Source organism: Alosa sapidissima, chromosome 17 (genome assembly GCF_018492685.1).
Source record: "Alosa sapidissima isolate fAloSap1 chromosome 17, fAloSap1.pri, whole genome shotgun sequence".
In the NCBI taxonomy this organism is placed as follows: domain Eukaryota; kingdom Metazoa; phylum Chordata; class Actinopteri; order Clupeiformes; family Clupeidae; genus Alosa; species Alosa sapidissima.
The window spans coordinates 7,341,551-7,413,639 of NC_055973.1; the positions used below are offsets into that span (position 1 = coordinate 7,341,551).

Sequence of the window (72,089 nt, forward strand, 5' to 3'; positions counted from 1 at the left end):
AAAGACTTTCAAAAGAAAGCACAACAAAGGGAGTTGACCTAGAGAGTTGATTTTTTTATTTCTTTTTTCCCTCGCAAAAATCTATCCATATTTAGATTATGGAATAATTGTATGTGTACACAAAGGTGACCCTGTTGTCTACAATGACATTAGTCATATCTGTTGATACAGCTCATCTGTGATGCATATTCAGAATTCATTCCTATCTAAGCACACTGAGGAAAGATATATTTAATATATAAACTACCGTGCCAAAAAGACAAAGTGTTTCAAGGTAAACCTGGGACAGGTATAACAAATGTTTGGCAGCAAATGCTTTCTCACAAACTAAATATTTCTGGTCATGAACATAATTTTTAATAGACTCCTGACCCTTTGTCAGATATTTTTCATGAGATGGCAGAAACATTTATATCCTTAAAGATATAAAATCAAAACAATGCCTTCAAAACACCAAGCATCAGTCTTTTTGAACAGATTCACTTACAAACGATTTAAATCTCAGAAAATGTGGCCTTAAGCCTTATCATCCCAAGACATTTCTGTCATTTTCTGTAAATATTTAGATGCATTCTTGACAGCTGAGGGCCCATCTTAAAGTTTCCATTTTGATTTCACACTTTCCAAAAATAATGCTAGGCCAAGCTTTCTTTCCTGTCATAAGGACCATTAATATTTGATTCATTCACAATTTACATTTCTAAGTCTTGTGGTCCACTGAATATTGATGAGAAAATTCACAGGGTGGCAGTGCATTGTCCAGGATTCTCAGTTCAGGTTATTTAAAGATATTCCATTCAAGCAAAGCAAAAATGTCCCTTTTTCACTCTTTTTGGCATTTCAGAGCAACTGTTCAGAGAAACTAGGCTTTAAAAGGCTGATATGGCAGTTTATTTCAGTTGACACTGAAGTTGCCTCGACAATGATTTCCTCCCAACTGCTGCAGAGTGAGGATACACATAGCTTAAGACATTTATGTTGCATAGGCCTATAAACACATAGCACAAGACAAAACATAATTAATAATTGGCCAATCAAATATGTTTGTTGTGGGATTTCATAACCAACAAGGACAGCACTTCATCAATATTGCTATCGCCTCTCATTTGAACCTCTCCTTGTCTCAGTCCTCTCCCACAATGCAACAGGCAACAAAGGAAGAAGGGGACAACAGAAAAGTAGCAAAAAGGAATAGGGCGAAAAGACTGTATCAAATATAATAGGTCAGATGATTTTAGTCTTTAGTCTAAAAAAGATGTTAGCTGGATTTCGAAGCAAGCATTGCCATCAGAGGTTAAATGTGTAATACGAATTGCGTTAACTTGCACGTACACAAGCCCTCAAAGGCGCATGTTTTGATGTGCTAATTTACGTTAGCGTGCTTGCTGGTAGCCAAATAATGGTGAGCTATGCCGAGTTAGCCTGCTAAGGTGATATCTGGAGGTTAGCATGCTAGCTAGTTGACGTCAACGATTTCTGATGAATGGCGAAGTTTAAAAAGTCAACAAGTAATAGAGAAGGAAATTCTATTGCCGGAGCATGATGCACATGGAAATACAACAACTAAAAAGACAGATTCTTTGGAAAATATGGTAAGTTGACGCGAAAGTTATTTGTTAGCATGTTAACATTGCTATCTAGGTAGCAATCTAGGTCCTGATGTTGACTTGCCAGCTAGCTTTGACGTTTACCACCTCGCTAGCTAGTAACATTCTTTGGATTTAGACAAGCTAACCCTTACTTAGCTAACTAGCTATAAGGGTTATATAAGTTTTTTAAGATAGAAGATATAAGATATAAGTTTTCCTTATGTGAAAAGGTGACAATTATTATGGTTTAACGATTTAATACCCTGTTGTAAAAGTTCCTTTATTATAATATTGTATTCATGGGAATGGGGTCACTGTGGGTAGCAGACGCCTGTTTTTATTGCAAGTCAACGTTAACCCTATTTCCTGATAGCTGGCCTAAGATAGCTTTCCTTCTTATACATTGGTTGTGGAAAAGCCCTGATGAGTAGGCTCTCAAGCTGTTTGAGGCGGCTAACAAGTCTTTATAACCGCACAGTCTTATAAAAAGTGCCAAATTGATGGATAATCATGTCAAACCACAGAGCTAATGTTAGTAAGCATGCAATGATTTAGTGGCTAATTTATGGGCAGACAGTTAGCAAACGGTAAGATTAGCTAAATAGCATTGTATGTACCTACTACCATCATTTCCTAAATTCGTAGTCTTTTTTATTCACTGTAGTTGCCTATCCTATCATATTGTCATTTCTCACAGTGACCTTACTGATAGCCAGCTATTTGGGAGGCCTAAATATCTTGTAGGTATATTGAATCTTATACTTCACATCTCCAACTCTTTCTTGAGAGACAGACAGACCGAGAGAAAGACAGACTGTTGTTTCATGAACACACCATACAAAGCAAGTTCAAAGGCTATTATGTGGAAGATAACATCAGTTTTTCACTTCCAGGGAAACTTATATTAAGCACTTAATGGTGGTGTGACAAAACACAGTGTAGTTCTAATTCTCGTCTACATGTTTTAGTAACAATGACTGAACAGGTTTTAAGATCACAGTAATTTCAGATTTGTTTTGTTTGTTATTTTACTTTCAGGTGAGGACAACTGTATCGTCGGCAACTGTCAGCCACTATTTTTAGTGTCTGGCTAGCATAAAGGCGAGGCAGACCTCTTCCATGTTGTCACCACAGAGAAACATCCAAAATGAAGAAGATGATCAGCCTCAAGACCATCCGAAAGTCCCTCAACATGACCAAGGGCAAGGAGGAGGGAGATTTTGTGATGCTCCAGCAGCCAGTGCTGACCGCTGACTTCCCAAAAGAAGACTCCTTCTTTGCGGGCTGTTACGCTACAGACATTACCTCCTGCGATCTTGGCTGCACCGAAGAGGAGAAGGGATCGAAAAGCCGCTCCAAGGGTGAAGGTTTAATGGGCACCCTGAAGAGAAGGCTGTCGGCCAAGCAGAAAGCAAAAAGCAAGAGCGGCAGCACCCCTTGTGTGGGCTCGGGAGAAGACGATGACACCTTCTCCTCCTCGTCTGTTCCCGTGAGCTTTAATGAAGTCAAAACGCAGCGGCCGCTGAGGTCGGCATCGTTGCGCAGTCACCACTACAGTCCTTCACCTTGGCCCCTGCGGCTGGTCAACTCGGAGGTGAAGGTTAAAGCCATGGTCCACTCGCCCAGCCCCAGCCCGTCGCTCAATGGAATGAAGAAAGAGTTTCACGACATCGACATGGAAGGACTTTTCGCTGACCACGGAGGGTCGTTGAAAAACCTGGCCCCTCAGAACGGAGCCTTTCATTTGAACATTGACGAAAATGTGCCTGTTGTCATAGGGCTGACGCCTCAGGACTATATCCAGTACACCATGCCTTTAGATGAGGGAATGTACCCCGAAGGGTCGCACTCTTGCTGCTTGGACAGTTCTTCACCCATGGAGGTGGTTGAACAAATGGAGGGTGGCAGCGCTGTTCATGTAGAACCTGGAAGTGAAGATCAGGATTTGGACTTGCCGCCCGAGCTCTTCCTGGAGCAGTCGCTGAATGGACTGCTTGCCGGCTCCTCAGGGATGCTGTTTCAGAACTCCAGTGTCCACATTCCCTCACTTTCCCCCTCACTCTCCCCCCTCACCGGCAGCGAGATCCCAAGGACATTTTTGGGATTCAGCGGTGCGGATGCGCATGTAGCGGAAAGGGTCAGGCATCACCTGAACTTCGATCCCAATTCAGCTCCCGGTGTCAGCAGGGTCTACGATTCGGTCCAGAGCAGTGGACATATGGTGGTAACGAGCCTTACGGAGGAGTTAAAGAAGCTGGCCAAACAGGGTTGGTACTGGGGTCCGATAACGCGGTGGGAGGCTGAAGAGAAGCTCACCAATCTGCCGGACGGTTCGTTTCTAGTCCGCGACAGTTCTGACGACAGATACTTGCTCAGCTTGAGTTTCCGTTCACAAGGCAAGACCTTGCACACAAGGATTGAGCATTCGAATGGCAGGTTTAGTTTTTATGAGCAGCCAGACCTAGAGGGCCACACATCTATAGTCGACCTTATCGAACACTCAATAAAAGACTCAGAGAATGGTGCGTTTTGTTACTCCAGATCTCGTGTGCCAGGGTCAGCTACCTACCCCGTTAGACTGACTAATCCCGTCTCCCGTTTCATGCAGGTACGCTCGCTGCAGTACCTCTGCCGGTTTGTCATCAGACAGTACACTCGCATAGATCTAATCCAGAAACTGCCTTTACCAAACAAGATGAAAGATTACTTGCAGGAAAAGCACTACTGAGATGCAATGCGTGGGACACAGTAGCTAGCAAATTGCACTTTTCAGGTTCAGAATTGAAATGGAACAAGGTTTACAGACATCTGTAGGTTTTAAATGATTGTTTTAGTTGAGTTTTATTTGTTTAGAAACAGTTTTTTGGCTTTTGGCATCTGATCTTTAAATTTAACCATGATGAATATCGTATGGCTCTGATTCAGTGTTATGATGTCGATTTAACTTGCAGAGTTGATTCCTCATGTAGAATCTGGCACATAGCATGCTTAGCCTAGCAAACCTTGTCTGTTGTCACGGTGACATAATAACTATTATGTACTCATGTTAAAACATTGTTTTTGCCATAGTATGATTTAATGCTGTAGATGTTTTGATTACATTTTTATTTTGTCATAATCTATCACATTCTCTACAAATCCTATGAAGATATTATTTTTTAGTACCAGTTTCTATTGATGTCAGCCAGCAGATTGGCCCATTTTGATATGAACAGGATACTGCAAACAGTTACTTACATATGTGTTTATTTTGATTTAAATGAAGGTACTGTTCCGAGGACTTTTTGTAACCAATGCTGCTGGATATGTCATAGGTCTTTACGTAATTGCTTTGCTTTGTGTGGGAATCATGAGAATGGATGTCACTGAAATCGCTGAGGAAGACCTGGTAGTTATCTAGTTAATGCCATGTCACACTAAAGCCAAATGATCAGCCTTGAGAGAAAAATCACATTATACTGGTGCCGCACCTGTTGAAACTGCAGTGTGAACGGGGTGTGAGGGAAAAGTAGGTAGGGCCATGAAAATAAACACTATATAAGGGCAAATATATGTCTTACACTTTCAAAAAAGGGAAGGGAGAGATGAAGTTTGTAGACACTTCCAGACCTGGTTAGGCTTTGTCTTTTGGTGTTGAGTGTTGTTCTGTATCTTATGGTCTAAGGGGAGCGATATGTTTATGTCAGCCATGCTGAAATTGGATGAAACATCTGTGTTTTCATTAAGAGGAACAATGGGAGAACTTGAAGCAGAATGTTAAGAATTAGATTAGAAAGAACTGACGACTCTCTGACGACTTTCTATGAGAGTTCCATGCCTTATGATTATCATGTTTTTAAAGATACAAGTTTCAGAACAGACATGATTCTTATGGTTGTGATGTCAGTTGAAAGTGACCGTAACAGTTGTCATTTTTGTGAATTTGTCCAGGGACAGGTACGTGACTGATGCTGTTATTTGCAGGATGGGACATTTTAATGTTTTGTTTTACAGTGTTGCTGTGTGTTTTGTACTTGTGCTCTCTTTCTAACTGTCATCATCTGTCAGTATCAATTTTTGACTGTTAACAATCCGAGCACTTCTTAGCATATCAGTCTTCTCTTTCTTACATAACCCGATGCAGAGATCCTTTACATTTTTCTATATTTACTCTGAAAGGGAAGATCCTGTTGTATTTGAAACGAGGGCTCACAGTAACCAGAGGGGATCAGCCATTTCCAGTCTTTCCAGTGAACTCTGTGTTCAGTTGGACCTAGTCGAATGTACATGTGTGTGGGAATTAGGTTAAAATGTCACCTGGATAAGCAGCTCAGCAGGTGCTTTGGTCAGTTTTGTCATGTTCCCTGTCAATAGTTGCCCAAATAATCTTGAAGGAACTGCTCTAAATGGAAACAGAGTATGTCCTTTACAGTTGATGAACATGTTAGACTATTTTTTGGGAGCTTGACAAGTTGCTTTGATGGGATTGTGAATGCTGTGTATTCTCACTATTTAGTGCACAAAGTAGTCTGTGAAATTTTTGAAATTATCATCATTGGTGACAATGGGCCAAATTGAGTGAAGGGGCACTAGTATGGTAGAGGTAGCGTATAGTGTAGTATTGGAATTAAGCTGTTCCACAGAGGACAATGTGTATGTGGATAAATTCTGCCATTCCTAAATGAATACATCATTTCTTATTACTAGTGACACAGGCTCACGTTTTTATCTGAGGCTCTTGGCTTTAACTGTGCCGGCCTTTTTTTATCCCGATATGATTGTTTAGGTCTTAAGGAGTGATAAGTTCAAAATTATAGTAGTAACTCACGGAATGGGATCAAATCGATCATGGCATCCGTATACCGTAGGTACGCATCATGTGTTGCCTATAGGCTGACTGTTAAAGACGTCCATCCGCATTGATTAAGTGTAGTTTGTTGCCTATGGTGATGTACAATAGACTAGGAGTGTAGGTCTCATGTCCATTCAGTAAGCTAAGTCTTCAGTAGATATGATTGACCTGAATTCAGCAGATATGGAAATTCTGGTGAATAATTGCCTTATTGAGACCATGCATCCTTTCCCTCTATTTCTTCTTTTTTTGACACGTTTGCTTTCTATGATCAAAAAAAGAAGAATGTGCTCTAGGCAAGGCACAAGCGTTGGTGTTTTTTGACAAGGAAAAAAGAACATTATGCATAGAAGGAAAATGTTGACGTTGATATGAGCAAAACTAAATGTGAAATGAAGTGTTGGGTGCTGAGCTGTAATGTTCCTTTCATTGTTGTTTTGTTTTTATACCTTTTTTAATTGTGTTTTGTTGCAGCCATGTTTTCTAATTGTCTCAAGACCCCCCCCCCCCCCCTCAAATACTTTAGTATGCTGAGATCCCAGAAGTTCACAGACAGACTTTAATGAGTGTTTTCTTTTAATTGTTTTAGGTAGTTGCTTGTTTAGATAGCTGAAGCATATTGAAATTAGAGCCATCAAGCACTTAACGAGCACTGCCTGTATTATGTTTTATGCTTCCCCCTTATATACATTTTGTTTGTTTTGACTCTGTGCTGCGAATGAAGGTAAATGTTTACACAAAAAAGTTTAAATTTTTAAAAGATTTTTTTTGTTAATTCTCTTCTCATTAACATTGGTACATGGTATTACCTGTATGTCTTTTTATGTGTTCTACACGCTTCAAGCTGCTTTATCATAAAGATTGCCTTTCTGTACACTAGAGAAACCAGAATGTTGCCATATACATGAACTAAAAGTGATCAACTAGGAGACTAAAATAGGTAACAGCTATACTTTATTGCCCACTGATTTAATGACCGGTATGTAGTGAAAAGAATTCCAGCTCTGTCCAGTTTACATTGTACATTTTCCAGAGTAATTGTTTTGGTTTGTATCCATTTGTTATTTGAATGAATCAATAGTGATTTATTGCACATTTTTGGATACAGTTCAAGTTTTTGTATCTGCTGATATAAATTATAAATAAAAAAAAAAAAACTATATAAAAACCTATTGTTCTATCTCTGTTTTTATTAATAAGTGGAGGCATTTGATTTTGGAAGTTTAAAGAATGTTGCAATATTACTCAATCCTGTATTCTGGATATTGCTACTGGAGGTTTGTGAATTTTTAGACACATATTTTTCAGACATCAGTTATCTTGCAGGTGAAAAATGCTTAGTGCTTTGAGGGTACGGCTGTCAGATTTGGGTTCTAGATTTGTCTGTATGCAGCCTGCATGCGAATGAGGTTGTAAGTTGTGTTAGCGCCAGTCTCTGACAGGAGGGCTTAGCCCTCAGAGGTGAAGATACACAAATGTTTATTCTTCTGCTGGCCTGAGTATGGTTTATTCATGATGCAGGATGGTGGTCGCGTGTCATGCAGGGAGGCATCCTACTAGTCGCACCCCCCACCCCATCCTCATCCCCATTCCCCCCCCACCCACCTTTTGTACAATATTCTTTTTTTCTGGTTTTCAGCTGAGTCTCTCTCAGTGGAGTGGAACTTGAAATAGATTTGTTATCCCTCCTATTACAATCAATTTATTGACAATTCGGTGTAACATAACCACTGAACCACATGGGCCTGGTGAGCCACTGCTTTTCCCCCTCAGATTTTCAATTCCTCCCTATTGCAAACTGTAAGACATGGAGGACTGGGAGGTAGTTTCACCAGAGGTACATCCTTTGCACATATTACGGCAGCACAAGGTTTGGCATGCTTCAGGAGTGCTTTCTACAGACACGCATACACATAGAACACCTTCAGTTATACCTATGAAACATCCACTCTCCGTTCCTTGTCATATGTCAATTTCTCCAGTGAAAATTGAAACTTGGTTGAGTGTGTCATTTAGAAGTACTTGCTCAAGAGCACCATCTATCAGACGTCTGATTTTCTAAGATTTATGTTCAAACCCTACCATCTGGTACACCGCATGAAGTTACATTTGTCACCCACAAACTGGAGGGAAAGACAACTGGAATTAGTATGCATGTATATTTATGCAGCCTTAAGTTGACATGCAAGGAATATGTTGCCTGCTGCAGTATAAAGGCTGATATAACTGCTTGTAACAGATCTCTTTTGTACACAATCAAAATGAAATCTGTTGACCTTATGCCAGACAAAACAAATGGATGTGGTTATAGGTTGTTTCAAAACATTAGATTTTCAAACAGTATACTAAATACCTAAATAACAATAACTTGCCAACGTTGGTGTCAGCAGTTTTATATACACTTTTCAGTTAGAGGTTCCACAGGTTGAAAGCATGGCATCTTCAAAAAAGTAATATGTTTGGCTCGCGGCAGTTGGATTTTGAAACAACACAAGATGCCATTCACAAGTGGTGACTCAAGATTTATATAGATTTGAAAAAACTAAACAAAAACAAAGCATACAATAAATGCTAAAAGTCAATTTGCATACAAATAGGGCTACAACAGGATAATCTGATTATCTCCTCTTTAATGAATGTTGACACCAAATCAGTCCCTGGTGCATGTTACAATAAGCTTGAGCTGTAAAATAGAATAGCTCCACAATCTGAATTCAAACACAAATATTTCAACAGAACTGTTTGACAAAAGAAATGTAGTACAAGGAGTTGAATGCTCAAAACAAAAGGACAGTAATCTAATATCAAGTTCTTTACTTTCAGCACTGACAGAGTTAAGACATACTGGACATAAACAACATGGCTCCCACTGCACCTATCTGATTGATTGAAGTGTGCTATTTACAAATAACTTCTCTGTCGTCATTCAACAGACATCCGGCAGCTGAAATTCATGTATGAGAATATAGTTATGGTGACAGTACCGTTTTGTAGCATTAACACATGGTTGTTGTGTTCTGGCATATGTGTTTCGTCATATGCCTTAGCTGAGTTCTGATGGATGGGCATTATGGATGTGCATTTTCATGAAAGAGCTTGTTGTTGTGCCTATCCAAGTTGTCTCCCTCAGTCAGGACTAAAAACAGCTATTATACATTGTGCACTGTCACTAGCTATAAAGGGTAAAAACATTTGCTCATGATGTTATTATAACTTAAATGAATGCAATGAAATAAAACCACTTTTTCATTAATTGATTAATTCCAATATTTTGTTCAAATGTTTACATTTGTTTTATCTCCTGAGATGATGAGTTTATGAGTAAAATAGAGGAAAAGCATACAACTTAAAATATAACTACAAACTACTGTCATTTTTATGGAGAGTTGCACTTGATCCTGCGAGCCAGTGAGAGACTATGGAGACATAAAAAACATGGCCACATCTAGCCACATAAGCTATTGACATGTGATGCAGCCAGGTCACAGTGCTGTCTACTACGCCGTCAATTTCATTGCCCCTATGATGAACACGTTTTCCATGCGCAGGCAAAAGAACAGGTGGCCATGCACAAAAATTCATATTGTTATTTGTGTGTCATCATGTGTCATTCAGCATACTTTTGAACACATTAGGTTTAACTTGTTCAATTGGATGGGCTTTTTATCATTAATTGGATAACCAACAACATAGTTTGCACAGTGATGTGCACAGTGATGTGCACAGTAATGTGTTTTTTTTAAACTGTCCTAAAATTGTGAGAATTGTTCTAAAACTTACTGTTTACCATGTTGTTAGTCGCTTTGGTTAAAAAAGCGTCAGCCAAATGCAATGTAATGTAATAATGTAATGATGTCCTTCGTGCAGATTAATACACATTTAGCCATCTAATTACACAGGCCTCCAGTTCCATCTCAATTTCCTCTGACTCCACAGGGACCAGTTTAATGAACAACACCTCCACACGACGATCTCAGTCTCAAGCATAGATACGGTTAAACTTTGTTGAATAACAGTTGATGAACAATTTAAACGTGTGTGCCTGAAATACACGCCTAGGCCTCGGCCAATCTGCGCTCGCTCTGCGCTCTGATTGTATTGCCTCCACGCTCCTCACACTTTGAACCACTCGTGTCCCAGAGGGCTGTTGACGACACACACACCATCCAACATTCAGGATGCTGCATGGCAATTAACCAACAAAGCCTCCATACCAACGAGTGCGCATGACTCCTGCAGGCTTGCTCTCATCGAGATCCGTGCCCCTGCGCGTGTTCCTCCAAGGCAACCGAGATGCCCCCCCTCTCTCACTATCTCCTCCTCAGGCACTTATATGATCTGGGGATCTCTCAATCCTCACATGCCTTGCCTCAGCATGGCCCTGATTAATGATGCTTCTGGAGATGGCAGCCATGGCAATGCGCTCCAGCGCCAACATGCTGAGTTCCCTGTCTGTTTCCCCACTTAAAAGACACAGCTCCATGTTTAATTTCACAGCGCAACACCAGAGCTTTTATTCGTGCTAAATGATGAGACTAATTACTTCATTGCCATTACTTATTGTGACAGCCAGGAGAACCACGTTCGAGCGGGGGAAATCGCATTATCATTTTTATTTGTGTAAAAACGTAGCCTGTTTTTTTTCCTTTCCCTTTAAATCACCGCTACAGGGTTTGTGATTTTGCATGCACGCATCACTGAAAGATATGGTAATTTAGCTGCCTCACTTCACCCAGAAATGTGAATCAGGAAAAACTATGAAAAGGCCTCAGTAAATATGAAAGTGTGCGCAAGATGGAAACATCAGACATGTCAACCTGTCATCTGTCTCCATGGCCGTAGCTACCATAGAGGACACCGAGGTCATGTTCTCGGTATTTTTTTCGTTTCGTTTCATTTATTAAGTAGGCTACAAATAGGCCTAGCCGACGAGACAATTATCTTACGCATCAACGGACCGTCACGTGATAGCCTACCTCTGACATGTCAAAACGAAAGTAGAGTCGAGTCGGCTATCGCGGAGTGTGTCCTAAACTAATTAACGAACGCAACGTAGCTCACATAGTTTAAAAATATACTTCAAAATAAACTTGACGTCTTGTTAATTTCTGCCAGTAGGCTAATCTTAATTCACCTGACCTGAACAAAGGCTGTCACAAAGTTAACGTTTGGAAAGCCAGCAGAAGAGCAGACAGAGAAGGAGGAAAGGTGAGAAATGTAGGCCTAATGGTTGAATACTAGCCTAGAAATCTAGACGCACCCTAGCGGCAGCAAATTAATGTGGGTCTGGCTCGTCAGGCTATTTGAATACAATAACTAGATGCAATAGGGCTACCAATGAGATGCTAAATAATGTAAATGTATGTTGAAATTCAGTGGAGATGCAGTTAGCTAACCTGCATTGAAAACGAGGCTATATCAATGTTATATAGGATGATAAATGTTGTGAAGGATATTATCTCATGGCACAAATATTACCTATTGTCAAATTGTTCAGTAATTTAGAGACTTGTTGTTTTAAGAAATCCAACACAGGAGACAGGGGATAGAAATCAGGCAGTTGAGAAGAAAGAGGAGCTAGGGAAATGATAGGTGAAGGGCCCTCCCAAGTGAGAGTCAAGATGTGACACTCACTGTGCCTATGACCCTGCAAATTATGCAACATTTGCTACACTGATGAGGAGAAGCAGCTCATTCTTAATAACAGATGGAGCAGGGTCCAGTATAAATATCCAAAGCCAATTTGGGAAAAGGCTCAGATATACAGGTGCATCTAAAAATAATAATATTGTGGAAAAGTGTGTTGGTTCAAGTTATAAACAAAACATGTTATAATCTGAACAAATATATATGGTTGTTGGCAAAATGGGGTGGGGGGGGGCTAGGAAGAACCTCCATAGCATTTTGGGGTGCCCAACATTTCTAGCGACGCCCCTGACCTCGGTATTTGAAAAATCCTGGCTACGGCCTTGTCTGTCTCATTATTGTTCTTGGATGACGTACCTCACATAATAGCCTACTGCTTCAGATTAGCTCCAGACAAAACTTTTGACCAAACTCTTACCACCTTGTTTACAAAGTACTTCAGTTATATGTATAGATAACTTTAACTGATTATTATGACCGCCGCGCAGTGAAGCAGCAGTCATATACTGTACTGTAGGTGTAGAGTTTTTTTCTTCCTGATTTTTTTCGGAAAGAAAAATGCATGCCAAGTTTCATGGAATTCCGTTCAGGGGGGGCCATACAATAAATTAATCTCTGTGGAAATGTAGTGACTGACACAAAGTTTTCTGTGAATATCTCGAGAACCGTAGGGCCAATTCTTTTTGTATGTTGGCCTCCAGGGGACATGGCAACCCATCCCATATTCACTCATTTGATGCATAGCACCACCTAGTTAAAAATGAAAAAGCAAAAACGAGGCATTGTAATTGCAGGTATCTTTGGCTGACAGGTTAAAAACTGCACGGAATTGGGAGTGTAGGATCATTATGACACCCTCTGAATGCATGCCAAGTTTTGTGGAATTCCGTTCCATGGGGGGCCATACAATAAGTAAGGGATAATTTATAGAACGCCGGTCATTATTGGGAAAATAAGTCCCGACAGGGCGAACCGGACCCCGACGCGCCAGCGGAGGGGTCTTGTTTCGCCGTGAAGGGACTTATTTTCCCATAATGACCGGTGTTCTATACATTATCCCGCTTATTATACGGCTACTTGCCAAAACGAAATAATAAACTCCCCACGATATGACTTTAGCTTACATAACCTAGCCTATTTGTTACCGTTCATCGTGGCATTTGCTGAGAAACAAATAGTTCGCAACAACACACGCTGCTGAACTTGAATCAAACATTTTTTAGAACACAGCTGATCAACTGTCTTCTTTCACGTTTGAATGAAGTTCCAGTCCTTGCGTAGTGATATGAAAGACGTATCAGAAGCACAAAACCTGTTGCCATTGACAGCGGTAATTATATGTTTGCAGCGGTAATTACATTAATTTATTTTACCGCTAGAACTTTGGGAAATCCCATTCAAGTCAATGGAGCGTTCTACTAGCATTGTGAAGAACCGTATAATAAATTAATATATGTGTACATTTAGTGACTGTACACCACGCATGCACACACACACGCAGTCATTAACACACGCAAACACACACATAAAGATACACACACACACACACAGAGGTATTCACACACACGCACACATGCACATACACGCATAAACACACACACATAAAGACACACGCACACACACAATAGACATGCAGGCATACGTACACACATGCACACACACGCACACAAGCCCGCACATAAGCACACGCATGCCACGCACACGCACACACACATAAACACAAACACGTACACGCATGCATGCACACATAAACACACACACACACACACACACAAACACGCACACACACATAAAAACACACACATAAACACACACACACACCCCATTACCCCCACACACCCACTCACAAGCGAACACACACACACACACACACACGCACAGACACATAAAACACACACACACACATGCAGGTAAGCAGACACACACACACACATACACAAAAGCAAACGCACGCATGCACACACTAATTTACATACACAAAAGTTGCAAGAGTAGGGGATGGAGTAGGAGATGGAGACAAATTGACATGTGTGATTTATTTTTGCGGAGAGACTGTGCAGGACGGTGGCGGTCATATTTTGTACCGCTCTGCAGTACATCTAGTTCTATTTTATACTTGATTTCTTTTTTTTTTTTTTTTTTTTTTTTAATTCACTCTGAACCATAATGCCACTTTCTGAAGAATGCCTGTGTTCAACTTAGGGAGTATTCCTTCTATCTTGGAGCACAGGCTGATTGGCTATGTGTTGGTTAATAGAACGGATAATCTGGTATATTTGGACTGTGTGTGGACAGTGAGACTTACTCTCTATTATCTCTATTTGAAATATGTGAGTTTTGAGTGTCTTTGACCAATGTAAGCAAGTAATAGATATAGACCAGCAGAATAATGTAACTTTGCATGTGTTGGTGAAAGCAAATGTTAGGTCTACTATCTCTTTTCTGCCACTGCTGTAGATCTGCCCTTATTGAAATGTCTTGATGGAATTAAAGGACAATTGATTTCCCCCATCAAAACTGTTTTTACTCATTCAGGGAAAACCCAAGAATTTTTCACTGGGCACATCCTCGCCCCCATACCTCTGCAGCTGAGAGCCACATGATAAAATGGTGGCTATCACTGTTAGAAGTTAATGAGACACCCTGGAGTTCACCAGTGTAGAGTGGGTTCTTTGCCTCAAGTGAGGTTCCAGGTTTCTCACAGGGTTCCTTCACTAGAATGATTAATTAAGTCCACTTTCTGTTGGGGGGGGGGGGGGGGGGGGGGGGTCATCCTAAGACTTATAGGGACAGTCTTTGTCTCACTGCCTGTCAATCAATTTTCATCCCCAAACACTGATGTCTTCTTACTCTGTCATAGTTGTTTCCTGGAGATGTACACACACACACACACACACACATACAGAGAGAGGAAAGAGAGAAAGACAGTGTCTATATATAATTGCCAACAATAAGCCATTACTGAAATGAAAGACCCAAATATTACAGAAAATGTATACAGTTTAATCCTACAATCTCATATGATACACCTTTTCCATATCAATTGAGCTCTTATGTGCAATTATGGTCTGTCTGCTTTCCGTACCCTCCTTTCTCTGTCCTGTGCTCATGATGCCTGCCCATGCCTCTGATAGAACTCTGGGATTGTTGTTGAGCTCCATCCAAAAGGCTTGTCACTCTAAGTAGTGTGACTCATGGTCCTCCCGAAAGACATATCTGGCAAACAAGCGTTCCCTTTTGTAACTACTGACTGTCCTATCCAGAGCCAAAACTCATAGTGAGTGGGCATTAGCAGATCTCTAAAGATGTGACAATATCTACACTGGTAACACTCCGTTATAAAATAAAATTGTGTGTTTCAAGCAAGAAACATATGAGATATCTGTTTTTTTACACAGTCGTTGGATCAATTCTGCCCCGTGTAAAAGGATCCTGATACAGCAGAAAAGGTCATAAACATGTAACTGCCGCTTTATATTTTAGCTCAACACCATTGATTAAATATGTTTAAAGGGCTCATAAAACATACTTCTTTAGGGCAGATAGAGTATATCTGCTGTAAAACCACACCAATTTAATGTAAGTACTTTTTATAGTAGCATGTTAATTGTGAGCATTTACACAGTACTGGTTTGTGGAGAGTTCTCTGATGGATAAGATCAGAAGCCTGATCCATCTCGCGACCTTGATGTAAATGCAAGCGAGCACACGTGGTCTGGGTTGAAAGTGAAGCTAGGGGCGCAGCCATCAGTGAGCGTCAAGAATGAAATGAAAGCTCCAGCAAACGATTGTGAGTAACGCTCGGAGCTGTTGCACAGCTTGGTAAACACTAAAGATGCCACTGCAAGCAGGCGCATGCTCTCTCCGAGTCAGATGGAGTGGTGGTGTGTGTGCTTTTTTAGATACTCTCCAGTAGATTAAATGTTCATCTAGGATGTCAGCATGTGTTGAAAATGCAGTGCCACATTACAACACGTTTAAGTGGTTCCAGAACACCAAGAAGCGAGTTTTTAGAGTTCAGCAGGATAATTAGTGTGTGTAAACTGCAGTAAAATGGCCTATGATTAGCTATTTTTCCTGTTTTATTTTGCCTCATAACCCATAATAGCTCACACAGCCAGAAGTCCTTTGTTAAGTGTGTGTGCTAACACTGAAGACGTTGGAGCTCTCTAGTGCCTTTGCCTTGGATGGATCCCCTCTGCAGTGTGTGACTGCATTTCCCCAGTGATTTCCCCCCAACTCAGGCCTGGATCTGGCTCCAGTCCGGCCCAGATCTGGCTGTATGTATTTTAAGTGTCTCTGAGGCCTGGCTGGATCTTTACTACAAACTCCTAGCCCCATTAGGCTTTGTGCAGACCCTTGGAGCCTGGCAGTCTTTAATGCCTCTCCCGGGCGAACAGAAGCCGCCCTGCTTGTCCTAGATCTGTCGATTTCCCTCTCTTTTTAAAGTAAATGGATGATGCAAGCAACAGCTGGTTCTTTTAAACACACATCACACATGCCTGGTGAGTTGTGTAATATATGCATGTAAATGACTTGAGCATTTATTATTTATTATTTTCTGGATTTTATGGTGTCCCTTGTCCTGTGCTGTACTTCTGCACAATTGTCGTGCTTTGGTAAATAATGCAATACTGTCTAGATGAGTAAAGTGTAGCTACAAGCTATGCAATAGTAATGAACTAAGGGAACAGACTTGAACAGAACTGAAATAATTCTGTTTGAGGATGACTGTTAACTATCTACAGCTGTCGTATAACGCTTCTGCAGGGAGGCGCCTAGATAAAAGAATGCCTTTCTTTATTTATTCATTTCACAAACTGTCAACTGCCACAAAACACCATGGATGCTTTTCCTTTATTTCAAAAGGAACAGCATGGAGTGGGGTTGTCCAAAATCAATTTTGTGAGCCAACATTGTGAGACTACCATTTATCCAAATCCTTGATCTCTGTGGCAAACAATTAACTTAGCATATCTGCTTTAATAATCAGGGAGTTCTTAGCAAACAGTAAGCCCATTCCAGGCTGTTTAAAATTCAGTGAGCAGCTCCACAGATGGATGCAGTAGTTTTTATTATCGTCCAAAAGGCGACACTTGTTCCTCAAGGTCATTTGGAGAGTCACTGTGCAATCTGAGCCATCTCACCTGAGGAGCTGAAGTGATTTAGGCACCATAACACACGGGAATTAGTTCCTTGGCTCTGGAACCTAGTTGTAGTCTCAGACGTATTGAGGAAGATTGTGCAACATGTGAGATTGTTCAACTCCAAAATTATGAGATGTACCCTCATACAGTAAACACACAACATACAATAAAGGCAAACATTTACCAAAATGATTTTAGGTCAGCCCACATACACTTAACAGATCATCTGTTAAGATTAAAGTTCAGTATGTAAAATTATTATTCAACAATTACTGTACATTGCATTAACCAAATCCAACCACTAACCTTAAGCTTAACCATAAATTGAAGTCAAAAGGGTGTCAACAGATTAACCTGGAAGCAAGCCTGAATTTACCCTGCCCACAAAACTGAGTTCAGGAAATTTCGTCTGGAGTTGCTCAAAGTCTCTATGGCCAAACCAGAGGTTCTCAGAGGTGTTTGGGTGGGCTTTACATGAATATAGACAGATGAGCAACAATGCCTAGTTATTCACGTCACCCGAGTGTGTTTAAATTGATTTTGTTTACAACAAAAAGGCTGTTGCTATAAAGCGATATGTTTAGATGTCTGTTGTAGCTACACAATATTGAAAGCACAATAGCTTTACAAAATGAACAGCAATTAAGGAATTTTTGGAGAAGAATGATGTCTTTGGTTGTTCTCCCTATACATGATTCACATATACCATTGCTCTGATTGGTTAGGTCTATCCAATTGCATGCAGAGGCATTTTTTCCTATATTGGTTGAAACATGCCCCATAATCAAATCCAAATGGCGCAATACTCAATTTCTGAATAATTCAAGGTTACGCCAGGCTATCGACAGATACAGTAGTTTGTTGATAATCTGAGCATCTGTAGATAGTCTGTGGGCGGACTGTCCAAGTAAAGTGTGACCCACACGCCTTTGTTGTCAAAATTTTTGTTGTGTTAATTCAGTATTCCACTTTATCATAATTAAAAAGAACATGACTTATAAAAAAGCATTGAAGGAATGGATTTTATTAGAATAATGCTACTATGAGACATTGTTGTTTGAAGCCAGGGCATGTGGTAATTTTTGCAAGTTAAATCCCTGAAGAATCTGGATATTTTATGAGCAAGAGAGATCTTAACAGTTAAGGAGAGATCACAAACGGATGCGTAGGTAAACGCCTGCACAAATACCACTGAACATCTGTTTTATTGCATTGTGATTAGTATTCTGTGCGTGTAGCCTTATATTGTTTTAAAATTCTATTTCCTCCCCCAAATCCACACTCTAAAACAAGTTCTTGGACCCAAGCAGCTTAATAGATCCCTGAGAAAAAAAAAATATATGAATATAAATGCTTAAACTTTCATACATGCTTTGTCTTTCTCCCTGAACAAACCTGATGTTACCATGCAAAATGTGCAATATGTGCAGCATTCAGCTTCATGAATCACAACTATGGGGAACTGTCATCTCATGTGCCAGAGCTTGCAACCCCCCTGAAAGCAGCGAGAGTGAGAGAGAGAAGGAGAGAGAGAGAGAGAGAGAGAGAGAGAGAGAGAGAGAGAGTGTGTGTGTGGTGTGGAGAAGACGTGGGTGGTATTTAAAAATATGAATAAATATCCTTTACCCTATCCAGCTGATAAATGCTGTGCCTCCTCGAGTGCCTTGAAAAATGCACTGTATAAACAATTATCAGAATAGTCACAATGTACAGACCAACACAAATATTTCGTTCATTTCTGAGAAGTACTGTAACAGCAGCAGACAAGCAGTTTATCAAGCTTAATATTCGTGCAGGTCTTGCTTAAGTCACGGGCTCCTGAGAGGGCCCACTGTCACTGCATATATTATCATAAAAGCCATTATTCAAACTCAGAAATGTGCTCCAAAAGTAGAAGCTATTTCCTGGTAGCTTTGGTGGTTGTGAGATTTTTGAATGACTCTTGTTCACTGTCCTTCACATAATGTTCTTATTAGGCAAAAAAGTGCTTTTTGAACAAATTATCGAAATTGATTTCAGTTATTGTGGAAAGAAATGCAGCAAAAAGGTAATCATTTTCTCTTCAGTGCACACTACTTTCTTCATCTTTGCTGTACATTGTGTGGTAGAGAGAATCACCTTTTCATTCTGTAGGCTTCCTTCTCGGTAAGTGCATCAGGATAGCATCCTGTCGCGGTGAGCAAGCGACTTGGCAGGTCACTCAGAGCAGTGGAGAATATTTGATGCAGACCATGATAACTATCGCCTGCCGTCAGTCATCGAGATCGGCTACATGTGACTCTGATGCATGGCAGCACCAACGGGTGCTGAGACACAAGCCCTAATAGCAGCTTTATTGTGTGCATTACTCAAAGGCAGACAATTTGCCAAATCAAGGATTCAAAGTGCATTGTCTGGCAGGTGCTTTGCCAAGTTAATTGAGCAATTAACATGCTGCCATGAGTTTGGATCACAGTGACTTTGAAAGTGGGGATTCTTGTACACTGCGGTGAGAGAATACCACAAAAATATGACTCTCTCATTGTCTTTATATAGATGCAAGGATGATCTAATTGCTGCAGATGAGAAACCTTGTACCGCACATTAAAAATCCTGTCATCGTGTTGGACATAAATGGTTCGATAATGTCAAATTGTCCGTTTACTGTTTTGTTTTAGATTCTAGGCCATGTGACAGTGTTGTCTGTCATTGTTCTCCCCATTTATTGTTATTTTCGAAACACTGGAAGCTTGTGAAAGTGTGTTTTGTCATATCAGGTGTTCTGCCTGTGAATGCTACCAGCTCAGCACAAAAAAAGGCATTGCAGATTGGGGAACTTTGCATCCATTTTGCAGCTGTGAACTGCTTGAGACAGAGAATATTATCAACTCACTGCTACCATGTACCATTTAAAACAACAGCAGAGACATATGTTAATATTATTAATACCTTTAGTGCCATTTTTCATAACTCACCCTTTGCTTTGTGATTATTCAGTTTTACACAAACAACATTAGGGGAACTGAAGGTGGCAGAAAGAAGTCCCACGTTGCATGTGCTGGGACCCAACTCTACCAATCTGATAGGACAATAAGGTTTCATCAGGCCTGGTCCTCAAAGGACTATGACTCACTCGATTACCAAGTCAACTTTTCTGCTGGGGTGTTATTTTCTGCCTGACCAGCAAGACACACACACACACACACACACACACACACACACACATACACATACAAACACACATATACACATGCACACACAAACACGATAAAGTTAGAAATAAACTCTCAAAATAATAAATAAAAAAAATACAATAGAGTGAAACATCTTCGAATGTGACCAACTTTACTGAAAGAAATTCTTGGAGTGTTTTCTCACACTGGTATTGTGGCACCTTGTTCACTTTGGCTCATGTCAGAATCTTGACTTTCCCTTCCCTTTGTTAATCCGCAGTAAACAACACGGCTGTCTGGGGAGTTTGCATTGTGCGGGGACATATTTTTTACCCCGAAAAAAAAAATGATTAAAGATGACGCCTCACACATTCTACTCTGTGCACAATGATAAAAGCAGGTCTGATGTCTAGTTGACAGGTTAACCGGCACAGTCAGTTAATTGATGCCACCTCGGATTGCTGCTGCTGTGGCAGAGGTATTTGCAAGTTTCTTATCGTTTGTATGCGTATATTCCCCTCCCCAGAGTGTGAAGCTTAAGACATACTGAGGTAATGTTTTCAGTAATGTTGCAACACATTTTTAATTTCCACACAAACGTGACCTGAACAAAAGAGGTTCATGGAAAACCTGTTTCATTATTTACTTTACTGGCTGGCTGTTTGTTGTAAGTGAAAAGAAGCAGTACTTGTGAACGAAATGTTACTGTTATCACACTTGGGAAAATATTGCCCATTATATTTAATTATAATGCATGTCAGATTGATATTACAATACAATACGATATAGCATTGGACATTTAATAGGAATAATATAATATATTTTCAGGTACATCAAAACACATGGTTGTTATCAATAGGCTAATGGGGAAGACAAAACACATCTGGTGTGATTACCAATCACTTAAAGTTTACAAAACAGGTTTGTTTCTATGTGCCCTAGATCAAAGGTTACAGCATTCTGAAGACAAGTGGAGTGTCAGGCAGTATAGATTTGTGCTCTTGAAAAGCTCATTTATCTGAAGTAATTGTGAAAGATATTGCAAACTTTTTGCTTATTCAATTCTTGAAATGTTGCACACATTTCCTTTGATATAGTTTTGCAATAAAAATGAAGAAAAAATATATCTGGGGTTTTAAAATACGCTATTCTTTAACTGCGTTACCGTAACTCTGTTACCATAAAATGCTGTTTTTTTCCCCTCCCTCAATGGCATTAATCCAAAAAATGAAAATAATTTACAAAAGAAAGCGGACATATTCTCCGATATGGTAACGGAGATACAGCAAAGTCACAGAATTCTTTCTATATCTTCGGCTGAGATGTTCTGAACAGCCCCAAATTTGATGTGTTTGGTCATGCTAAAAGCCTCTGGGGGCATGCCAAGTTTTGTGAAATTCTGTCCATTGAGGGCCATGAAATAAATGACTGTGTACATGTACATCTAGTGACTGTACACCCATCAGCTTATACATGGTGGTGTTGGGTGACACACACACACACACACACACACACACACACACACCATTACCTCCTCCCTAGGGACAGCCAGCATTACCCCCTCCCACCCATGTTCTGTTGCCAGGGTGAAGTGTCAGATTTATAAGATGAACAGTAACAATAGAGAAAGCACTGATTCATTAGATCAGCAGGGACTTACCAACCAGTGTGCTTATCCATGTGTGTCCACAGAACAGCTGTCACATTTTTTAAGTCAGCTGATTCTGATGTCTTGTAAATGCTGAGTACAGTATAGCCAGAGAATGTCTAATGGTATAACTGATTTACTGTAGGCCTATGTATAACTAAATGCTACAAAAAGCAGAAAATGATTGACGGTAACGATAATAAATGTCTAAACACTTTCACCGCTTCATAAACGGTTAAAACATTGTAGCCATAATTTCAGCATTTGCAACCACAAGTTGTTGCCATGTTGCTAAGCCTGCGACCACATTGATAAATTGGCATCAGTCCCTTGAATAAAGGACCACAGGTAATGGAAAATGGCTAGAAATTAATAACAGCATGAAAAGGGTTCATTTTCAAACCCTTTGCTTGATGAAAAATGATAACATAGACTTATAAACTAAGTGTTTTTGTTTAATGTGACATGACTTTTTCATGTAAATTTAGCATGCCTTTGATGGGTTTGTGAACAATATGGGGATACATGAAAATGTGTTTATCCTGAGACAATGCAAATACATACAAATATTCAAGCAATCACAGACAACTGTGACAATCATCTGCAATCATTCATCTTCCATGTATTTGCCCTCATAAACTGTTTGTCCCACTCATAAATAGATGTCACGAAGAATAGAAGAAACGTTACTTCCTGAATATGAGTGTGATTTTGGCTGTCAGTACACAGGTCCTTCTATTGGCATCTTTTATTTTTGGAGCCGGCGAACATGCAAATGACTAATATCTAAAATTGAAATGATTTTCTCACTCATGTCTCACATTACACAGTCACACTGCTCCCCATCACCAAGCTTTATTCAGACCATAGTGCTAATGTTCACCAGGAAAGGACTGTGCAAAATAATAACTGTCATTATGACAGTAAAGTAACTGGAGAGTGTTAGCCTCTCTCTCTTTCTCTCTTTCTCTCTCGCATGCTGTGTGTGTGTGTGTGTGGGGGGGGGGGGGGGGGGGGGCAAATTACATACCTGTGCTGATGACACCGGGATCATATTTTAATGAGGCCCCTCATCCTTGCTAATCGGCACTTGTAGCACACAAAGCCAACAGATGATATCCACCCCAAAGCTACAGCACAGACTTCCTCTGCATCTGACCTGCATGTTGACACCACACACACACATACACACACACACACACACACACACACACACACACACACATGAAAACACACACACATGAAAACACACACATAGACAAAAGGTGCTTATAATAAGAGCACTTTCTCCTAATTAAACATGTGAATATTTTAAAAAACAACAAACCCCAACAGCAGCTGTGGATTGTCTGCAGGTTTCCCCCTTGGGGCAGAGCCAAGCTGTTCCTCTCACTTTCTTAGAGGCATAAGCCCCTGACTCTAAGGAGTTTCCAGTCTCTTTCAAGAGGTCTTGCAGTTGTTTGTAAAAATGTGGTTTTCTGTAAATATGGTGCACTCCGCACAGCTAGAGAGTATGAGGAGAGGACTCCAAGAAGACCTTCAGTGCTTGGCTTCAATTAGCGAGGGCATCTTTTCCCTGTCTCAGATCACCTCTCTTTTCCTCTCTCTCTCATACTCCCTCTCTTTCTCTCTCTCTTCCTCCCTTTCAGCTCTCTCTGTGAGTGCCTCAAGCAGTATCACCTGTCGTATTTACTTTCTCTGAGAAGGTGGACATAAAGTATTGTGGCAACATGGAGAATGGCAACACAAGGTCCTGATATCCAACATCCATAAATTCAGACTGCAGTGAAAAAACTGTGCGGGCTTGGTTGGGTTTTTTGAAGAACACAGACTTAAATAAGGGCACATTCCCCTCATAACACCCGCCACAGTGGGCATCTCAGAGCTGCACCCCCCCCACTCCACCCCCCGTATGACATATTTTTAGTCTTCCGTGTGACTGGCAGTGTAAAGAACTTCAAAGTTAGCAATGCAAGAAATGAAAAATACAAAAAATAAAATAAAATTGTTTTCTCCTACATGCCCCAGTATATCTCTCTCTCTCCCATGCAGTAATTTCTTATTTACGTATTTACTTATCTACATTTTCATGTGAGATACGCTGAACTGTATTATTGGAGTCTTCAGCAAACAGTGTTGTGCTCACCTTACTGTCTCTTGCTATTACCAGCACACTGAAGAAGACTTCCCTTGAGGTTTATTTGCTATTTCTACCGGAAAATAAATAGACAGATGTCATTTACATGAGAGTAGGCTATCTAGATTTATCCTGCCCATGAGGTAAACCGATGTGCTCTGTGGAATCGAGAAAGGCCAATCGCAGCAGCGTTACATTTGCTATTGCTTTTTTACATTTGGTGAAGCACATAGACTGCATTTGGCATCGCAGCTGGGGATGGAGTTCATTCATGTGCCTTATTTCGGTTTCAGCACAGTTGTAGATCTGGTTGAGAGATGTCTATTTTGGAGGGAAGGGGGGCTTTGTGTGTAAGCAGATCAACACAGGGCCTCACAGCCACACACACACGCAGACAGGCACAGACACAGACTTAGAAACACACACACACACACACACACACACACACACACACACAGTAACTGGTTTGATTAGTCATTTGTGATTCCAAAGTAACAGCCATCAATCCCAGATGATTAGCATATGATATCCTCCCACAAGGGGTGCGGCATGTGGCCGAGTGGGGAGCGACTCATTTCCATTTCCTAGCGGGGGATCCGAGCCGAGCGCAGGAGCACCTCTTCAAGCTTGAGCACCATCGAAGTCAAGCCACGCCGAGCAGGCAGTGTGCCTGGTGAGCCAACACCCCTCAACAGCCTAGACCCCAACCCCCCCCCCCCCCCCCCCCCACCCCCTTCAGTACGCCTCCTCCTCCTTTGCTTCTCGCTCCTTCCCTCTGTGGATGCCGCTCTCTCTGCCCTGCGCGCTGCCCGCTCTCTCTGCCCTGCGCGCTGCCCGCGTCTGTGGCCCTCATGGCACTCTCCGTTGCCCGTGGCTCCTGGTTTCGCCCGCCTCCCTCTTCTCACCTCTCACAAGGGCCGCAACAACACCGTGCCACGCCGCCGAATATCCACTGGCGCCAATTAACCGTATTTGATGATCAGCTTCCATAATTACTGATTCCACAGAAGTCATTTGCCTGTGGCACATCATGCTGCAAGACCCTGCAGACAAACGTTATTCTTTTCTCTTGTACTCTCTGTCTGTCTGTCTCTCTCTCTCTCTCTCTTTCTTTCTCTCTCTCTCCCTCCCTCTGTCTTTTGAGTTATTTTGATTAATGCACAGAGCCTGAGTGAGTCACTAAGGACTGGCCTTTGTTATTAATCTGTGATAATGTCTCAATCTCTTTGAATATTTGATTTTTACTTTAATTGGGATTGATTAGAGAGAAACAGTTGTGTTATTACTATGGATAAAAAATATAATGATCCATTTGTTATAATAATGCCAAACCGGGAGCCAGGCTATCTATCAAGGAGGCACATTCACATACTTCCGTGTAATATGTGCATAGGATGTTTTTATGCAAATCTTTAGATTTATTTATGTGTGTGAACTGTGTAGGAAGAACCATAAATTTCTGGCCTCTCCCATGACGGCAAGTGGGATTCTCAATGGAGGCTGATGCAATTAGCTTATCTATTTCCATAAACCAGTTAACGGAGTTTGGGCATTCTCTAAATCTCCCCCATATTCCCTAGAACTACCAACAGAGTTACGCGAAAGCCGCTTCCCAAGGGTGGCACGTTTTATAAGAGCCAGTTCATTCATTTGCTGGCTCATTTGTTTGTTTTTCTTCTTAAAAAATCCTATCCAGTGGCAAAATAAGCTACACGCAGTGCAGTTCTCACTCCTGCTGGTCCCACAGTTCTTGAGATTGAAACTCACTCTCTCCTCTCCTCTGTCTCTCTCTCTCTCTCTCTCTCTCTCTCTCTCACACACACACATCTCATATATTCTCCTTTTGTTTCCGCTATACACAGCAGCGTTTGGGTATGTGATAGCATGGCTTATTCCATTTGTTTGGTCCTGAAGCTCACACCACCCAGCTATAGCAGCCTTCTGAATTGAAAAGTGTTGGCTTTCTTACGATGATATGATGCCATTCAGTTTTATGCCTCTTATTAAAAATATTGATATATTTATTTAATTCAGACACATTTATTAGCCACCTGTAGTATTAACCATTTTCATTTAGTTTAATTAAACATCTAGAATGATTAAATGAGACTACATTCTTTCCCTAAGGATAAATCATCCACGGGCAGAGGGGAAGGATGTTCTTATGTGTAATGGATATGACACTGATATAGAAAGTGATTATTTATCATCGACATGAGTAAAAAGTCATTATTCATCCTTGATGTAAAATCTGGAAGCCATATTTCTCTCATTTATTTTCATATTTTGGATATCATTTTTGATTTTGGAATCACTTTAGAAAATGAATGGTGAAAGTGGACTCTCTTTTTTCATGTCAAATAAGCTCTAATCTTGTCCATAGCCCTCTGCAGAACTGTGTTTGTCTAGAGATCCTGGGCATCACGGCACCTTAATTGCACTCCGAATCCAGGGAGTATCACCGGCAGCCAGGTTGCCTGCATGCATAATTAGTGCTGCCCAAAGTGAAGCGTCATTAAATCCCACATCACAATTGCAGTCTTGAGTTACCACAGTCCGCCCACACGGATTCAACAACAGCAGTCCTTCACACTGCGACCCTTTTGGCATCTGGCAAATCCTGCTGAGCTGGAGATGAAGAGAAGTGGTCCTGACAACATGCAATGGCATAGTTTGACCTGATGGGGGAGACAGTGAGTCATTAACTATTGCCCCCCAAAGCACTAATAATGTCTTCCTCCCCCACTCCAATTCTCAGCTTGCATGGCATATTCAGTTCTAAGTCTATCCCACACTCAAATAACTGTGGCAAACGGCAGATATTTGACCTCCTGGGTTCGATCAATCTCAGTTAAAATCTTATATCACAAGCTGCCTCAACACCTTGACAGATTGTTTTCTTTTTGAGGGAGAAGTAATGCGATTCAAGCCCCTGCTTGAGAGAAGGGATGATTACTCCAGTTTAAATGTGCTCGGGGAGAGGGAGTGGCCTGAATAGGCGTTTACTGTGATATTATTGGCCCTGGGATGTCACATGGTGACCCAAACAGGAAGAGAAAGCACATATAAAAAAAAAAGTTCCATATTACAGTTCAGCTGTAATTCTGTTAATCCTGGTAATAAAGCTGACCTGACACAGCGGTCTTTACCTGCACCCCGGGACATCCAGGAGTGGAAGCAATAATGTGCAGAGGAGAAAATGGCACTTTTGCTGTGAACATAAAAGAGACACTTTAAAAAGCTTGACTACAGACTTGTCTTATTGGGCTATTTCCTTGTTTTCTTTTCCCCCCTTTCACTTTCTCTAGTGCACTCATACTGCTGTTGTCTTTGCTTTTATTTGTCGGTTCACTTCTTAAATGATTCTTACCTTCCTTTTATATTTCTTTCCTTCTTTCTTTCTTTCTTTCTTCCATCCATCCCTTGCTGAGCTAAATTCATCCACAAGCCCTATGTGGTGAAAACAAGTGAGCTTTCATTATTGCCCATTCTGTCTACCCACAAAATAACTTCACACGAGAGACAGAATGATTGATACTCTTCATCAGTCCTGCCTCCCCCCCTTCCTCTAATTTAATTCCTAGCAGCTGCTGAGCTCCGTCACCCATACCAAAGCACCCACCAATAGAACAACACTATTGATCGACAGTTGTAAAAGAAATTCTCCCGACGCATCAACGGCGATTGCTCACACTCGCCTCTGATTGGCTATGGGAAAAGATTGCGTGCACATTATGCAATTTCCTGCACACAGGGCTCGAAAATATAAAACTGCCGCTAAAGAAAAGATAGGCAGAGCAACTCTCGCAGCAGTTGATCTAAGCAATTACACAGGCATAAGATGCTTGTATGGTGACTAAGTGGACACCTACGGGCGAACAAATTCTAATTGCGTTAAGCGCCAGCCACATTGTCCTCAGATAAATGTCTGCAATACTCTCTCTCATTAGACTGCCTATCACCCCCCGCGGGGTCCTGCCTTCGAACACCAGTGTCCTCTTCCGGAGGTTATGGAGTCAGCAGCCCGCTGCGCTGCTGAACAGTCATCATTTTTTCTATCCACAGTGGTATAATCGGCGAACATGAAGATCCGGTGGACTCTGAACTAAGCAGTTTTGTGTTCGGGAAGGAAGCCCACCAGCGAAGTCTTGTTTCTCTGTTTTCGGCTGCCTCAACCTTGATCACTCTTTTCCCCCTGCAGTCTGTATGGTTTTTCAGCCCTTCATATTTACCACATCAAAGACACAGCAAATTGCTCCATAATTCAGTTTAGAAATTCTGCAAGGCTTGCAAAATGGAGAAAGAGAAAAAAAAAACCGAGCTTAATTTCCCAAGAAAGTGAGGCATTTATCTTGAAATATTATTAAAGGCCTCGTTTGTATTTTGTTCATGAAACAAAGTTTTTGCTGAGGCTGTTAAAAGCGCCTATAGTAAATTGTGCTCCCTCTGTGAGGATCACCTGATTTCATCTGAAGGTGTCAGCTCCCACGATGCAATGGCCAGGCAGCTGAGCTCAGCATTAACCATGGGAACCCCACCACTAACCACTAACTCTGTATGCACACACACACACACACACACACACACACACACATTCTTATTTTTGTTTTCATTTTTTCCCAAAGCCGTTGTTGTCTTATCATGTACACAGAGGTCTTGTTAATGAAGAAAACACCTTGTATGATTACATTACAAGGGATAAGTGTGGAGCACTTCCTGATAATATCACATCCATTAGACCCAGTGGGGTCCTTGATGATTGGCATCTTGATGTTATCAGTAGTGAGAGCGAGAGAGTGGAGGTTCTGTATAGCGCGAGACAGCTTAGATCAGCACTCAACAGTTTATATAGTCTACTCCCTCTGCCTAACATTTTTTTTATTTTCATGGCTGGAGTGATTATCATGTTCTACACATATGAATGAACTCACCCACCTAGTGTTTTATAGTCATTATGGAAAACACAGGCGGTTGCGATTCTACTACACCGACATGCGGCAATTGTAAAAATGTTGCACTGTCTGCATTTTGCTGATATTTACATGTCCCCAGGTACCATACAAATTATGCATATGCAAATGAGAGCACAGAAATGCTGAAAGACATCTGCGAATGAGCAAACCATGGAATGCACGGTAACAAGTTAACAAATGTATTAAGATGTGTGTTATTTGAATAAATAAAAACAAAATAAGTAAGTCTCGGCTAAATGAATGTGGGGTCAGTGCACCACAGCTTAGCTTTTTACTGTACAGTATAACAGACGGAGCTTTGAGCATATTCACTGCTTGTGCTGGATTTGAATATTAAAACAGATGAAATGGACGCTGAATTTCAATGAGTTAAAAAAAAACAAGAAGGATGCTGGATTCTATTGTAGGAGTTTTTGGCACAGGCAATAATGGGGGGAAAAAAACGCTATTTGATTTATGAGTTGGCAATATTACAAGCAATGACTCAGCATGCTAATCGAACTCTTTGTCAGAGGAATTGTTACTCTCTGGCCATGACGGACGTCATCTAAAGGGTGAAAAGGCAGCCACTGCCATCAATGACTTTTAAGTGCTCCTGCGTTCCATTAACTATAACACTTCTTTAGCAGCCCAAGGGCCTCTGCATGTTACCTCTTTGGTATCACTTTAGCAGGGCACAGGATATGACACACCGAAATATGAAATGATACTTGCCCCAAAGCCCCTGTTGAAAAGCCATAATGCATGGTTGTTTTTAAATAGCTGTGCAGATTTGTGGGGTGATGTATTTCGAGAGGGTATGCTCAGAGGCAGCGCGTCTGGGACCTGACGTGGCTCTACATCAAATTTCAATATATCTGACTGATAAACAAGTCTGGAGAAAATATAAATATTTCAAAGGCTACTTGGTCACGAGGTGCCGTATGTACAAAATGAGCAATTACTTTTCCCCTCCTGGGATTGTGACATGCTTATGAGAGACAGACAGAGAGCAGGGCAGACAACCTACTCCACTCCCCAACACCCCCCCCCCCCCCTTCTTTGGATGCCGTAAAATTCAAATTCACGCTCATTATATTAAGACATAATACATGCAAATCCATAAGTTTATTTTATGTGGCTTTACAAGTGTCCTCACAACAGATAATATGTGAAAGTGCCTTTGTCTTTATTTTTTCTTGAATACTATAAAAAAAACATTTGAGCTAGTGTTTGAAATGGAGGCCTCTGACAGACACAATAAAACAGGCTTAGTGACCTCCAGGAAGTCCTGCTACTGCAGCTTTATTTTGTGTGTGTGTGTGCGTACGTGTGTGTGTGTTGTATCAGATTGTCCACAGACGCCATGATTCCACCCTCAGCCACCAAACAGATGACATCCATGTTCCTGGTAAAGATTTTCCTGGAGATGAGGGGCTGTTTTGTGCATCCATCACCTGAGACACGCGGACAGGCCGTCTCAATCACGCTATCAGCTGTTGCTCAGTCTGCACCTCAGCTAACGTGAAGGGCAGGTAGGACAGAGGAAAGGTCACTTGTTCATCAGCGCGCCACGCGTGCACAGTTTCAATGAGATGATTGAAAGAGATGATATTTTCATATGAACTGGGATCAGCTGAGGAAAGAAGCCTCTGACTTCATTCAACACATACTGTCTCTGCCAAGTAAAAAAACAGAGCTGAAGACATCTCTTTAACCTTTACTGCATGGAAATGTGGACATTTATAGGAATACATTTGACAGAAGGGGGGGGGGGGCATGGGGGGGTCAAATTAAATGTAGTGGCAGAATGTTGGTCATCAGCTGTCTATAGTATTCAGATGCAGGGCTGCATTTGAGTTGATGCTAAGCGCTTTTTCAACCTGAAGCCCTGTCATTGTAATATTCTGTGTTGGAACAAAAGCATTTGAAAGGGAAACCTGATGCTAATAGACATAAGATAGCTGTAGCATAACCCTCGGGTGCCTAAAGGATGTCAATGCAGCGCAGCCTGCAAACGACCTGCACGTTTAATCAGAGCCAAATCTTGTTTTCAATAATTAGCAGTCCGATACAAAAAAGGAGGGGAATCTCATTTTCCTAAGAGATTCAGCATCCATAGATCAATGTAATGAATTCCTAATGCTTACTCTGTTTACCACTAGCAGGGAGATGTTAATACAGAATTAAAAAACACGTCACCTCATCAACACTCAATTTTTTTAGCTTTCTCCCCTCCTCTCCTCTGGTTAGAAACATGTCTTGTTCATTTCCAGCCTCATTAGAACTTCAAGCTGAAACATTAACATTTTACAATATGGCACATTTTATTATCGTAGTTTTTTCCCCCCTCCATTTCATCCAGATTATGTCATTAAGCTAAATTAGCCTTGAGACAAGATTTGCAAATACGACTTCTCCCACTAAATACCTTTTCCCTCGCTTTAAATGGTAGCCTACAGATGACATAATGATAGAGTTGAAATGGTACAACACGCAAACATGCACACGCACATGCACACACACAGACACACACACACACACACATATTTGTGAGCTCCTCAGCATGATGCAAATCAGGCCTTACTTCTCTATGGATTTCATCAGTAGTGCTATCTAATGCATCTCTTATTAGCCAGTCACATGATATTAGCTATGACTATGATACAGTATTATCAATAGTATTTATTCAATGAATGGCATTACATTATAAAGTCAGACTGTCCAGCTGCAGCAAATAAGATAACTCTGATTTCAAGTACATTTCTGACCAAATGTAACTGATATCAACAAAAGCTTCTCTTCTATAAAATATTCTAATTTTAAAATACTTTAATAACAGATGTTTACTGAGAGGGGAATATATCTCAGTAATGCTGCTTAGATGGTCTGGCTCATAGTATATACCTTTGAGTATATTGAAGATGCAGTACTGTATGTGCAGTATGATCTTCATTCCTGCTCAAGAATACTCTCAACCAATAGTGTCCCTCTGAGAGGCCAATGAAAATATGTTTACCATACCTCTGCTTTCTAGAAGTCTAAATTTCTTTTTGGATTGGTTAGCTGCATGTATAGGTGGAAAAATCTCTCTGTGATATTTCATTATTGTTGCTGAGTTCAGTATTTACCAGTGTTTACCTCATTCATCTTAGGTGTAAGAAATCACAAATACATTAGAGTGGCAGACAATCCCACTTAACGCTCTGTTGCCGCTGTATGTTGCCAAAAAAGTTTCTCTTATGTCTCATTTGAGTGCAGTTATTATGACCGCCGCGCAGCGAAGCGGCGGTCATATAGGTTTAGTCAGATTTTTTTTCTTTTTTTTTTTTTTCTTTTTCGCATGCCCAAATTTCCGTCAATGATTCCCGGGACACTGAAAGACCGGGGTACACGAAACTTGGTGGACATGTAACCCCACATGGATAGCATGGAACCATCGTTTTTCGTTTTGATCTGTAACCCCCCCGCTGAATTGGACCCCCCGAAAGGAGGGTAGGGCAGACACAGTTTTCTGTGAATATCTCGAAAACCGTAGGGTTTAGGAGGACCATTTTTTTTTTGTATGTTGATCTCAAGGGGCCATGTCAACCCATTCCATAACCACTCATTTCATGTATAGCGCCACCTAGTTAAACACAAAAAAGTAAAAATGAGGTGGTGTAATTGAAGGTATCTGTGACCTAACATAGTCAAAACTGCACGAAATTGGAAGTGTAGGATCATTATGACACCCTCTGTATGCACGCCAAGTTTTGTGGAATTCCTTTCATGGGGGGCCACACAATAAATTAATTTATGTTACTATACACCAACTGGCCTGTAGGTGGCCGGAGACAGTTTTCTGTGAATATCTCGAGAACCGTAGGGCCTAGGAGGTCCACCTTTTTTTTGTATGTTGGTCTTAAGGGGGCATGTCAACCCATCCCATTACCACTTATTTCATGTATAGCGCCACCTAGTTAAAAATTAAAAAGCAAAAAATTAGGTGTTTTCATCTCAATATCTCTGGCTGACAAGGTCAAAACTGCACGAAATTAAAAGTGTAGGATCATTATGACACCCTCTGAATGCATGCCAAGTTTTGTGTACTTTCGTTCATGGGGGGCTTTACAATAAAATAATTTATGTGTACATTTAGTGACGTACACCAACAAGGATTCCCGGGACACTGAAAGACCGGGGTACACAAAACTTGGTGGGCATGTACCCCCACATGGATAGCATGGAACCGTCATTTTTCGTTTTCATCTGCAGCCCCCCCGCTGGACTGGACCCCCCGAAAGGAGGGTAGGGCAGACACAGTTCTCTGTGAATCTTTTATGGTATGTTGGTCTCAAGGGCCCACATCAACCTGGCTCATAATCACTCATTTGTGATTTGCCCCCCCGGTAAAAAATGAAAATGCAATATTATTCTGCTTTAATCGCCCCTATCTTCAGTTAAGATGTTCAGAACTGCACCAAATTGTATGTGTATGATTGACCTGGCATTCTCTGGGGGTATGCCAAGTTTCGTAGAATTTCATCCATGGGGGGGGGGGCTAAAAAAATTAGGTTATGTGTACATTTAGTGACTGTACACTCATTGGCCTGTAAATGGCGGTGCACACATATAAACATGCACACACACAGGCACCCACATACTATCGGTATTAGAACGGCCGATACATAATTACAAATTCAATAGGATCAAAAGAAAGCCAAAATATTCATCATCATCATCATGGCTGCATTTTCAGTATTGGCGATAAGTAGTCGTTTGTCCACTAGATGGCGCATCGTTGCAGTGAGACGTAATTTTGTTGGAAGTTAAAAGTGGGTTGGAATAATAATGGACACTTCCTACAAGGACTGTAATTTACCACAGCGAACATCTAATAAGGACAGGACGATGTTCACATGAAGTGTAAGTGAGGATGAAGTGAGGATGTTTATCGGACATGCTTGGTTTTTACTGCAGGTACGTTAATCTTGTAATATCAATAAGGACCTAGGTAATGTTACCGTTAGCGTTGGTTGAGTGATGGAGGCCCATTTGATTGATTGCATTTGTAGAAAACTATAAATGCGGTTATACCAAGCAAATTGATAGCAGCACTGTTTGTATCTTTCGACTGTCATTTATTGCACGTGCTACAAAATCATTCTGTGCAATGGAAGATTTACCAACGTTACACCGGTCTGATACAGTTTTGCCTATACATGCGTGAGACTGAGACGCCTGTTTATTTTGTTTTAAGTTCGTGCAGGGTGTGGGAGGGGAATCGATGTGCTTTGATTCCAGCTTGGTAGTTGTAGTCTGTGAAATTAAAAAGCACGTGTGTGTGAAGTATCCAAACAATGACACCTTCATTTCATTATGGCTGCTTTAGCAACACACCTTAAGCTACTGTGTAGTGGGTCCCGTTTAGAAGTGGCTACTTCATTCGCGCTTTCATTGACTCATGGAGCTGCGCGAATGTTATTACAACTTTTCGCCACGATATGGCAGTTTAAGTCCGCTTGATACTGTAAGTCGTAAGCCATTGGTTTCCAAAGGAGATTTTATTTGTGTCGCCAGCATAGCCTATTGACAATTTATGTTGTAAATAGGCCTACCTTATAATCCTACCTGTAGCTTAGGGAAGCTAACACAGTTTTGTCATAACTCCCTAATGCATTTTTGCATTTAGAATAGCCAGAGCGTGTATATCTCAATCTGAAAATTAAACAATATCGGGTGCCTATGGACTAGGCTGGGTGAACCCAGCCTGATCTGCCCGCTATTTATTTTTTGATTTCTTAAAAGATTGAGCTTGGTCTGATGAAAGCCAGACTAGCCATGGACCTCAGTTACACAATGCAAGGGAACATGAATCAGCCTATATTTGCACGAACAATAACGGACAAAAGCTCTTCAACTTTGGCCCGTTAAAATGTGTATGAACAGTCTAACGACGCATTTCATCAAGGCCCATTTGGACATGTCAGTTATTTGCACCACTGGTTAGATGTAAAACAGCATTTCGTTTCAGACTACTGTTACTTAATTTGTGCATTAACAATAACGTTTCAGACTACTGTTACTTAATTTGTGCATTCACAATAAAGTATTACATGAACTAAAGATGACTAAAATCTTATGTAGAAGAAGAAACATTCACAAAAAATCCATCCATCCAAAAATGACCTTTGTTTTTGATAGCTGTTGAAAACGGCATGGAACTGACAGAGATGTTTTTGTTTATAAATACATAAAAAAAAAAAAAAAAAAAAAAATAACATTATGCTGATACCTTTTGCTTTTCCCAAATACAATGTAGCCTACAGGTGTAAGTGACCTTTCATCAATCCAGTTGCAATGGATGAACTGTGATGACCTGCCCTACTTGTGATTGTTTAGAGATTTTAAAGGTTTTATAACAATGCTACATCTTCTTTGGCTATTCTACAACCTATTCACCTTTTCAGCACCAGTAGGCTACTTTCTGTGCAGCCGCACACACACACTCAGGCATGCCAAACAAGCATACACAAAAGTTTCAAGAGTGGGGGATGGAGTAAAAGATGGAGACAAATTGAAGTGTGATTTATTTTCGCGGAATGGATGTACAGGACTGAGCGGCGGTCATATTTTGTACCGCTATGCGGTACATCTAGTTTCCTTAATTTATGGTCTTTATTATGTTGCTACAGGAATACTGGGTAGTGGTGTTGTATGACAAATCAGGATAAAATGACTTTTATTTATTCTTGGTGCATCATCGGGTGTTTTGAGCACCACAAACTAAACCGTTGTGTACCCGAAAAAAGATGCTGGGGAGTCTGGATAAAAATACTTCAACTCTTTGAGTTGATAGGCCCAGACAGACTGTGCCTGCCCACCCTGTAGAGAGAACCTCCCTTGAAGTAATGTCTGTCTCTCTCTGTTATGACTTGCATATATCCTGCAATTAGCTTTACCTTTCCCTGTGTGTTTCCTGCATTTGCTTCTTAAAGCATATCATCCACTTCATTCAGATGTGTAGAGGCGAGGTCGTCTTAAATATATTATGTATTAAAGTTAACATCTAAAAAGCCTTTCTGTTGCCCTTCGACTCAATGTTTCTTCCATTAGAGCTCGTGAGCAAGGCTAGAACAAGGACACACAAGATGGTGGTGTTATGTGAAAACTAATAAGACTGGGTCTAGCACCCTAAAAGCAGGCTGATAAAGCAATAATTAAGGCAAAGGAAAGGTGAGCGTGATATAGGGGATCTCGCTGTAATTGGACACATGAAAGACGTCGCCCGGTCGCCACGGCGATGCTGTTCCAAAGTATTAGCCGCTAATGTGAAAACCAATATTTCCGCCCACGTCGAGGTGCGCTGGGACAGGCAGAGGGGAGCAGGAGGTCCCCCCTGCTGAGAGCTTTCAGGAACATGCCTGCCATTGTTCTCGCGACCCGGTTTCATTCCAAGGCGGAGGAGTGCGAGTGCAGGGTTCAAAAGAGCACCATGTTCTGGGGAAATTGAACTTAGCGAGGAGTGAGGTGACAGCCATCAGAACACCTAAACACCGGGAGATGGAGATGGGAGTCAGAGATTTATTCATTATTCTTCTTTCTCTCTTTCTTCTTTTCTTTTCTTTCTTTCTTTCTTTCTTTCTTTCTTTCTTTCACCATATTTCCCACAGCTATAATTCTCCACCTGGCTAGAGTGAGCCTCATGAATATCCAGGCTCTAAGCCATCAACATTAGGGCCAATTCACTCACTCTCTTCCCCCGGATGTTCTTTGGACATTAATTGAGAGGAGCAATCATCAGTGAACATAACCATGAAGAATGCATTTAGGGAGAATAGGATTGTGGGTTTATGAAGTGAGTTAATTATCAAAAGCTTTGAATTCCTCTGACGGCATTATTCCTTTTGTAGGAAATAATGTAATATCTTGAGACTATATGAGTCGTAATACCTCTTTTTTCCGATAATAAAGAACAAATAGTTCAGTCTTTTTATTTTGTTCATTGTTTCCTTCAGTCAAAGAGTAGCTGTTAAGTATTTGAAGATGCTGTGGAGATTGTGCTCATTTGAGATTTGTCTTAATGTGTACAAAGCTGGTGATTACCACAGAGCACCGTGTCACGCTCTGTCTTGAGCCTCATAAGAGAACAGATGTGGGGTCCTCTTTAATTCTGCGATTCTCAGGGAGTATCAAATATTCATAAAGGCGAGAGAAATCCTCTCACCAGGCCGCGTTTATCCGCACTGATTTAGGGAAGATAAAAGCTGCCTCTCCGACGTCCTCACGGAAGCCTGTAGAATGGCTGCTCAATTACATTGTTCTCTGCCACGCACAAGGGCAGGAGTTTTGTGTTTGACTGATGGGCCAGTGGAGTGAGAGTCTAGGGTTTGAGGTATACTGGTGGTTGTGCGCGCAAAGTTGTGCAAGCATGTGTGTGTGTGTGTGTGTGTGTGTGTGTGTGTGTGTGCGTTTGTGTGCGTGTATGTGCTTGTGTGTCCATGTGTGAATGTGTGTGAGCATATGCATGTATGTGTGTGTGTGTGTGTGTGTGTCTGTCTGTCTCTGTGTGTGTGTGTGTATTTCAGAAGCGTCACAATGTGGAGGCGCTTCACTGGCAATCGGAGAATTCCATGCGTGACACTGTGACACACCACTGGCCTCATTATGGGTTGCACACCAGTCTTATTATGGGATGCATGCCAGGTTTAGTGGGGTGACTGGCGGGAGGGTGTCAGACCTTCCTGTCTAACGGTGTGCCATGTGTCGGCACATACGCCACAAAAGAGGATGGCACAAAATGGCACCACGTGCTTCGGAATCATGCTGTCAGCATCATCAATCTGAACAATATGAGTGAGGAAGAAATGGGTCTGTGGGGGATCTGTAACGAGAATATGGGAAAACGAGAATTCAATTTTCAATAATTAGAAAGTAATGACAGAAATGTCAGAATGAGAGAAAGTATAAGATAAATACAAATTATGTTTAGAAATACTGCATAAAGTTAAAATTGTGTTTCAGAATGCTTACTGCAATATTCAGCAGCACTGACCAAATTGACTATTGTGATTAAATTGATCTGCAGTGCTCTTACAGACATGTTGTAATTATTTTACTAATTATTTAACTGCTTTAATGCAACAATAATCATCAGCATCCATTACTTATGGCAAGCCGATTGAGCATTTATTCTGATATCTTGATATCAGGCATAATTGTCATGTACATGTAAGCCATTTTTGTCAACTAGTTAACTAGTGAGCCATGTTTCTGTGAACTAGTTAACTAGTGAGGGCCAAAATATGCACACTAGTTAAAGTGGGAGCCAAAAGGCTCACTAGTTAACTAGTGAACACATTTTAGCTTCACTAGTTAACTAGTGAGAGCCAGAAATGTCTACTAGTTAACTAGTAAAGGCCAAAATGCATACCAGTCAGCTAGTTGAAGGCTTTTGGGTCTCACTAGTTAACTAGTGACAGCCAAAAATGTGCACATGTTTACTAGTGAAGGCAAAACGCCTCACTAGTTAACTAGTTGCAGTAGGTCAATGTCACTAGTTAACTAGTGAACCATAAATGGCTTACTAGCTAGCTAGGTGATGGCAGTAGGCTCACTAGTTAACTAGTTGATGCATCATTTGTCCAAACTAGTTAACTAGTGAGGTCATAAATGTATACTAGTAAACTAGTTCAAGACAAAATTCACACTAGTCAACTAGTGGCGCAGAATTCAAATTAGGAGGCAGCCCAGATAGCAATTTCCTTTGGGCCAGATCTGCATAAAAGCCTTTAGATCCGCCTGTAGCGGACATACGGTATCTGACTGTGGGCCAGGTCTACTCCCGATACAGGTTTCAGCTCTGCTAGCAATGCTGTTTTATCACCGGTTTACAGATTTGTCCCAGGTCCAATTTCCGCAACTCAACTGGAAGTCAGGAGATGCGTTTAAAATACAAAACACTGATTTGGCCCAAACCTGTGATACGGATATGAGCCGAAGGACCATTTTTTCACAGCAGACCCAGGTGGTAATGATATTAATTAAGGTGCTGATTCTAAATTGACTGTCCTTTCCCTACTTAATTGTCAACTGGCTGCTAAAGAAAAAAAAGGTATTTTGGAATGGCACAAATTTAGAAACCATGGGGGTGCACTATGTTCTCATGGCCACTTCATTTCTACAGTAAGGCTGGAAAAGAAGATATAGTTGGCTCAATATTGATCATATGTTCATTTCATTATTTTTATTATTACCTAGCAGTGGTAAAAGTAGTCAATTGTTGTTTGTGTCAGATCTAACAGTGCTATGAAACAACCCCATATTCTTGCCACGCATGCAGAAGTCCAAGCAGTAGCCTAATGTTAATCAAGGATCTTTGGTTTGCTCACTATCAATCTTTTGACATGATTTGCCAGCCTGGGGTTGGACTAGGACAGCCCAACTTTTCAAGGTTTTATCTCTGTTGGTTTATTCAGAGACAACAACAAGCAACCAAGCGACTTTACTATTATTTTCCAGCAACAACAACTAGCTTAACTTAAGCAAAACAGCTATCACAATAACTATTTTGAAAAAAAAAACAGTGATAACGCTAACAGGATCACTGATGATAAAAAACGAGTGTAATTGTGACTTAGCCTATTTGCAAAAAGGAATAAATGTGGAATTAACACGACTTAAACTTTGTCTGGGATTGCACTTCTACAGCCAGGTTGTTGAATAAAAAAAAATAATAAGACACTTATGTGTAAAGTTTTTTTTACCCCCCTTGTGTTTGTAGCCTAGCTTATGTTTATCAGTTGAGCTGTTGGGAAAACGTTACGAACTTTAGCCTAGGTGAACCTATAACGAACCTGTTAGCAAATGTGTAGCAAACAGATTTTTCAGGATAATTAGCCCTAATTACCAATCACATTTCACATGTCAAATAAAGCCGGCTGATGTCTGATAAACGGGTCTGTACCACACACAATAAGCGGACCCGTATTGCATATGATAAACAGATCTGGAACACGTCAGTAACATAGACTACCATACGGAACTGGGCCAGTCTTAGCCCTTATTGGTACCAGATCCGTCAAACGGATCCAGACCAATTTTGGACCGATGTGCGTTTGGACGCCAGATCAGGTCCATTATGCAGATCCGTGCCGGACGTTGTGGTAGGTGTGGCCCAGTTCCGTCCCAGTGTATGTTTGCTATCTGGGAGAGAATTCTGGAAATTGAGGCTTTCTATTGGCTCCCTATGTCCAAATAGAACAAGACAACCAATCACAGTGCAGAATTTCACGAAATCCCACCCACAACATTTGCATGTGGCACACAAGTTAACATGCTGGCCAAAGATACTCTAGCTAGTAAACTAGTGGCTTCAGTGTGACACTTACATGTAAACTAGTGAAGGCAGAACTGCTCACTAGTTAACTAGTGAAGACACAAATGCCCACTAGTTAACTAGTGAGGTCTAAAAAGTGTCACTAGTTTACTAGTGTGTACCAAAACACCCACTAGTGAACTAGTGATGGCAATTTCCATTCAATTAGTTAACTAGTGAGGTGCAAAAAGTGTCACTAGTTTACTAGTGTGCCCCAAAATGCCCACTAGTTAACTAGTGAAGTCCATTTCAGCCCCACTAGTAAACTAGTGAGATGCCAAAATGGTCACTTGTTAACATGTAAAGGCCAAAATACCCACTAGAGTGAGGGTGTTGTGGGCCTTACTAGTTAACTACTGGCATGCATAGTTTTGTTCACTAGTTAACTAGTTACACCTAAAAACACAAACAAGCTGACCGTTTTTGTCTTAGTTTGTAGTTAACTAGTGGAACAATTTAAGCTTGCATGTGTGGCAGTGAAGCAGCTCACTAGTTGCGCACAAGACACACACTAGTGGCTGTTTTTGGAGCTATCTAGTTCACTAGTAATGCAAAAGGTACTCTTACTAGTTAACTAGTGACACATTGGCCTTCACTAGTTAACTAGTTGACATGTTTGGCCTTACTAGTTTACTAGTAATGGAACAGGACATGCTTACTAGTTAACTAGTGAGCATATCTGCATTATTAATGCCTTTCACTAGCTTATAGAGGGCATTTTGAGTCTTACATGTTAGCTAGTGAGGACAAAACACTGTCCATAATGAACTAGCAGGAGAAAAATGCCCCTCACACTAGTAAACTAGTGGAATTTGAATAAATACACAAATGGCTGGCATTTTGTGCAACTAGTTAACTAGTGGGACGTAACATTGGCCACTAGTTAACTAGTGCGCAATGTCGCACTTGCATGCAAATGAAGAAGGTGGAACAAGGATTTTGATTGGTCCATTTAGGACTCAGAAACCTAGAAAACATGGCTGACTTCGTTCAGGCTGTTCTAAGAGCAAACTTTTATAAACTAAGATCGTTTGAGCATAAAAATATGTTTTGATAACATGTCTAGTGACAAAGTTGAGGTGTATTGCTGTAATCTTCATTCAGTTAATGTCTACAATCTTTAGTTTTTCAGTTATTAGTCTGAAAATCGCGATAAAACTGGAGGCATTTGTATATGGTTGCCTAGCAACAAAACGTTTCAGTAACATGAACATTGATGACAGCATTGCTGATGTGGCAAGACTAGCTCAAGTGGTTAAAGGGACACCAGGCAACGTTTTCGCGTTAATTACTCATCTTCGTAAGTCGATATATGGTTAAATGACTCATTACAGGGCGAATGAAGACTCTCGCCCACCCCTACTGCCTGTAGGAAGAATATCCCGCTTGCAAGTTCAGTGTATCGTACCCGCCGACCAAAGCAGGATCAGTTTACATCCTGCGTACAGCACAGAGGCAGGGTAACGAAACGCTAGTGATTGTTGCAAACGTGTGTATAATGGCAGAGCCAGCGAAGAAGCAGCGAAAACCCTTGACGGAAGATGCAAAGAAAAGGAAAAGAGCTTCAGACAGAGAGAGGGGGAGTTTCGTAGAGGAAAATCATCAAGCTTGCCTGGTGTTCCTTTAAGCAGCAAGAGGTCATGTGGGAGACCAGGGTTCAATTCCTTAGAAGAGCATGATGTTTTTGCATTGCATGTAAATGCAATGGACTGTTATCGCTGTTCTTCTTATTATTCTTCTTCCGACCAAATTCAACGTTTAATGTGACTGAAACCGCTGAACCGTCTGACCTCATTCAAAGACTCCTACAAAACTCTTGTAATACTTTTTGAGATATTTACGATAAAAGAGCAATAAAATCCCATAGACTTAACATTGACCGCCAAGGCAGGCAACTTTTAGCATTATGACGTGACCTGCACCTGAAGGCAATCAACAGCTGGTCCGCTGCAATCTTTCTACCACTGGAGCTGTGAATCTTCTGAACGTTTTGGCCTGCCATGATACTTTACTTGCTCGTAAAACTCTCCTCCAGAGGCACATTTCTCTAACTACAGACAAGGTAAATGGTCCGATTTTTGGTATTTGACTCATTTATGTCGTCAAACATTATGTTATGTAGCATTCTATACTATAGCTATGTATGAAATGATAGGTCAGTAGCCAAACTTGGTAGTTCTAACGTTAGGGGAATAGTTAACGTTAGCACTTATCCTATCCGTTGATATTTATTATGTAAGTAAAGTTATGAAACCCACCTAATCAACGTTAATAAGTCGTCACTTTAAATTGACTGGTTAGCTGTAGGTTTCGATAACGTTAGCTAACGACATTCAAACCTAACGTCGCTCCCAGCTAAGCACTGACGTTAACGTTACATTTGCTCACTAACCAGTAGCAGCTAGCGTTTTAACTAATGTTATACTATCTGGCTCTTGATAACCTGTGGAAAGGGACCTGATGAAAACCTTACTGTTTGGAAACGGACCATATGACCAAAGTATTGTTAAAACACACTACAGAAGTTGAGGTATGACGTATTTACTTGGCCTAGCCTACTCATTTCTGCATTATTCTGGCCTATAAATTAAAGCTTCCCAGTTGTTGCACATCCTAAAGTAGGCCTACATCGTAATCTGTAGAAAAAATGTGGATAACAGACCTAACAAGCTGTAAGATATAGTGTAGTTGGTTATCAAGATGCTTAATATCAGAATGGTCCATCCTTAAGACTCAGTTTATGATTATCAACAGCAACAACACACCCTTTGCCTACAAAGTGTTCTAAGCTGTTTACTTTAAACTGTTTGGCTATCAACTATCCTTAAACAGAAATTAATAAAACACAAAATGTTGCTTTGTTTGCAGTGAAATACTATAGGCTAGTATATTTAACTACCATTACAGATTTATGGTGCAACAACCTCACTTAAATATCTAAGTTGTATTGAACAATTGTACACATTCCATGTTTTTGGTAAACTCTAACTTGTTTGCTTTTGTCTTTTAGGAACCAGACCAGACCAGTGTGGTGATGACCGTGTATTACATTATGTGTGTGCCTGTCTGTGTGCACATCCTGCCAACCATACATCGCTGACATTAACACTAACATTAATTCCTAAAAACATGTGACCATATCTCACATATCTGCACATACCTTTGAACTATAGACGTAGATCTGAGATCTACACTGAGACATTCTGAATATTATATTGTTGCAGGAGGACTATGCCGACAACTATATGAAGCATGCATACATTTGAATCATGTGCTGTGACATCTGTGAAACTTAGCTGTGCTGTTAGACCTCTGTTTTTAGACCTGAGCTGTGTGAAAATTAAGATTCTAACCTAAGTTCTGTCTAAAACTGATCATCTGAAGGGCTGAATCTTGTTCTTCAGTCTATATTACCATCAAAAGTGACCTATTTATTACAATTAACTGAGACCTCTAGCTCTTGCTGCCATTTCAGAATTACCACTGATAAATAGATCTGTCTTAGGATATGAGTATCCTTATATAGGATATGATTGGCATTATCAAGTTCTGTATATATATATACACACACACAACTGTGATTTTTTTTTTTTTTACTTCAAGCTTACATTGGTTGTTAAGTGTTCATTAGTGTATTCTGAGTATCATTCTGCTGTATTAAAACAAAGAATGTTGATTAATATTGAAATAACAATTTATTTTTACTGACTGTCATATACTCTAAGCTAACATCTAATCAAGTAAGTGGTTTTCAAGAATACTGGACACGTCTATGTAATCTGAATAATCATACTGTAAGTAATTTAATGTTATACACAGCAGCTTTTTTGCATTTACATGCAATGGTAATTCCCTGGAATTATGACCGCCGCTTCGTGGTCATATAGGTTTAGTCAGATTTTTTTTTTTTTTTTCGCATGTCCAAATTTCCGTCAAGGATTCCCGGGACACTGAAAGACCGGGGTACACGAAACTTGGTGGGCATGTAACCCCACATGGATAGCATGGAACCGTCATTTTTCATTTTGATCTGTAGCCCCCCCGCTGGACTGGACTCCCTGAAAGGAGGGTAGGGCAGACACAGTTTTCTGTGAATATCTTGAGAACCGTAGGGCCTAGGATGACCAATTTTTTGCGTATGTTTGCCTCCAGGGGTCATGTTAACCCATTCCATGTGCACACATGTGCATAAACAGATACACACACACACACATACATTCACAGTAATCATACGTATGACACATACTCACACAGTAGACATATGTACGCATGCATGCACATGCACAAACACACATACGCAGGCAAACACACAAGCACGCACACACACACACACACACCCACACCCACACACATAAACATAAACATGTACACGCACACATGCACACCATTCAAGAATTTCTCAGAATTATGAACAGGCAAGATGGGGGTGGGGTTGTATAAAATCAATTTTACATGTGAAATCTATGAACTAATCATGTTTTGGTACTTGTTGTCTAGCAGATACCAGTGAGAACTGAGTGTGGATAATGCAATTTAGTGAGACAGTTAGAATCATATAGGCCTTTCAGCGTGATTTATTTTTGTGGAAAAAATGTGCTGGACTGGGCGGCGGTCATATTTTGTACCGCTCTGCGGTACATCTAGTTACTTTTGAAACCATGTGCAGTTAATGTGTACAATGTGTGTGGGTCACTAAGAGCTCACTTGTTAAAGCATGGGGTTTCCCTGTTATTATTAAAAACAATTTTGACAGAATATGAGATACTGCATACTGCAGGCTCTGCTTCACTATCTATACTGAAGTACCGTTGCAGAGCAGTGTGTCAGCCACTAGGGGCACCCATCAGGACCTGATCGCGAGGTTATGAACAGTAAATTTACATTTAGACTGGGTGGGATTCTTACATTATACCCAATAGGAGTCTTCTACCCACCCTCTCATTAAAATTTGCATAATAGGCGTTTCAGGCACTAGTTAACTAGTGAGCTGCTTCAGGCGCGCCTGCAGGGGTACGTCCGTACGCACTGTGCGTACCATCAGGCTACTCTTCCCAACTATGCACAGTATCCCATTAGCTGCATGCCATCAGGCTATTTACCATTTTCTATTACGTAAAGTTAGTGAACACGTTATCAAAATTAACGTGCACACATTTTGTTTGAGCAGGAGAGAATACGCACGCAGGCACGCAATAGGCTACTTGTTGTTTACTCGGCTATCTATATATGGTTATCCGCACACAATGTTGAGCTAATTCACTAATTCAATACTCATCATAGATATCACAAGTTTAAACAACGAAAACAGAAAGGATGGAGGCAGCAAAGCTAGGAGTTATTCCAGATGGACAAGAACAAGGTAGGCAATTGGTGTGCTTGTCAGAAGTTAGACTGCACTAAAGCCAGACTTCACGTTACGTTAGAACAAAACTAAAGGTAACTTTAGCCTGTATAGGGCTGTATCAAGTTGTCCAAATGAATAGGTCATTGTAGACGTTGTCGTTGTATTATTGCATGTGGATGTTGTTATGCTATGTAGGCTACTTTTTTGCTGACTGACCAATGCACGGACCTAAAACGGACAAATATTGTTCACGAGTGAATTTTTTTTTTTTGCGGGGGGTGTGCGTACCATAGCATTAATTCCTGCAGGCACCCCTGAGCTACTTCACTGCCACACATGCAAACTAGTGAGACTTCAATTGTTCCACTAGTTAACTAGTGGACAAAAACGGTCAGCTTGTTTCTCTTTTTAGGTGTAGTTAACTAGGGAACAAAATATACATGCCACTAGTTAACTAGTAAGGCCCACAACACCCTCACTAGTAAACTAGAGGGTATTTTGGCCTTTACATGTTAACAAATGACCATTTTGGCATCTCACTAGTTAACTAGTGGGGCTGAAATGGCCTTCAATAGTTAACTAGTGGGCGTTTTGGAGCACACTAGTAAACTAGTGACACTTTTTGCACCTCAGTTAACTAGTCGAATGGAAATTTCCATCACTAGTTCACTAGTGGGTGTTTTGGTGCACACTAGTAAACTAGTGACACTTTTTAGACCTCACTAGTTAACTAGTGGGCATTTGTGTCTTCTCTAGTTAATTAGTGAGCAGTTCTGCCTTCACTAGTTTACATGTAAGTGTCACATTGAAGCCACTAGTTTACTAGTTAAAGTTCCTTTGGCCAGCATGTTAACTTGTGTGCCGCATGCAAATGTTGTGGGTGGGATTTTGTGAAATTCTGCGCTGTGATTGGTTGTCATGTTCTATTTGGACATAGGGAGCCAATAGAAAGCCTCAATTTCCAGAATTCTCCACCTCCTAATTTTAATTCTGTGCCACTAGCTGACTAGTGTGAATTTAGGCTTCAACTAGTTTACTAGTATACATTTATGACCTCACTAGTTAACTAGTACAGACAAAGGATGCATCAACTAGTTAACTAGTGAGCCTGCTGCCATCACCTAGCTAGCTAGTAAGCCATTTATGGTTCACTAGTTAACTAGTGACATTGACCTACTCCAACTAGTTAACTAGTGAGGAGTTTTGCCTTCACTAGTAAACATGTGCACATTTTTGGCTGTCACTAGTTAACTAGTGAGACCCAAAAGCCTTCAACTAGCTGACTGGTATGCATTTTGGCCTTTACTAGTTAACTAGTGGGCATTTCTGGCTGTCACTAGTTAACTAGTGAAGCTAATATGTGTTCACTAGTTAACAAGTGGAAATTTGACATTCAGTGGTCAGCTAGTAAACATTTTTGTACCTTACTAGTTGACTAGTAACATATAGAAGTATTTAAAGTAGTTAACTAGTGCACATTTCAGTGTCCAGTAGTGAACATGCTGAGCATTACTAGTTAACTAGTAAGATATGAAACATATGAACTAGTTAACTAGAGTTAATTTGGGCCTTACTAGTTAACTAGTGAGCATTTTGGCTGTCACTAGTTAACTAGTTCACACAGAAATGGCTCACTAGTTAACTAGTGGACAGAAATGGCTTGCATGTACTGTACATGACAATTATGCCTGATATCAAGATATCTGAATAAATGCTCAATCCGCTTGCCATAATCACTCAGTCCTTCTGGCTCACATGACGTCCTGCTATTCATAGCCAACTACCAACGAACTTATTCATAGCCAACTAGATCAGTATCAAGATACAAAAGAGTTCCCTCACATCTAAATATGCACATATTCATTTGGCAGATTGTTCTATCCAAAGCACCTTACAAATGAGGCACAATACATTTAGTGAACGCTTATGCTATCCATAGTATGAAATGTCAGTGCAAAATGTATTAGATGACATAGTACTTCAGAAGTTACATTGTAACAGTGACCCTTATAACCTCACACAGCATGTGTTACACTGCAAACTTTTAAATGAGTAATAACACATAGTTATCACTGTGCACTAAATTAGCCAGTTCAGTGTGTAACTACAGTGTTCACATTTGCTTCAGAAGAAACACTTGCAATGTGTTTCTTCTGAAGCAAGTTTTGCATTTGCTCCACCACAGCCAAAGTCAGTGCTCCCATATCCACTTAAAAAAGCTGGACAAATTGCCTCATGAAATAATGATGTTTGGACACCATAAAATGCTGCACAATCATATTCAATCTATTACGCACAAGTGATGAATCTCTGTTCATTACCACAAAGTACATCTGATGCAAATGCACACATACATATTTAACAACGTCTTATGATGAAGAAAACATATCCCTACACTCAGTGGATTTCACTAAGCACTAAAAGGTGAACACAGGTAACTCACAGTGACTATTAGGTGCTATGTTACATAAAGCCCAACATTGTGTTATATGAACAGCTTATTATTGGCCTAACCTCATCTCAGGTCAACATGTTTATGTTTTCCTAATGTTAAAACCTTGCATCCCCTATTGATTCTATGATGATTAAAAATTGATTGGCAATTTTGGGCCTGCTGTTCATATATGGCCTATTTGGAGCCATGGAGCATTGTCCTCAATAAAATCAGATTGCCAGGGAGGCTGTGCAGACCAAAGTGGACCAAAGGTCCAGTTCATATAGTCATCTTGAAAAAAAAGCAATTTATCCTGGGGCCCTGTGTGCTTTCTCACCGGCTGTCACATATGAAGAAATGCTTCATAGCCTGCTGGGTTAGACACGAAAAGCAAAAAATAAATAAAAAAGATAAATCCAGGAAGGATAAAAGAGATAAAAAATAATTCAGAGGCAATCATAATCCTAATTTTCAATGTTTGCACAGAAGCCTAAATCAAGCCACACTGTTTTTTGGATAAATAATAATAATAATAATAATAATAATAATAATAGCAGAAACAGACAGTGAATGCAGGTGACAGATATTACATGATTCATAAATGCTTCACTGAAATTCTTGTGCAAAAACAACACCATTGCAGGGGAACCCTGCTTGACCTGGGCAAGGGAAGGCAAGGCAAGGAAAACTTGATTGACTTTGATAGACTTTCATGGTCAACTAAGCATGCAGCAGGACCTACTTTCTGAGGCCATGTAAGGCGTCCGTATGTGTATGTGTGTGTGTGTGTGTGCACTTTGTGTGCACTTGCATGCATAGTGTATGTGTGCATGTGTGGGTTTTCATGTGTGTGTGTGTGTGTGTGTGTGTGTGTGTGTGTGTGTGTGTGTGTGTGTGTCTCGTGCTCGGAGCACTTTTGACACATAATGTGCTCAAAGGGGGTGACACCTGACAGCTCAAACTGAGTGTGGGGCAGAGGTCTGCATGCAGCGGCTGCCAGAGGAGGTGTGTGTGTGTGTGTGTGTGTGTGTGTGGGAGGGGGGCATATTACTAATGACTGAGAGAGTGGAGCAGCAGAGGAGAGAAAAGTTACTCTGAGGAGGAGCGTGTGTAGGAAGCATGCACATGCACACACACACACACACACACACACACACACACGCAAACAAAAACATATACATGCAGTACACATTCTGTCACACACACAAAGGCACACACCCTGACACACACCCCAAATGAGTGCATGTGTGCAGCTCTCAGCCAGAGGCCTTTGATGAGCGTATACACAGTCATGTGCCTGGGAGGCGAGGGGCACCAGACTGACAGAGTCAAAGTGCCACTTTGATTAGACAACCTTGCAGAGAGGCGCTCCGCTCCACACAGCCTCGCAAGGGCCTGAGAGAGAGAGAGAGAGAGAGAGAGAGAGAGAGAGAGAGAGAGAGAGAGAGAGAGAGAAGAGAGAGAGAGAGAGAGAGAGAGAGAGAGAGAGAGAGAGAGAGAGAGAGAGAGAGAGAGAGAGAGAGAGAGAGAGAGACCGGCACCCTCCATCACATCGCCACATGGCACAGCACATTCATGGAGTCTTGGAGTCACACACACACACACACACACACACACACACACACACACACACACAACACAACAACACACACACACACACACACACACACAACAACAACACAGAGAAGGCTAGTGAGCTAGTGTGGACTCTGAAGTGGCTGAAAGGGTCATCTCTACAAGGGGAAAAAAGCCATTTTGCATGACACACACTTGGCTGATTATCAATGTCACATTAGAGTTCTGTTCATACATGTTCATTATTCCTAAATAGTCAATTGTCACTGATGATAGTCCAAAGAGTGTTACTGTATAACTTTTGGCATTTAATCAAAATAATTTCACAATGTAATTTATTGTAGCTTTACAGATACGTGCTACTGCATAATGTGTTTTGTCACATTTATACAAATAATTATAGGGTGTGAATTTGAGTGAACAGAAACATCCATTAGGGTGTTTGTCCAACAGAATATATTTGGCGAGGGCTGTGAAATGACATTTAGCTGGTGTGGGGGCCGCAGGTTGTGCGGTGGTGTCCTGATAAATATTTGACACTGAGCTCTGTTCTTTTCATGAGCTTTCATTCCCCTGCTGGAATGTGATGCACACTTATGCCAGTGCTGGCGCCGCGAAAATCCTTCATCTCGCAGTCAGTTCAAGGTTCAGTGCCACTCATGGCAGCTGATGGCGATCCCGCCGAGACCAAAGGAATATCATCTGTGATTTAAAAGCGCACGGCTCTGGATGAGGGCCAATAATGGGGAGGCAGGGAAGCAAGGTAACATTGGCTTATCAAACCCTCGGAATCCCTCATCCGTTTTTTTAAATGCATCATTTGTCAACGAAAACACAGGCAAAGGCCATTAGCTTGCGGAGATCAGTGGCGGGACCTCAGCGGCTAATTCAGCAGATGAGCCTCTTCACCACCCGTAATGCCAAGGTTATAGCGTCAGGGGGTTGCTTCAGAAGAGTGCACTGATGTGCTATATACACTGTCCATTGATCCCCATTTGTTAAAGAATCTCTTGTGCCCAGGCTCGTGTGATGCTATCTACAAGGCCGACTGAAAGAAAATCTATTTGATACAAGGCAATGGACACAAAGAGGCCAAGCGAACCAGCGCAGCAGATAAGGGCTGAGTAAACCTGAGCGTGTCAGATATGCACCTGAAATATGAATTGTGCTCCTGGCACAGTGAAGGTTTTTCCTGGTAGTAATATCAGTTTAGTACACCTTGTTAGAAGTATTGAGAGTCAAAATCGATACACTTAAGTTCAACTGAGATATTAATGGATTCTCAAGGCCTGAGTGCAGACTTAACTAATGAATCAACTTCTAAATGCACATGTCATCTTATATGGTCTCCCATGTGTGCCTACATAAATGCCTAACCAAGAAAAAGATAAGCAGGCTCTTTTTCCTGCCTTCAGTAAAGAAGGGCCTCATCAGTTTAATCACATTTTATGCTTTTTGTTGGGAGTAAGTTTGGTACATGAAGGTTATGGCTTTTTCCCTGCCCACCTTGACTGTATCAAAATTTCAAAACATCTATTGATGTTGATGCTGCTCTCTTCTTCATAAAAAAACACAACGTTATTCCTTCACTTGTTTACCACATTTAAACTTTCATTCAGACTTTCATCTCCTGTCAAACGCTGGATTTCAAGGACATCGTGCCCTATTTATTTGACCTGTTTACCAGCACAAATGCCTCTTCTTCACAACCACTTTCATTATCTGAACTCAAACTCAAGGTAAGCAACGCACTATTGCAAAGCGATACAAAATCAATCCATTTCATTAGACATTTTTCCATAAACATTAAAACTTAGACAATACTTTCCATGTGAGTCCAAAGAATGTTAAAGTATTTAGTAAATTCACCACATATTTGTCCTGCAGATTTATTACGAGCACCTGCATAAAAACAGTCTAACTGAAACGAAACATCGGCCCTATAGACCTGACCTCGGTAGGCGTGTGGCGTGTTGTGCAGCATATGGCCATTGCCTCCTTCAGCCTGACAGAAGCTTCAAGGGGGCAGAGGTGGTGGTGGTGGTGGTGGTAATTGAATTTGCAAGACCATTACTGTACAACAGTCAAAGGGGGTTGAAGCAGAGTTGGCTGAGACATAAAGCCTCATAACCAGTGAGGGGTGGAGATGCCGTGGATTGCTATACTGGGGCGGATCAAAAGGGACGGGGTTGTTTGTGTGTGTGTATGTTAATATGGTAGTGATTATGGTGGTGTTGGTGTATGTGTATGTGTGTGTTAAGGAGCTGGTGATATGATGTGTTGTGTTGTGTGTACATGTGTAGTGGTGCATGTGTGTTGTGGTGTCTTGTGTGTGTGTGTGTGTGTGTGTCAAGGTGGTGGTGATGAGGATGGAAGGTGGAATGGGGGGTGTGTGTTCTCCAGAGGCCTGGTGTGACTGAGCAATGTGCACAGAGTCCTGGGGAGGGACAGGGGTTCAGAGCCAGTGAGGGGGGTGGTGGGTGTGGGGTGAGGCTGGGGCTTAATCTGACTGGAGCTCATCCAGGCAGACGCACACCAGAGACTCACGCTGAGATTCAGAGCAATATCAGAGAAAAACCCCTACGAGGACAGAGCAGGGGCAGGGCAAAGGGAGGACACACACACACACACACACACACACACTCTCTCTCTCTCTCTCTCTCTCTCTCTCTCTCTCTTTCCCACACACACACACACACATACACTTTTTGTGCTAGGGACCACTCACCGTGAATGCCTCTCAATATACTGTATGTATACGTTATAATGAAACAAAATAGTAATTCATGTAATAATATGTAATTCAGGTCTAGGAAAGATTCAATATGTTTGCAGCAAGCAGCAACTTCACTGCAGCCGTTAAGCAAATTGCTCAACAGATTCATCTCATTTTTCATACCTTTTTTGTCAGTGCACTTTTTATGAAGAAGCTAAAGCACTTTGTGTTTACAGGAATAGGCTGAAATAAGACACAGGCTCTTCCTCTTGAAAAAACAAAACAAATTACCTTGTGCAGTTAAAAGTTGCCCCAAGCGTCAATACTATACTGCCTTATATAGCAAAACCCAGTCAATGTCTTTCAAGCCTGCATAACATTAATAGTAGCAAGCAAATCTTGGAGAGACAGAGATATTGCTCATGTATTTAGTTATGTCTCATTTGTGGTGTGTGTGTGTGGGGGGGGGAGTCTTTTTATTCCATCTGGTGTTGGTGTCCATGTTTAAGTGTGTGTGTGTGTGTGTGTGTGTGTCACCCTCAGCGGCCCGGCTGCCATTCGCGTGTGTTTTGTCTCCGCCATCTCCCCTCTGTGTCACGCTGGGGTGACAGATGTTAACACGGCCAAATCGAGCTATTGATGAATCGTGTGCGGCGTACGCCTGGCAGGTCACGGCGGTAAGTGGCTGATCGGGATTCGGGAAGCTCTGCGAGTTCACCTGGCAGAAAGTCGAGAGGTCACGAGGGCCGGCGAGAGGTGACCACCATCCGTCCCGCTGCTCGCGGGTGAATGGCGATCTCACTCAGACGCGGATCGTTTAGACCAACGCGAGTCTCACTAAATCAGCACAGGCAGGAAGGCCTCTAGAAGGGAACCTTGTATTTGGGTGCAGGTGGGAATAGGATGCACGCCGAAGGACACTCAGAAGACCACAGAATTACAGATTTCCTCTACAAAACACAAACCAGACCAAGGCTAGATTTCTTTGCACTGATTTTGAATTGCTCCTCTAATAACCTTCAAGTACATGAAAACATGCTGGTTATGAGTGGCTAGCAGACTGCAGACTGTTGTCAGAGCCCTGAGAGGCCTGTCGGAGTGGTTGCGTTGAACAGATGCGGGAGCCACGTTGGATTAATCCAGCAGCTGACGCAGTCATTGCTTCACTTCTTTCTCTGTCAGAATCGCCACAGGCTGACTATCTCCCCCCAGCCCTCTGCTAACAAGCAAAACAAGTTTTTTTTGTGTGTTTGTTTTTTTATTCTTGCCAGAAAGATTTTTTTTCCCCTGTGCAACGGGGATCACAAACCACTGGTCCAGGAACAACTGGATTTCATGGAAGCTTAAATATAAACACACGGTATCGGTCCAACGAGACAAAATTTGAAACGGCGGAATGTCATAAGGGAATGCTGCTCACAACACAACAGTACGAGACTGCCAGGGTGGAACAACTCTGCAATCTGCTAGACAAGTCTGTTCTTTACAAAAATACCTGCACCACTCACAATTAATGATGAGCAGTGCCTTTTAAACTGTATTAAGTTGTGCTCATAGAAACCTGTCAAGTCTTTTTGGCAGGCCACACTGCGATCATCATTAGTGCTGTCAATCAAGTCGGACCGATACAGCAGTTTCACCATGAAATGGATCACGGTACAGTGGGATCGCACTGTGTTTTTTTTCCCTCCTGAGTGGTACACCATTGTGCTGAACTGACAACATAGGAACGGGTTTCTAAGCCCTGCAAACGTGAGCTGAGCAGAGGGAATAGGTCAGTGTGGTGGCTATCAACATGTCCACACACATAACTGGACTGGCGATTTCATGCTTTGTAGGGTGGAATGATTTGAAAGGCAGCAGTGTGTTTTTTTTTTAAAAACAGCCTTGATCCTTTGGGTCGGATCAAAGTTTCGCCTTTGATATATTAACCCCTTGATGTGTGTGTGTGACTGGGTGCATCTGTGTGTGTGTGTGTGAATGCACAGGCCTTTCTTTAACACCAGATGGTCTCCAGCGCCACACTGAGTCAAGAGCATCTCCCACCTGCTGCTTTAATTATGGCGTAGGAGGGGTGGGGCAGTGGAGCTGGAGAGAGGCGGACGTGCGCACTGACCCTCGACTCCTCCCCTCCCTTCCCGCCGGTACCTCCACAGGTATCTCCGGCAGCCCCTTTCCCCAGGTGTGAGCAGGGGTTATCGTGATGGAAGCACGGTGCATCACTTGGGGCCAGAAGTCACATTTGATCCGACGTGCAGAACCGATACGGGCGAGGATTCTGTCACACACCTAGTTTGTGTCGCCTCGTCTTTGTGAGGTTGAGTTTCTCTAGCACATGAGGTGTCTGGTGGGATGGTGGAGTATCACTTTCTCCGAATCGTGTTTTGCGTGCCATTATTTAATTTCCCCCTGCAGCTGCCTCTGCCTCCACTGATCAGTCACCATTCAAATGAGAATTATAAGCACCCTGAGCCACGCATCAGAGCACAGATCTGGGTCAGATCTAGGCCAGGGCTGGGCCGAAATCCGAGCCAGATTTGCCAGCTATCCAAGCTTTGATCTGCAGGGTGGACCCCCATCAGATTAAGCTCCCTCCTCTCACAGCTTGTGAGCCTCTGGTCTGCCACCCTCCCATCCACAACCACCATGACCACATCAATCCCTCCCCAACCCCAAACCTTCAATGCACCCCCCCCCCCCAATCATTCAATCCTCAGCACCTCCCTTAATGCTCCTCACATCTTGTCTCCTCTCTTGTCCTGACATCTGACATTTCGCTCCCCTCTGTGAATCTGGAGGCCCTTTTAAGTGTGAAGGAGGAGTGCTAGGTGCTCCTCCATCTTCCAAGTAATCCATCCCACCCAAAAAAAACAATCTTTCACTATCTGGTCCACTCTAGATTTCCCCACTGATTGCTATCCCCACACTGATGTCAGTAGAGACGCATAAAGAGCAGACAGCCAACATCTCAGAGCACAATGCTGAAAATGTCCCAATTTAAGGCAACACTATGTAGTTTGTTTGCCTTAATATAACAGCTTCCAACTCATGTAATATTTTGTGCCATATTTATACCAGGAACGCTTGATATTACTGTACAGGAACATGATGTCCTAGCTGACACCAGACTGATTCTTAATCAAACTTTCCAGGGACGTAACCAACAGTGAAATTACACTTAAATTGATGCTACATTACACTTAAATTGATACAATACTACTGCATTTCGTTGTCTTTGTAATTGTACTGCACAATGACAATAAAGTTTAATCTAATCTAATAAACTCTAATATAATCTGTTCATTCAAGTACAGCAAACACATTATTTCTTGTGAATGAAGGTTTTAAATGCAGTTGTTTACTCAGTTATAAAGAAAATACAAGTCTGAGTCATTTAACCCTGACACCATCTATCAATACAGTAGAAAGCTCAACCCTTGAGTTTTTGGTGATTCGGAGATGGGTTTAAATGAGAGGGTGGCCTTAAAGGTTTGTCTGGGTTAACCCAGGCTAGTAGGAACACGACCCTTTCCAGTCTGTTTCTGATGCACTGGGTCGTCTGGTGATAAGTGGTCAATCAACTATGTGAGGGGGTGTGGGTGATGTAGGTGATATTGTTATTAAAATGTAAAAGTTTTACAAATGTAAATCCAAATGTAAAAGTTTTACAAATGTAAATCCCTAATAGTCCAGAATTGGCTCGTTGCTCTCTGCTGTTTGCTTCGCTTGGCTTCTTCTGCAGTCCCAGCGTCGGGTGTGCCACAGTCTCCCAGTGAAGCTCTCGGCTCCTATATAAACACAGCTTCAGGAATTCAGCTTGATTCATCGCTAATGTATTCAGCCCAGTCTCTGCAGGAGCCCCTCGTTCAGCCGAGTGTTTTCTCTGCCGCACATCGCTGCGTGTCAGATCTGGAGGAAGCCTGGAGGCTTCTCCCAGGAGGACGTTGGTGCAGTCGTCCAACATAAACGGGGTCGTGAGAAAATTCCTCATCCAGTTGTTTTGATTTTGCTTCAAATTAGAGCGTACTCCAGCAAATGTGAATGGGCACGCTGTGATTGAAAAGTGATATCATGTGCAAATGGAAATTATCCTGCACATATTCTACATGACTGAATGATTTTTGTCGTCACCATGCAGTATAGTTCTTTCCTATCAATATTCACATTCTGCATATACACTTTGCCAAATAATTCAATTAGAATAAAAATGATTATGGATTTATATGTAATATAATATATCTATTATTCTTTAAATTCAAATAGAGGAGTTGCTCAGTTTTGTAGAATAAACTTATACGTGTAAGTGTGCCATGTGTCGTTTAGTGGTTCACTTGCTGTGTACAGTGTACAACTTTGGAAAAGAGCCATGATGCAGTGATTAAAAGAGACCAAACGGAAACACTCTCCACACACAAGCTCCATAAAGAAAAAGGAGCTGGGAGTTTTGGACTGTTCCTATTAATAAACTGTTGTGTGAAGTGCCTAACCATGTTATTAATATTCATTACACATTATCTGGGTGAGTGGTGGAGGGCTCAACAGCTGCTCTCAACATACACACACACACACACACACACACACACATGCCAAAACACACACACCATATACTCTACTTCTCTCAAAATACATACACACACACATATATATCTTTGCTCCTTCAAATCATGCGCCCCCCCCCCCCCCCCCCCCCCCCCCCCCCCAACACACACACACATGAACACACATGCACACACACACACACACACATGAGCACACACACACACACACACAGACAGACAGATACACAGGGAGGTTGTCAAGACGCAACATCTCCCCATTTTAAAGGGTCATGCAAATAAGCGGCTGCGTCCAGAGGCCGGCTCCTCCCTGACAAACACCAGGGACCTGCCGTGCGCTGCTCCGTAATTGCCGCTCATGAGACCGGGTCCTGTCATACGGTCATACTCCAGTGGGCACCACTGCCTCTGCCCAGCCCCCCATCCCCTACCCCCCTGCCCCCCCTGCCACCCCGGGTATCCGTCATTGGCATTCCGCAGGCGCGGGCGCACCAGCGAGGCCGGCCTCCTCAAGCAGGGAGAAAACGTGTTATACCAGCGCTGTGGCTGTTCCTATCAGACAGGTGTCACCGCGGCGACTCGTCGTTGTCACTCACACCGCTCTCTGGCTTGGCACAGAGGCTCTCTGACAAGACAAGAACCTCACTGAGTGCCTCGCAGCCCGCTGTGGCCGGGGATGCAACGGCTGGAAAATATTTGCAGACTTTTACCTGAAGCACTTTTACATGTAAAACATTTCCGTAGAAAAATACATTACAACCATATTCCATATAATTTTTCATTTTCATATTTCACATTTGTTTAAGGAACGGAAATATATGTAAGGAACAACATACAGCTACCTGGTTCTAATTGCAAAGTAAACCCAGGAGCCAGAGGGGTCTTGTGACACCCTGGAGTTTATTTGGCTAGACTGACTGACTGGCTACATGTTATTCCACTTATCAAATGACTACAGGAACAAATTAATAATCCAATATTTAACTTCTATTTGTAATAGTCTTAATATAATATTTAACAGATGCTTTCTAGTTTCATTCCAATCTATTATATGACAAGCAGTGAAAGGAAAACCATATATTAGCCACTTATTAGGTATTAGGCACATGATCAAATATGTGAGAAAATGTTGAAATACCTCAAATTTTCAATCGCAATTGAGTATTCCACAGAGCAGTGCAGTATAAAACATTAATACATGAGGTGCTGCAATAGTATCTCAGCAATAATGACCTGTGATGGTACATCATTGAGAGTTGGCATATCCCGTGGGTAGAGAATCGTTAAGCATCTTGGAGTAACTGTGTCACATCAGCCACAGGAGCATGTTATTGGAGCAGAGAGGGAAGATGGATGGAGAAAAGAGAGGGAGAGAGAGAAAGAGAAAAAGATAAGGGAAAAGAGAGGAAGACCGAGAGGGGTCAATAGAGAGAGAGACAGGAATAGTTATATATTATAATATATAATTTATAATTGATATAATATTAGAGACAGAGGAGGGAGGTTGGAAAGATAGACAGTAAGGAAATGGAAGATAGAGTGGCAGGAACACAGAGAGAGAGAGGGAAGATACAGAAAGTGATTCTGGGGTGAGAGGAAACATTTCAGCTGTGAAGCCATTTAAAAGTCACTCTGTGAACTTGTCCGCAATGGATTTCAAAGGGGACAAAAAGAAAAGGCTTTCCTTGGCACGAACAGGGAAAAAGGGGGGAAAGAGGGAAAAAAAGCGAAATAATTCTATGCAAAAAGATCAATGACTTCACCATCTATGCAGTGGCACATAAAAAAGGCAGTCCTTCATGTGACAATCACGGCTGATTTCTTACACAGGCACGATGAAGAGTGGAGCTGGCTGAAGAGGGGGATGGACAGTGGTGTGCAAGGTGATGAGTGCTAATGACCAGAGCACAGACGTCAGCCCCTGAATAACTTTAACTCGTCTAGTCTAGTGAGTTTTTATGCCACAGGTTGGCAGCTTTTTTTTTTTCAGCACCCCCCCCCCCCCTCATCTCCACCCGCCCCCCTTTGAAGATTTTCGGTCTCATCTGTGAATAATGCAAACAACAGCTGCTGATGCTATTTGATCAGCGGCGACACCTTTCTTCCTTTTCCTCGCACCTCAAGCGGCCAGCGTTAAAGAAAAAGCGATGTAAGATGCAGGGGAAGGTGTGGTTTTCAGGTTTGGAAGGAAGGGATGAAAAACAAATGAAGGTGGAAAAGAAATAAATAATTTGTAGTGAAATACAGAAAGACGGCACATGACGACAGGTAGCAGCCAGGCTTTTTTTGGAGGGGTGGGGGTGGTGGGTTCATGCATTCCTCCGCGACGCTGGAGAGTCTGGGACGTCTCACACCCACCTACTGTTGAAACATTTTTATCATAAATAATCTCAAAAATATGAATATCCACTGGCAGAATGGATTTAGGCACCAGTATCACACAGATTAACACATTCTCAAATTATATTTTAATGTTTAGTTTAACATTTGTATTATACAGGACCCTGTTTGCATTTTTGATAAACTGTTTTAGAAATTCATGCACTTAGTTAAGCCAGATAAAAATCAAATGACCTTGATTAGTGCTTGTACTGTGTATAAAATTAATTCCTGGTCCTGGTGCAAGAACTAAGTAGAATAAATACTATTCTAAGGGAATAAATAAATTAAAATAAATGTGATCACTGCTATTGAAAGCCTGGTTAAATCCACTTGGGAGTCTTGCTTTGGGGAGTTTTGGTATGTTTGTATTTTTCCAGTTCCCCTGCTGAGTAAAAGCAAGAGTGTTGACAGCGGTGGTACTCAGCTCGCAAAATCAAATGAGCGACAGCAGCTTCAGAGGTTGACAGCTCGTCACCGGTAACTGTGAGCAAGGCAAAGGGCACAGCTGGTGAGGACAGAGACTCGGCAGAACTATCTCTCTCCGCCACCGCTGCTGCTGCTGTGGCACCAGATCCTCACACGCGTCCTCCTCTCAACGCAATCTTCCTGGCCCATCTCGCAGGCACTCTTCAGCCTAGCGTGCGTCCCGGTTTGCTATCCCGATAGGAAATGCATCTAGAAAACTGTGCTTTCATCCGACGCTTCACAGAGCCTGACGTAGACTGCAGCAAATTAGACCTCTTAAAAGTGATGACATAAAACTCTGTAAGGCTAGGTTGTAAGTCAGCACCTAATTATTATAAATGATGTTTGCAGAGATTAGCCAGTGTTTTATGAAATCTGAGAGGTGTGAGTCCTGCCTGCTCATCAGAAAACAGGGGCAGGGCACCCTTGCAGACATTAAAAAGTCATTATGCAGCACGCAGGCTGCACTGATGATCTAAGAAAAAATAATTACCATTCTCCCTTTTAGTCACTAATTGCTGTCAGTTCAGAGTCACTGTGCTTTTTTTCCTTGTCAGGGATATTAAACGTGGCGCCCAGTGAAAATGTGTGTGTCTGCTGTTGATGCAGTCAACACGGGGCAGACTACAACTAAAATACTCCCGCCACCCCGCTTGCTAATGGGCCTCCTGAATAATTCAAGCGTGGTGATAATAAAAAGGGAGAGAGAGATGGAGGGGAGGGGTGAGAGAAAAAAAAAAAAGAGTAAGTCAAGAGAGGGGGAGTCAGGGGAGAAGAGAGGCAGAGTCAAATCGAAATAAAGAGAAAGAGACCCAGACCCATGGAGCAACAGAGAAAAGGGATAGACAATCCAGTCATGGAAAGAATAATAGAGGGACAGAGGAGAAAAAGGATTCTGTGTGTGTGTGGGGGGGGGGGGGGGCACCTGTCTTGCATCACTGTGTTATGAGCCCAGGCAGAGCTGTAATTTGCTGTCAGCATTCAAAGACCCCCCCCCCCCCCACACACACACACACATACACACACACACTCCAATTCCCACCCCATCGTTATTACTTGGAACTTGGAAGAGAAGGCATAATTCCTATGGAATTTTCATCCTTCATGATGAGGAGTCAGGGAGGAATACCAGGCAGGCAGGCAGGCAGGCAGGCAGGCAGGGAGAGGGGAGCGTGGAATGGGGAAAGCCTGGCAGGAAAAGCCTGGAGATTTGTAGCCTCCTCAATGTTTTCTGTCATACGTTCTCCAGGGAGGTGAGAGGTGTATGAGACACTAGGAGGTTCTAGTGCACTGACACCTACGCTAACACAAGCACACAAACACACACACACACACATAGACATAGACACACAGAGACCCACATGCACGCGCACATGCACACACACACACACACACACACACACACACAGATATAGATAGACACAGACACACACACGCACACACCCACATATTATCTCTCTTTCACACACACACACACACAGACACACACACACAGACACATGCACACACACAGGAGCCGAGCTGAAGGGTGAAGGTGAGGTGCTATGGCAAGGAATTGACAGGAGCATGGTGCCAAATTGGGAGATCTCTCCCCTTCTCTCTCTCTCCATTTCTCCACCGCATTCCCACTCCATCTCTCTCTCCATCACTCTCCCTCTCCATCTCTCTCTCCACCGCTCTCCCTCTCTATCTCTCTCACTCCCTCTTCTTTGCAGTTGCTCCCTCCCTCCTTCTCTTAGTCTGCCTCCCTTCATTTCATCTGTGTCCTGTTTTCTCTATCTTACTGTCTCCCTCTCTCTCACTCACTCATTCCATCTGATCTGTCTCTAATAGGGGTGTGCATTGGCACTGCCCTCACAATTCGATTCGATTACGATTCACCAGGTAACGATTCGATTCAATTTGATTCTAGGATGCATTGCGATGCATTGCGATGCATCAAAATTCTACTGCACACAAGGCACATTTTGAAGTGATGAGGCAATACAAGCAGTCAGATATTGAACAACAGATTTTATTGGCTGCTATGTGTGTATTATCACTCTCCTGTATCTTTGACAAAAATATCATTAAACTAGATGTACCGCTATGCTATCACAGACTACAACTACCAAGCTGGAATCAAAGCACATCAATTCCCCTCTCACACCCTGCACGCACTTAAAACAAAATAAACAGGCATCTCAGTCTCACGCATGTATAGGCAAAACTGTATCAGACAGGTGTAACGTTGGTAAATCTTCCATTGCACAGAATGATTTTTGTAGCACGTGCAACAAATGACAGTCGAAAGATACAGTTACACTGCTGCTATCAATTTGCTTGGTATAACCGCATTTATAGTTTTCTACAAATGCAATCAATCAAATTGGCCTCCATCACTCAACCAATGCTAACGGTAACATTACCTAGGTCCTTATTGATATTATAAGATTAACGTACCTGCAGTAAAAACCAAGCATGTCCGATAAACATCCTCACGATGCGCCATCTAGTGGACAAACGACTACTTATCGCCAATTCTGGAAATGCAGCCATGATGATGATGATGAATATTTATTTTGGCTTTCTTTTAATCCTACTGAATTTGTAATTATGTATTGGCCGTTCTAATACCGATAGTATGTGGGTGCCTGTGTGTGTGTACATGTGTATATGTATGCACCGCCATCTACAGGCCAATGAGTGTACAGTCACTAAATGTACACATAACCTAATTTTTTTTAGACCCCCCCATGGATGAAATTCTACGAAACTTGGCATACCCCCAGAGAATGCCAGGTCAATCATACACATACAATTTGGTGCAGTTCTGAACATCTTAACTGAAGATAGGGGCGATTAAAGCAGAATAATATTGCATTTTCATTTTTTACCGGGGGGGTGCAAATCACAAATGAGTTATTATGGGCCAGATTGATGTGGGCCCTTGAGACCAACATACCATAAAAGATTCTTCATCCTCGGTGCCACGGTTCAGGTAGTTATTTTGGAAAAATGGGGGCCCAGCGCGGGGGGGGGGAGTGGCCCCCGGGGACGAAACAATTTTTTTCCGTAAAAGTCTAGTGGGGCTACATACCCACCAAATTTCATGTGCCCCGGTGGTTCGGTGTCCCGGGTATCGTTGACCAAAAATTCAGGAAGTAGATGACGGGGGGAAAAAAAAATAAATAAATAACTTTGACAATCCCTATGGTAAAATTGAATGGTACAAGGTATTGGATATGGCATTTTAATAAGTTTAATAATTTAAACACATTGTAAAACTTAAAGCCCAAATTTGGAGACATCCATGCATGTCGAAATTTGTTGCAAATTCAAAACTGGATTACTCTGGAACGGCTAACTGTACAGGGGACTGCTTTACACCTTTCTATTCGGTAAGGTCATATGGTGATATTTGGTTTCTTATGTGTTGAACGAAGGGTTCGTGAAGTATCCCACCGATATGAATGGGTAGGGAGATGGGCGCAGAACCTTCAGTATTGACTTATATTATTTACTTATCTCATGAACCGTTCACCACAGCAATTAACGGCTAACATCGTTTAATAGTTGAGAAAAAGCTCTTTCATGTGATGTGTTAGCTACTTGTGATGTCTGTGTGATGAGTAGGCTCGTTCGCGAGTAGGCCTAGTTCAACTGAGAAGAATGGGTGAATTTGGATGCACTTTCTTTCTTGCGGTGCGCTGTCACTTTCTCCACTGCGTAAAAGACTAAATTAATTTGCGCTGTGAATGCTTATTTTGACAGGCCGCAAAACATTTAGTCGGACGCAAAACAGAATATCGAAAGAAGGGGACACCAAGGCCACCATGGCCTGTAAACCTCTGATTTTGAATGATTCTGAAGGGGCATCACAACCACCTCAAGGGGCAACGATGGCCATGGCCGTCGTGAAATTCCTACCCTGCACATACTGCACACACAGTAACAAAGCCAACTCAGGATGCCAACGATCTACATGATTTGTGAAGTTAGTTGTATTGCCAACGTGCTTGATTTTAGTGTGGCAGGTTTTACACACCGCGTACGTCTTGTCTAGCTTCCCATTAACTTCGTAGAATCCGAAATGTGCCCAGATGTCAGCTTTCCAAGCTTTGGGTGCATTTTTAATTACCCGTCTATCGCGTTCATCTCCCTCCGTCATCTTGATTCTTTAGTGTTGTTGTTATGCTAGCTAGTGCTGCCGCTTAGCATGTAGCTACAGGCTGCGCATGTCATTACAACGTTGCTCCGGAAATGCCCCCAGAAGTAATTGAAACTTCACAACTTTATTGTCCACTCAAGGCCAGAAAAAAAAACAGTGACATAATCGATTATGGCACGTTGCCGCATCGATGCTGAATCGTGCATGCCCCGCATTGCAATGCATCGCCGAATCGTTTATTGTTGACACCACTAGTCTCTAATACTCCCTCCTTTATACCCTCTCTCTCTCTTTCTCATTCTCTCCCTCTTTCTCTCTCTCTCTTTCTCTCTCTCTCTCTCTGTTGGTGGGTTAGTAAATAGCTGCCAACCTCGCGGTGTCTCTGTGCTTAAATGAGTGTAGACACGCCTCACATGAGGAGGGGAGACTCCTACCCCTCAGAGTCTGGTTTCCCCGCATATTTGTATAATGAGCCAGGGCACCTTGTGCATACTCGAGTGCTCGGTGTGTGTACCAGAATTAATGTCATACAAGGAAGCGAGTCAGCCAGTGGTGTTCGGAGCACATGGCAACCCTCTCATCCACGCCACGCGCCGTGAACTCGCTGGGGCGCCGATGAATCACTATGCAAATACTGACTTCAGTGTCTCGGGTGTCTGACGGTGTTCACGCTTTTTAAAGTATTGATATTATGAGGTCATTTGACAGTGTTCCCTCAGCTAGATTAGATCATTTCCAATTCTGTTTTTGAAATAGTCTTCTCTCTCACATTATATCAAGTGTCCTTATTACAGTTTATTTACCAGAGTGATAAAGAACACTATGTTCTAATACCATGTAACTGTCTTGTTATTACATATGACTAACCATTACCTACCTTTAGCACCAAACCTATTTTAGCACATACCTACACTACACTTACATTAATTAAGTATTGACTACATGCTGCCTTAGGGCACATCATGAAGTGTGTGCCTTACAATTTTAGCAGCCTTATCAGGGGAGTTTAGTGTCTGAATATAGCAGCAGCCGTTCCCTGCAGTACTGTGTGCCTCCAACATTTCCTTCCCCCTTTCCTGCTCCCGCTGCTCCCCTCTGAAGTTCCCTTTCCTGCCGCGCTGCGCGGCACATTCCCACCTTTCTCTCGGGCAATCGCAGCCCTATTTCATCACACCAACCACAATACACACTGCAAAACCTCATTATGAAGTTAAAACTAACTTTAGCTGACTTAATGGTGTTTGTGACTCTTATGTCAACCAACTTAATACTGTTAGTAATTGTTACTTAAACTCCCTTAATGTTATTTGTGATTGTTATCATTGTGTAAATGGCAAGTTATAAAAGTGATATTAAAAATAGAGCATCATAACACACACAGCACTGCAATGAATGGCAGTATATTCCTCTGCACAAGACCCATCTGTCATACTTTAGGGAAAGTTATTAAACTTTTTCATGATTGATCATTAAAATGGCGCCATAAAAAAGAAAAATAAACGTGACTATGACAAAGCCTCTATTAGAGAACATTGCACAGAAATTCCCTCTGAATGTTGCCGCAGCCATAACCATCACAGTTGTATCATTGCGTCCTATTCCCCCTTCCCTCTGTAAGTGGCAGTCATGTCAGCAGATAAATGTTTATGTGTCACCACTACAAGTCTTTTTTTCCACCATTGCCGCCGCACAATACGCCATCTGCTCCACGCAACACAGGAAAGGCATAAATGCAGAAGTTCGACTTTCTTTCCCTATTAATGAACAATTACAATCTCTTATTTCCATAGTTGTAATGGGTGATGCAGGGCCTCCCCAGGCACTGTGCTGTCATTTCACATAACGCAAAGTTCCTCCGGGCGTCTAGGCGAGATGAAAGAATTTCCTCCTGCGATGCGTTTTAAAGCTGAACCGCGTTTCATTATTTAGCGTTGTTGACTCTTGCTTGGAAAGGCTAATGAGACATTAGCTAATTTATCTCGAAAAATGAAACAATGCAGAGGCCTAATGGAAAGGGTAGGGTGGGGAGGCGGTTGGGACGCGGGAGCAGAGTTGACTTGGCTGTGTGAAATCGGGGATGATTGTGCTAAACTGCCTGGCAGCGGGAGGTGAGAAGCGTAAAGGTTCTCTCTCTCTCTCTCTCTCTCTCTCTCTCTCTCTCTCTCTGCATCTCGCTGTATCTCTCTCTCTCTGCGTCTCTCGTGGTGGAGGTGCGAAGCCAGAAAGAGAAGTGCAAAGAGGTCAGGCTGGAGACACTTCGGAGAAGGCTTGTGAAAACATGAATGAAAACGTGAAAAATACCAAATAAAAGTAATCAAACACAAGAGTGGCAAGGCTGATTTTAACTCAAGGACAGCGCTCTCAATAGTGTAGGGTTATGTGGGGTTAATATGGTTGGGGAACCTCAATTTTCCCTATTCTAACCAGGATAGATAGTCGTGTTGTTGTTTTGCTTTCATTCTTTAATTCATTCATTGTTATGTTGTTTGTTCCTATTACCCCTCTCTAAGCTACACTCAATGTCACATTTCCTTCTCTTAAAAAATACCCAAAACCAGTTTCATGTCCAAGAGAGCTTCAGAATAATGAGACCTTCCCCAGGTTGCTATGGTGACTGCGACAAAACTGTCAAGTTCCAACTCTTTCAAATATCTCATGTGGGGTCTCCAGCACATCTGTCAAAGAGCCACTTTCAACACGGATCATCTTTTTTTCCTTTCTTTACTCTCGTTTTTTCTAAAGCAGTGTGCATTTTATTTCTGGTGAAATGAGCGCATTGGTGAGACTATTTTTCAGCAGTGCACAGCTAGCTCCCGATGAGCCAAGCCCCTCAAAGAGAAGTGTGTTGAATAAATAAAATGTGGTGCTGCTATTGTCCCCCACCCTCCCTCTATCTCTCCTTCATTGGGGCACAGTACTGCGGATGGCAGTTAATTCAATTCCAGCGACAAAGGCGAGACTTGTAGGCTTTGAAACCTCATTCTCTCTAACAAAGCTCTTGTAATCTACCACAATTGTGTTGACCTGTTAAATTGTGCAGATAATGACAAATACAAAACGCAGATAAATAAATGAAATATTTATCATCAGTGTTCATCTGTGTTCTGTCAAACATAATGAAAACGCTCTTTAGTCTTTGAAAGCTTATGATATTGTTATTTCCTGATTGGGCTGATTGTTGACAATCTGAAAGAGAAACTCTGAACAAAACCACACTAATGTAACCATGACACTAGGACACTTCTACATTGATTTATTTCTGTGAAAAAACACTGCATCTTATTCATCATATCTCATTTGTATATGAGGATGACCAGCGTCCACACATGAGGCCACACATGCCTTGTTTTGTTTGTGCTACCTAAGGCACACAAGAAATGGGACGTGACAAAGGAGTCAAGGTAACAGTTTCTGCCGCATAAATTCCTTAATTCCCCTCAGTGGTTCTGCTGGGAAATGTTTTTCTTTTCTTTTTTTCTCTCTGTCACAATCCCACCTTCAAAACTGAATGGCTTTCAAGTGGTTGGCTCCCTGAAAGATGTCTTTGGTGTGACCAAAGGGAGGGTTACCGGGTTGACGGACATGAAAGACAAGGGCCCTGAAACTTTAATCAGGGCTAGGGAAGTGGTCACCGTGAAGCTAAAGAGATGAGATCTAAGCTGGCTTTGATTGCCTCACCATTTCATATCCATAGTCTTTACATCAAATTGTCTTTCATGCTTTCAGTCACAGAGCTGATGAGCACTAGATGCATCACTGATAACTGGGGACAAGAACAATTTGTGTAAAAAAAAAAAAATCCAACAATGATATCCTTCTATGTAACACGTAAGGGATAATGTATGGAACGCCGGGCAGTCATTATCGGGAAAATAATTCCCGACAGGACGAACCGGACTTCGCCCTGAAGGGACTTATTTACCGGCTACTTGCCAAAACAAAGAAATAAACTCCACATTGAGTCTCTTTTTTTATTAGTTAGGCCTACTGTTTCGTTGTGGCTTTTGCTGAGAGACAAATAGTTTGCAGCACATGCTGAACTTGAATCAAACATTCTTTAGAACACAGCTGATAAACCGTCTGCTTTCACTTTTGGATGAAGTTCCATTGCAAGAAGTGACCGGACTACTTGCGGAGTGATATGAAAGACGTAAATCAGAAGCACAAAACCCGTTGCCATTGACACCGGTAAGTATTTCAGTGGTAATTACATGAATATATTTGACCATAGAATGTTAGGAAATCCCATTCAAGTCAATGGAGCATTCTACTAGTATTGTGAAGAGCCGTATAATAAGATAATAACTCTATGTAATGTAAAGGGAACATACAGTAGACACACGTCAATGTTATGGATGAATAAAGTGTTTAAGTAGACTGTTAACAGTAATCTCAGTCATCTTACAGCAGTGTTTCTCAAACTTTTTTCTGGGGACCCACTTTTTAAAAATGACAGACTATCGCGACCCAACTCGTGACTGTGGTAGTTAACAAACTAGATCAGTGGTTCTCAAACTTTTTCTTTCATTCCCCACTTTGATCAAGGGGGCATTCTCGAGCCCCACCTGTCCCTCATCGCTCTAAGAAAGTGGTAGGTCAAGCTTAAAATTGTCAAATTTATTGAAATAATGACAAGTTCTAAATATATCCTCTTCAACAGAGTTAAAATCAGCTGGTGCTGCAGATATAATAATAAACTAGATGTACCGCAGAGCGGTACAAAATATGACCGCCGCCCAGTCCAGCACATTTTTTCCACAAAAATAAATCACGCTGAAAGGCCTATATGATTCTAACTGTCTCACTAAATTGCATTATCCACACTCAATTCTCACTGGTATCTGCTAGACAACAAATACCAAAACATGATTAGTTCATAGATTTCACATGTAAAATTAATTTTATACAACCCCACCCCCATCTTGCCTGTTTATAATTCTGAGAAATTCTTGAATTGTGTGCATGTGTGCGTGCACACGTTTATGTTTATGTGTGTGGGTGTGTGTGTGTGTGTGTGTGTCTGTGTGTGTGCGTGCTTGTGTGTTTGTCTGCGTATGTGTGTTTGTGCATATGCATGCATGCGTACATATGTCTACTGTGTGAGTATGTGTCATACATATGATTACTGTTAATGTATGTGTGTGCGTGTGTATCTGTTTATGCACATGTGTGCACATGAAATGGGTTAACATGACCCCTGGAGGCAAACATACGGAAAAAATTGGTCATCCTAGGCCCTACGGTTCTCAAGATATTCACAGAAAACTGTGTCTGCCCTACCCTCCTTTCGGGGGGGTCCAGTCCAGCGGGGGGGCTACAGATCAAAACGAAAAACGACGGTTCCATGCTATCCATGTGGGGTTACATGCTCACCAAGTTTCGTGTACCCCGGTCTTTCAGTGTCCCGGGAATCCTTGTTGGTGTATGGTCACTAAATGTACACATGAATTATTTTATTGTAAGGCCCCCCATGAACGAAAGTACACAAAACTTGGCATCCATTCGGAAGGTGTCATAATGATCCTACACTTTCTATTTCGTGCAGTTTTGACCATGTCTGCCAGAGATATTGTGATGAAAACACCTAATTTTCTGCTTTTTAATTTTTAACTAGGTGGCGCTATACATGAAATAAGTGGTAATGGGATGGGTTGACATGCCCCCTTAAGACCAACATGCAAAAAAAAGGTGGACCTCCTAGGCCCTACGGTTCTCGAGATATTCACAGAAAACTGTCTCCGGCCACCTACAGGCCAGTTGGTGTAGGCTATAGTAACATAAATTTATTGTGTGGCCCCCCATGAACGGAATTCCACAAAACTTGGCGTGCATTCAGAGGGTGTCATAATGATCCTACACTTCCAATTTCGTGCAGTTTTGACTATGTTAGGTCACAGATACCTGCGATTACAACACCTCATTTTTACTTTTTTGTGTTTAACTAGGTGGCGCTATACATGAAATGAGTGGTTATGGAATGGGTTGACATGGCCCCTTGAGATCAACATACAAAAAAAAATGGTCCTCCTAAACCCTACGGTTCTCGAGATATTCACAGAAAACTGTGTCTGCCCTACCCTCCTTTTGGGGGGTCCAGTCCAGCGGGGGGGGCCACAGATCAAAATGAAAAACGATGGTTCCATGCTATCCATGTGGGGTTACAATATATTCAATGAAATACCAACATGCTGCATTAAATGGATCCATAATCCAGTCATACTAAGCACTGCTGGTTGGGAAATATTTTTGAAATAAACTTTGCAGGGATGTGATGTAGGCCTACTGTTTAATACATGGGATCACAAGAGTGCCTCCCAATCAGACGTTTCAGCGATTTCGCTCAGAAATCTCAAAGGCATAATACTGTCGTGATCGAGGCACCTGTCCCATACTCAAGTTTTTTTGGTGAATGCAGTAATCTTATTTGCTAGGTGAGGTAAGGTGCTTGTCTTTGCCTTGTAACTGGACATTTAACTCAAATGTATCGCTAAGATATATCAAATATATCGCTAAGATAGGCCAGCTTCGTCAAGAAATGTTCATTATTGAACGTGCTTGCAGATTCAAACATGCGCTCTTCCTCCAAGAAGAGGCGACTCGGAGCTCAAACACGCGCGACAGCACTTTACCTTGGGAAAGCCACCTTGCCTCGCTGTGAAACAGTACAGCCTTTTGGTCAGCTACCATCTCTTCGCAAAGTGCGGAGAATAGACGCGCTTTTAAGGGCCGGGTTTTGATGAAATTCACCACTCTCACAACAACGTTCAAAATCTCATGTAGGTCGGGACGGGACTAACTAAGCTGCCTTGACACGAGCGCTTCCCTGTAAATAACACAGTGCGTCCATTGTGCATCGGGTGCTACCTGGGCCCAGGCTACAGATAAAAAAAATAAATAAAAAAACCTCCTGTTTTTCACGTCAGTTCGCGCCCCACCTGGCATGTCTCCGCGACCCACAGTTTGAGAAACGCTGCCTTACAGAGTTAATGTACCTTATGCTTGCTTTCTCCTATCTGTCCTATCACATTTGCATGCAATTTGCATGTAATGTTATGGATAAATAAACTGTTCAAATACTAGCTGACAGTTATGCCATTGATCGAATGACCTTACTTGTCCTATCAAAAACTGTGACTGACTGACCATCAGCAGGTGCCTGTTTAAAGTGAGGAGACATAAAGGAGAAACGACAGGACCCAGACCCCGCTCTCACTATGCTGATGGTAGCCTAGTTTGTTTGCGCGTGTGCGTGGCAGCAGCGTTAGCATTAGCATTAGCTGCCTCAGCAGCACCAGCGCTGTACCTCAGTGCCCCAGCCTTCCCTTTTCCCTTCTCTGCTCTCACCTACAGCTCACTGAGCCATTGGGAATGCCCTTCCACTGAAATACCCGCACCTGCCAATCATGCCACCGTGATGTGTGCCCTCGTGAATGCCATCTGATCCGCGGGCACGTCTCACTCGGATGGCAGCCACGCAGGTAAAACGGCCCCCGGCACTCTTATCGCAGTGTCAATAATCCAAAAAAGAACTGCTATGGCTTTGTAAATAATAAAACGAGAACTAAACAAAACTACTTAGTACTCACCCAGTTGGTGGGCTAATTTGGACAGTTTAGGTGTGATTGTCGAGGGAAGTGGAGGTCTATGATAGACAAGAGAAGTTGATCTTTTCCAGTCATACTTCAGGATGTTTCATGTGCTGTAATTGGAGAATTTAAATATATCATCAGCAGATATGGATTTTGTATGTCTCAGAGTATCTAGAGAAATATTGTTGTTTGTCAGAATTATTTATGATAGTGTTTATTAGAGAAAAACAAAAGCAGAATAACAATGGCGGGTGCTCTGAGATTTTCAGTCAAACTAAACCAGATATGGCTGTCAGCATATAGAGCACCAAGTCAGAGGAAGTAGGGCAGAGGACTCCACAGTTTCTCTCTCTCTTTCTTTTTCTGACTCATAGACACACAGAGGTGTTTGTGTGTGTGTGTGTGTGTGTGTGTGTA

At 41.8% G+C, this 72,089-nt stretch overlaps 1 protein-coding gene and 3 long non-coding RNA genes across 4 annotated transcripts; 2 read left to right on the forward strand and 2 right to left on the reverse strand.

Moving 5' to 3' along the window:
- Nucleotides 1-1,139: 1,139 nt before the first annotated feature.
- Nucleotides 1,140-4,827, forward strand: LOC121688525 (suppressor of cytokine signaling 6). Its single transcript, XM_042068163.1, has 2 exons — nucleotides 1,140-1,592; nucleotides 2,628-4,827. The coding sequence occupies exon 2, from the start codon at nucleotides 2,737-2,739 to the stop codon at nucleotides 4,315-4,317; it is 1,581 nt and encodes a 526-aa protein (XP_041924097.1). The 5' UTR covers nucleotides 1,140-1,592; nucleotides 2,628-2,736; the 3' UTR covers nucleotides 4,318-4,827.
- A 7,738-nt stretch (nucleotides 4,828-12,565) lies between these two features.
- LOC121688967 lies at nucleotides 12,566-18,005 on the reverse strand. Its single transcript, XR_006024741.1, has 3 exons — nucleotides 17,920-18,005; nucleotides 14,804-14,806; nucleotides 12,566-12,577 (listed from the first exon to the last, which is right to left on the reverse strand). It is a non-coding gene; the product is annotated as an uncharacterized LOC121688967 (long non-coding RNA).
- Nucleotides 18,006-26,202: 8,197 nt separating this feature from the next.
- Nucleotides 26,203-27,744, reverse strand: LOC121688634. Its single transcript, XR_006024641.1, has 3 exons — nucleotides 27,521-27,744; nucleotides 27,300-27,361; nucleotides 26,203-26,828 (listed from the first exon to the last, which is right to left on the reverse strand). It is a non-coding gene; the product is annotated as an uncharacterized LOC121688634 (long non-coding RNA).
- A 14,976-nt stretch (nucleotides 27,745-42,720) lies between these two features.
- LOC121688528 lies at nucleotides 42,721-43,583 on the forward strand. The gene is made up of 2 exons (XR_006024619.1): nucleotides 42,721-42,991; nucleotides 43,472-43,583. It is a non-coding gene; the product is annotated as an uncharacterized LOC121688528 (long non-coding RNA).
- The last annotated feature ends 28,506 nt before the right edge of the window (nucleotides 43,584-72,089 follow it).

Coding starts and splice junctions, on each gene's coding strand:
- LOC121688525 (XM_042068163.1), top strand. CDS start 2,737: ATGAAGAAGATGATCAGCCTCAAGACCATCCGAAAGTCCCTCAACATG.